Below are 62,915 nucleotides of genomic sequence, written 5' to 3' on the forward strand. Positions count from 1 at the left end.
GAGTAATAAACATTAGTGGATAGTGTTCTTTGTATTCCTGAGGGCTTCAGTACAGGCCGCTAATGATACCATACCGAGTTTCACGGGGTGTACTCGCAGACCAACCACTGCTGCTGATTAAAGGTCGTCTGTGATCTGAAAATGACTTCGGTGTATGATGTGTCAGTGTATGCGGGGGGGGGGGGTGCATGAAAGTGTGTGTGTGTGTGTGTGTGTGTGTGTGTGCGTGCTCGTCCGCATCTATTGATATATCAATGTGTGTAAATGTATTTACCTATAAAGAGTAGCATAAAATCATTCCCCAGACTTACCCGAAACCATTTCACTGTGGGTTGACACATCTCTAGTAAATCCGCCTTCTTTTTCATTTGAATTTCAAGTTAGCATGATGATAACACGAGCATTAATAGAAAATAGTAAAAGCATGCCCATTTATATACATTCATTTTCTCAAGTTAATTCACACGGGTTGATCGAATGCGTAGCTTCAATTATGAAGATCCATACTTCTTAAATGGCAAAACAACAGATTGCGAAATGTCGCCTGGGTTGGGCCGCCTGCTCTATCGGACATCAAAGGCAACATTTACGATTGTCGTGAGCGAAGAAGAGCGTAAGGAAGGGAGAAATACCAGACGCAAATGCCAATATGGAATAATTGTAACAGCTGAAAGGTAATGTCAAGTCTCCGTAGGAGGCGGTCTTCTTATCTTTATATGCCACTAATGTTGATACTCACCTACCGGGCTTCTGTCGCCTGTCGTCGTTAAAGTCATGTTGTGCGCTCGGTATGACGTAACGATGCACGTGACTTCATCTCTTCGTTTCCTATTGAGCTACCAACTTAGCACACGGCTTTACACAGAGAACGTCCTACTTTGTTTCAAGTTACGAAGGCACTGGAAAAAAAAAAAGAAGTAGAAATAGTTACCCCGTACACACCATTCCACATTGAGAAACATTGTTTCAAAAGACGCGATGAAAAAAAGGAAAAAAAAGAACAAGGAGAAGAAAAAAGGTAAGCTGAAAAAGAAGGAGTGACTAAACTCGTTGCAGCTTAACTGTACGTCATCACTAAACATGACTCAGGGACTGTTACAGCCACTTGGGTGGTGTCTGATTTTCTATTAAGGACTATTTGAAAGAGACTGTGTAGTGAAATATTCCACAGACCTCAAAGATAATAATTATTATATCGTCACTATCACTGTGCTGACACGATATATCAATACTTGGGATGTTTTGGTGTTTACGGTGAAACTTTTGAAACCTATTGCGTGTGAACTTGAATTTGACCAGAAAAACGGCGCAGACTCTATAACGGCCTGAGACGACCGTAGTGGCAAAACAGAAAGAAAGAAAGAAAGACAGAAAGACACAAACAAGCAAACTAAAGTATCAAAGGGTGTAGAATTGTTGTTGTTGTTAATTACGTTATGCTGGGAAAAAAAATCCAGAAGAATACTTACAATGGCCAACGTAAGAGCATTCAAGAAAATAACCGACCGTGAAAAAAGCAACAGGAAAATGGCAATATCACTATCTTTAAGCCTCTGCTTGTAGCTGTTATCAATCTTGCCCTATGGAAAGTAAACAAACCATTATCACCTTCCCTGTGACGTCGAAAGCAATCTTGTCTTGGTCTAGGTGCCGCATTAAAACAATCCATTTGCCTTTGTCTTTGACTCCGATATACGCCGCTATGATTGGTGATCAGTAATTACCTCTCGAACCCAGCAATTACTTTGGTGGCGTGCTTAATCGTTCCTGCCAAATACGTGACCGCTCTCGACTTCCCTGCAATGAAGGCCCTTCTCAGAGGCGTCCCAGATCTTGGCTGTCTGGAGGTGTTTGGATGAGGTCCACTCTCCTATGATTAATTCAACTACGGATCATTAACTTAGCAAGTCCAAGGAACAACATGTCTGTGGTGTAATGATTTATCATATGTTTTGCTTTGTTTTGTTTTTTCGTTAAAATGGTATCATCATTCGTTGCTAATATAATGGCAAGGTATAGTTTTTTTTTTCATTAATATTCTAGAGCCCCTTTCTACACCTACCAAAAAAAAAAAGAGAAAGAAATTAAACACTTTTTCAAGTTTATCTTTCTCATAGACTATCTAGCTAAAAATAGTGTTTTATATACCATGTTTAAGGTAATTTAATTAGCTATCAACCTAGTAGGTCAATGAGAATGTTAACTTTACGCATGAGCATGGACCTACGAGGTAGGTCCATGGCATGAGTGAACACATTCGATTTTCTCTTCCAAGGCACAAAAGTAAAAATTGACAAAATGGATAATTTGTTACTCAAGCGTATTTGCTCTTCCATATAATAATGAGAACTAAAGACAAATTCAACACAATAGAAATGCAAATGAATTTGCAAAAATCAACCTATGATCTCAATAATGTCTCTGTAACCCTCCAAAGATAAAGAAAGACAAAAATAATGGAGGAAAGTGAAGAATCTTCTGTCAAATCCTCAGTCAAAAGACATAAGAGAAAAATTATGGTATCAAAGAAGGTTAAATTTGAAACGTTATGAAACGTTTTGAAACGAAATAATATTTTGTTCTTGAATTTGTCTCGTGCATTTTTAAATTCATTAATTAAAAGGTAAAATGAAGAGATTCTGTCGATTTTATCACCTTTACTTACTCTCTATGTCATTTAAAATTTGAATTGATGGAAAATGCAGTTTCCCCACTATGTTTTTGTTTTGAATATCAAGGGAAACAAGGGAACGGAAACTTATTTCCGCCGTTTCATTCATGTCTCTCATTGCGTTATTATTTTTTTTTTTGTTATCATTTGCTATCTCGGAGGGCATTTGCAAATGCATTTCAATATGTCCAATTCTGCAAATTTTGCTTTTCTGTCTTGGAGGACAAAAACGAATGTGTTTACTCATGCGTAAATTTTCCTTTGTAAAAAGGGCCTACCAGTTTGATAACTAATTAAATAATCTTTGATATGGTATATGACACATTGATTTTTATCAAAATATTCTATGAAAAACATTAACTGGAAAAGTGTTTACTTTCTTTCTTTTTTTGCTGAGTGTGTATTATTGCTCATTTCAGTTGCAGATATACTGTAAAAAAAAATCATCCAAATTGATAGATTTTCAATCGATCTTTAAACTGGCAATAACTTTTAAAAGCTTAAAATGTGAAACGTGTCTGAATTAACCCTGACAACTTTTTATCCCGCTTTTTGTGTTGTTCAGATGTAATGAATTTAAGCAGTTCCATGGAATCTCCCGTGTGATAAAAGAGAAGCATTAAATTCAGAGTTACAGATTTCATGCGGACAAGATGGTGATTTCCTGCAGCTAGATTACTCCTCGGGACTACACGGGTCAAATGAAACGGACATTGACCGAGGGAGACAAAGTCATATATAAATTCGTGAAATTCGTCGTGCATTATCGCATAGTCCCTTCTTTTTCCAAACCATCCCCGAGGGTAAATGTGCCATTTGACTGTTTCATATTGGAAGTGCACAACACGCGACAACGAAAACAATGACGACTCGGTCACCCCGGCCATGATTGAACGCACGACACCAGAACACATTAGCATTCTACCCCTCCTCCTCCCGACTTCATTTTCTTCTGACTGTCTCCGACCGCATTTCTCCATCACACTCCCTGCTCTTCCAGGTCCCCCCCCCCCCGCTCCCCATCGCCATCGGTTCCTGTACCATCACATTCTCATGGGAAGGATGCGGGGAAGTATAGTACATTCAGAAAAGAAAGAGACATAAAAAGCAAGAGAAGTCGACGATCACAACAATAGCTATTGCATTAAATAAGAGAAAAGGAAATGACTGAAGACAAAAAAAAAACAAGCATTATTAGGAGAGGGAAAAAAGAGAGGAAAAGAGCACGAAGAAAATACAATAAGAGAACAAATCAAAATGATAAGTATGGAATGAAGAACAGCAGGCTGAGAAGAAACATGGATGCCTAGACCTTTTTTTATGGAATACCAGTATCGACTGGAGATGGATGGTGGAAATCATGAGCCAGAGTATGAGGTCCCATCGACAGCAGTGAGACGGTGCGTCGAGAGGGATAAGTTTATCCCGGATGAAAGAGGCGTCCGACCGGAGATAAGATTAGGTAGGCCGGGTTCGCCGTCATATACTCTCACGCTCTATCGCTGTTCTTAAGATATCCCTATCACCGAAGTACCTCAGCGAGTTAAACAACCTGCAGACTCAAAGAAGAAAATGCAGATTATTGGCAAGTACATCCATCTGGAATCATAAACCCCCTAGTACTTGAGAGAAAGGCCAGTATGTTGTTGTTGCCAATTTGCCACTCACGGATCGGTATCGGGCCTACACGGCTAACATAAACTGCATTATAAGATCAACAAGTTCTCAATATATTCATTGATCACCCATCACTGATGACTTGCAGTTTCAGGGCAGCATTTGCGGTCCTTTGATCAGTTGATATGAACAGGTATGTTGTATAATGATTACAAGCTGAGCATACAGATTGTGCAGAGATAGGCCAAGGATCCTTCAAAATGAAGATGCAGTTGTTTTGTTTCGTTCTGTTTTATTTTGCCCGTTTTGTTTTGGGCTTCGTTTTTAAGTATTGTTAATCGTTGCGAAATCTATTATATCAAATTCTCGTGGAAGACAGGTGAGGGGATTTTATGGTCCTTCATTCCGTCACGGGTTCTTGAAACCAACCGACAATGACCGATGGCGCGGTTTTCAGCGGGAAAAATAAAGAGAGCTCCTTCCCGATTTTGCTGCATCATCGTTAAGATCCATTCGATGGGACCTCTCGTCCTCCCCTCCATCTACCATTGGAAGGAAACCACTCCAAATAATTGATGCCGTGATGACCCGCGTGACTTGCAAGAATTCCTGTCAGACAGGCAAAATACAGCGACGACTCATCATTATAGTAATGAAGACATACCAAAAGTCTTAATAGGGGAAGCATGATGATGCAGATCCTTATGTGTATTATATGGCACGGTAGCGTGTTGGGCGTGGTTCTAAAATCTTGCTCGCCAAGTATACATTCCTTCGCAAGATGTCTTGCCTGCCCTTGCTTAATGTGACCCTGTAGTGTCGATCCTGGTGAATATAATTATGATGAAAGGCCATGCTTGTGATGCTTCATTGAAGCTTGTTTCTACAAAATGTTCAAGGTGGCTCTACGGAATACATGTTTAGAGTAAAATCAAAATCCTAACGACAGAGGTTTCAGAAATATTGGACATTGGCAAAGAAAATTCTGGAACATTGAAGTCTCACGTTCTTTTAGTATACATTGTACTTATATTAGCCACCATCCTATGTTGGCCTATATTAGGTTACGGTAATTATGTTGCATCAGCTATAACTCTCCTATCGCTGCTCATTGGTTGGTACACAAAGATATCCCGACTTTTTCCCACACACGTCACCGTTGTCAGGTATTCTTTCCAACACGGTGCACAAGAAATCAAAGTGAAGGATACAAGGCAAATATTTTCTTCTTTTTCTTTCATGCCCAAAAAAGGGAAATTTCAGTGGAATTTGTAATCAGGTGTGCAGAAAACTTGGCAGATAAAGACATCATTTACGTTATCAAATTTACGTAATTTGGTTGTTACTATGGTGATATTGTGACATTATTAATAATTTGCGAAAACACAACATGGATAGTGTAGGTTTACATGTAATTACTGTCCTATTTTGATTTGCATGAATCTCCCACTGTTGTTGTTGTTTTGTGTGTGTGTGTGTGCTTTTTTAGGGGGGAGGTATGGTCTATCTAACCCATTGTGACTTAAAAACAACATGTCTGTGCTTGTATGTCGTATTTTTATTACAATTTTTCCAGCAATTTGTAGGCCTCTGCTATCATAGTTAGAATATGATACGCCTTCGTGTGAGCTTTTTGCTTTAACTGAGGTATTGTTTGTGTAGGGGGAGAATTTTTACAATCCTTTCTGCTCAATTTTTGATTGATCCTTGAAGTATAATCACATTCTGGTTGATGCTAAACCCAATTTTTCTGTTGAATAGTCTACTTTTTGTACGTAGTTGCTTATCTTCTGCAGATCAAAATCAATCTAACCTGTTCAATCTAATCTCCTTCCAACATAAAGATATATGGGGGCGCTGTGGTATAGTGGATAAGACTCCCAACTCCCGATCGGAGGACCCGAGTTCGAATCCCGCCCAGTGCTTACGTCCTTGGACAAGATGTTTTTACCCACTATGTCCCTCTCGACCCAGGTGTATAAATGGGTACCTGGCAATGCTAGGGTAATAATAATAGCAGGGCCCTCTGGTAGAACAGTGGCAACACTGAAGAGGCTACCCTGGGTAAATAAGACCTTATTATTATTATTATTATTATTATTATTATTATTATTATTATTATTATTATTATTATTATTATTATATATGCAGTGAAATTCAGAGGTGTTATTTTTGATGACGAGCAGATGACAATTTCTGCAAGAAAAGTTCACCAGGACACCCCCCCCCCCCATGACCATTGTCGTTATGATATGACGGTGAAGTGGTTGTAGGAATATTGTGACCGTGCATCAAAAAACCACGGAATGACGCATGTTCTGAATTTGCGTATTAATAATCCCTTCATTGAGCAGTTGTGCAGTTATGCACTTGTGCATTGTGCTGTTTTACATCCTGTATTTTGTTTCTTTCATTGCTCAGAACGCGGCTTGTTAGATTAAGCGCTTGCAGACCCTATACCTAAGAGCCTCTTTAGTCAGTATACATATCTTTCCAGATTGTGTGCTTTCTTTCCAGTATTTAGATAGGTTAGGACAGTCCATTTGAATTTGATTATACATCATTTTAAAGCTTAAAGTTTCCCTTTTCAGAATCTGCCCTCAAATAAAAATCCATGTCTGGAGACTTTCTGTTGGTTTTGTGGTGAAGGGTCACATTTAGGGTGACGATTGGTGTTGTCGTTTGCAAACGACAGTCGTAGTTTTGTGGCGCTGGCAACTGTTGCAAATGGCGCCAAGATTGCAACCTGCACTGCGTGAATGCAAGAGGATGCGAATTAAGGTCATAGGGCGATAACGAACGTCGAAATGTGTGGTGCAGGTGTTAGCTTCAGTGAAGGTTGTGACTGCTGTGTCTGAGAAATCAATTTTACTTCAAGATACTACAGTCACACTTATTCTTTCTTGTGCAAATCTTTTGTTTCATCATTTGATGATGATGACTAAAAATCAAAAACACAATGAAATGTCAATCATAATAGAAGAAAATCAGTCTTACTCTCAAAATATAGGGATGATAACAATTTCATCATATTTCTCAGTCGTAATATTGTCATCAGTGCAACAGCAAACGTAATATTTGACCTCACACTCGACATCACGAAAATACGTAGATTGCCTACATTTAAAATAGATGAGGTCAACGGCATCTGTGTAGTTACTGTCTCTTCTCAGCGGGTGATATTTTCAGTTGTTTTGGATCCTACCCACTCAGGCTGCTCATCCGACTAGCCAAACCAGAACGTGATTTTTGAATATTGATTACACTTGCTTTTTGCATCTTATCAAGCTGCAATTGAACAGTACCTCCATGCTTATAGACCAGTACCGGTAATCAAAACCAAAGTCACTTTAAAGTGTATCGTGGTATATGATTATTCTATCAGTCTCTGACTCCGCATCTATATCTTTCTTGAAAAAAAAAAAGAAATAGAACGTATCACCAGCTAGCCTCACGCCTTGATTACGCGGAGAGAACTGGGCCGATCGCAGTCGTCTATCTATATCGTCCTATCCCCTCTACTTCTGACTCCATAACGCCTTCACTGTCGGGAGCGTTTACCTTGCCTCATGCGTCTTTCAACAAGTTAGCTGATTTGCCACTGTTGATGTTGGGACACCAAGGTGGAACGAATTTCCATGTGACTTCCCAGCGATTTAAATGGTATTCACCATTAAAATAGGTTCAGACGTATAATGTAACTCGTGATAAGCAGTACTCAGTGTGCCGAATTATATCTCATCAAAGGTCAAATCGTCAAACGTTCTATGAAAAATCTATACTCACGTATCCATCGTTGAAACAAAACATAGAATAAAATTCATCTCTCAAGTCACACTGAAGCAAACGCACATAGATAGTCTTTGAATTTGAAGCACTTATGGCAGAGGCAAATATGAATCCATTCGAATGAATTACTTACTTCCTCGTGATACTGTACAAATAATTCATGAATGATAACGTGCGCTTTGGTCTTCTTCAAATTTTGATTTATCAGAGAATCTTTGTTCATTTTTTTATTTTCGAAAAAATACAAAATATGTACACGTGTAGCTATATATACATTTTGTACACATAACAATATATTTATGATACATATTCAAATACTAAGTTTATACTAGTATTCTAGATAGAAGAATAAAGAGATAGATAGATAGATAGATAGATAGATAGATAGATAGATAGATAGGTAGGTAGATAGATAGATAGATAGATAGATAGATTGATACATGCATACATACATACATACATACATACATACATACATACATACATACATACATACATACATAGATGGAATAGATAGATATTTGGTAACACCGGGTCAGTGCAAGGCCCGGTCATCAAAATTTCAAGTCACAATCTCGTCTCTTGTCCTTCCTTCAAACCAATAGCTCCACGGTCCCCGGGCACTGTCCCCAGTGGCCCACCTTCACCGCCTCATCCCGTTTGATTTGTCGTTCTGACCCACATTCAAAAAGGTGGCACCTCATCTGCGGAACCCCTCGGGAGAGGGGAGGGGGTTGAGGGTCAAAAACAGATGTCATAAAGAGAGGGAAGCCCGATCTTTTATTCCCAAAATTGTTCCTTTTCCGTATCCTGCCCATCTCCGCATGCAATCAATTGCCATCTGATCATATAGTGGCAAATAAACTTCCAATCCGTGCAATGATTTGCCAGTGTAATTATGTTATCTCTGTCTTTAATTCCCATAATAAGTATAGCTCATTATTAGACGTAAAAACAAAATGATGAAAAAAATATTTAGTCTATATGTTTAGTCAATTTAAAGCTTATTTCGGCCTCTCCGTGCATCTATAAGCATAGGAATGATTATTTCAATGTTAAGATACGTTCCTGAAAAGAAAAAAAGAGAGAAAAACTCACAAGGTAACGCTAAGCACCCATGTACAATTGTTTGGTTTGGTTTTTTTTTTTCCCCTCTCTCCCTGAATATCTTTTCGACTTCAGGAAATATGGCAGTTCAATACAAACGCTTTACAAAATCCCGAGCAAGAAAGTACGCTACGCAATCACAAACTTGGTTCTAGAAAATGTGCAGTTGTTGTTTTTGCGTTTATAGCATAAGCGAAGGTCAGTGTTTGTGATTGTGTGTGTGTGTGTGTGTGTGTGTGTGTGTGTGTGTGTGATGTGTGTGTGCGCGTTTGCGTGTGCTTCAGTACGTGATTGATCACGTGGATTCATATGCAAATATCCCAAGATACACAAAGGCTCATCGGCCTAATACCTTTCCCGCGTTGCACAGGTCTTCTCTCTGCTGCCGCCGCTCCGTAGAACAATTACAAATGGATGCATCCGCTATGCTCATTACCTACGCTTTACTGTTAGCGACCCTACAGATTCATCAGTAATAGATCCTTCACTTTGTGGGAATGAACTTAAGAATGGCAAAGCGCATATGACGTCATCGCTGTAGATACTAATAAAACAATAACAAGTTTATATTTCTCTTTTTTTATGATTTATGAAAATCGGTATTATTCGACAAAAGAGATGAATAAATCAAAGAAATTCAAATCAAATCAAACAGATAGAAGATGAAGAAAGTCCTGAGCTTTCGGAATAGCGGGGTACCCTTGCTGCCATGTTTTAGTCTTTATGTTTTAGTAGAGGAAGAAGAAGAAGAAGGAGGAGGAAAAAAAGAAGGTCCACGTGTTGATGCGTTTAATGCGTGCCCAAACGTATCTGTATGTGACCGTGCATCACAAAAAAAAAACAAAAAAAAAAAAACAAAGAAGAAGTCGCACTCCTTGATTTCATGTGAGGACTCAAAAAAGGTGAAAAGGGTCAAGCGAGTCAATTTTGAGTTTCCATATTTTCTGTAAGAGCTATTCTTCTTCTACAATATCGGTAAGTTTGGGATAATAAACTGAATGAAAAAGTGGGTTTTTAGCAGTTTTTCTACAACCCTGTTTTTTGGTAGAGAAGAGTGATCAAGTATGTCTTGGAGGTCTCTTTTTATTCCTTGAAGATCCTAATTCGCACACTTTTCCCTTTCAGCTCAAATTACTTATGAAGGGTGGGATAATGGTAATGCTTTGAAAGTTGGTATTAATCATGGACAGAATGTGTTCATAGAGCATGCTAAATTTCAGATTAATCTAATAATCCCTTGATTGTTGTTGCTGCGGTGGTTTACATCCTGTTTTTGTTCCATAAATCGCACAGCTAGCACTTGAATAGACCATGTACTTCATAGCCTGTTTTCTCAGTTCCCACTTTTCCAGAGTGTGTGCTTTCTTTCCAAGATTTAGATAGGTTAGGAGAGACCATTTGAATTGAGTTATACATCATTTTAGAGCTTGATCTCCTCTTTCAGAATCTAGTCATAACTAAAAATCCATGTCTGGTGACTTTTTTGTTGGTTTTGTGATGCAGGGTCACGTATAGCTAACACACGAGATAAGAAGCGAACAGAGCCTTTCACCTTGAACCCGAGTAGTTCGTGTAGATAAAGGATTATTCATCTCCAGTATATCTGGTTCTTTCCAGGGACTTTAACTTCGGAATAGCTATGTCTTGTTTGAGTTATTTCATCATTCCAGGAAATGTTGATCAATCGCCTATTCATTTGGGATTATGCCTGCTTACCTCTTTGAAATGATGAAACCGTAAACTCTCGGATTAGATCTTACCGATCTGTCATCGTATTCATAATGTTTTAATGCGTCTGTCGTTGTTTATTGTCGTCTGTTCTGTCACTCAGTCCCCAGGAGGATGTTTAACTCTCCAAAATTCGTAACGATGAATGACTCCAGCAAGCGCACTCCAATGTTTGTAAAGACTTCAGTGCGCGAATGTGTCTCGGTGTGAATGTACAATCATTACCCCACGTAAAACCTTGTGAAGATACTGATGTAAAAACAATGTGATCAAGAAGCTACGAGTGGAGGTTATTAATTTTTTATGGAGTTTTGTGTGTGTGTGTGTGTGTGTGTGTGTGTGTGTGTGTGTGTGTGTGTATGTGTGTGTGTGTGTTCGTTGTTGCAATGTTCTATTTTTCTTGTGCGCCTATTCACTCTTCATTGATAATAAAACTTAAGTATCCGACAAAAAAAAGAAGGTCTATTTTGCTTTGTACACGTCATGTTGTACATTAAGTTACACGGCCGAAGCTGTAATGTCACATGTATACTCCCGTATACTCTGCGCATACAATGCCAATAGCAGATATCGTATACGTGAAAACCGAACCCGATTTCAAATCCTACAGCATAGGGTTTCATTTCTGTACTACAATAAGTGACGTCAGATGTGTGAATGAAGAAACAAAAATATGTGAATCCCATGTCACTGTTTGTGTTTGCTTGTTTGTTTGTTTGCTTGCTTGCTTTATTTGTGCATTTTGATATATAGGCATAAACATGTATAAGAGAATATTGTCAACAACAAACCATGGAAACTGAGTATGAACTCCACTGTAAACGAAGACAAACGGCTCAGCGTGACCAATAAACCAGGTAATTGTCTTCGAATGTTAGTATTCAATTCTTTACTGTCATGATCAATAGAAGCTAGTCTATTGTACAGTTATATTCACTTATATATATATATATATATATATATATATATATATATATATATATATATATATACATTTGTTATATTTACAATGTTGACATTAAGATAATAGGAATGTATTTGTTAAAAGCCCATAAGGAGATTGAATTAAATCTGTTTTTGACGATTGCTTTATGGTGTAGCTACAAACATGCTGTTCAGAAAAATACAGGAAAAGAATGTCGTGAGGCTAATTTGCAATATTTGTTCGGAAGATTTAGGTAGCAAGAAACAAAATCAAAATTTACCAATGATGTATATTTTGTAAATAGTTTATGATTCTTTTTTTTATTGTATGTCATGAACTGTTTTCAAAGGAGTTCGTTTCTTCACACTTTTTGTTATTTAATAAAAAAAAATCAATCATGGAGACAAAAACAAATACCATGTTTGGAGTCAAATAAATGATAAAGAGAAGCTACAGACAAAGTTTGCAGGTTTGAAGGGATAATATATATATATATCACGGCTTTAAAAATCAATTTACATTTCGCCAGTTTGCTATGCTGGCAGATCCTCGCTTCCTGCAAGGACAAAGCTAAGTGCAAGCAGGTGGCAGGTGATTTTGTGAGCGATGTTATACAATTTCACCAAAATAACCCAATTTGGCGTTTTCTAGTTTGCATTTCAAGGCATTCATGAAGTATCCTATGTTCCACTGCTTGTTAGGGATATATTGTCGTATGTCAACCTACTGTCATGGCTGCTGTATTTGCATCAGCATCGGTTGTACATTAATCAGAGCTTATGGCGTACCAGAGTCAAAAGCGACGTATATGTAATATCATGTGTTTGGAAATTTATATGCACCCATCCTATTTGTAGTCAACACAGGACACATATTGTACCCGAAAGGAATGACATATATCTTGTGCATGGTACGAAGTAAACGTCTTTTTCTTTTTTCTTTGTAATTCCACCCACGCAAAGGATCGCATGGTACAGGTGATTTAGAACGCTGGTCTCTCATACCGGAGATACAGGACACAAATCCTCCTTGCTGCATTGCTGAATGAACAAGATGTTTCATCCACATACATCCCCCTTTATCCAAGTCGAACATTGGTACACGTGTACCACAAAATGCTGGGGTAATGCCAGGGGCAAGGCCTCGTGGAGGAGCATAACCAATGCTAAAGTGGTTACCGTTGGCGAAAAAACACACAACAGCTATCATTATTCTACATTTTGGTATCATCATCATTTTTTATAAGTGTTCTAGTAGTCATTGCTGATAGCATATCATGCTGAAATGTGATCATTAGGAGTACTGAAAAGGTTACCACTAGCCATCACAGCGTCCATCTTATACGAACTTCACACAAGTAACGGGGGAACAATGTCATTTCGGTTAAACAGAGAACCTCCGGGAAACTATGGGGTAGTAGCTGTACGTGGTTAATTAGGATATCAGAACCTCACAAGAAGCGGATTAATCTTGTTCGGCGTATAATGCCTTTGCGGTCGATTACTGACGAAATGCTGCTGGTAACATGACAATATTATGTTCTCTTAAGGTAAGAGCAACTTAATGGACGCAGATGAAAAAAAGAAAAGAATGGTGGATCCATTGCTCTTACCACCTAAACTTAACGAAAACATGTCGAGGGAAATGGTTCGCACTTTATATCTCTTCCAGAAGAAAAACAAAATGTAAACTCCGGACATCAGGGAGATCTCCTTTTAGATTCGGACTGCTTGTCCCGTCCGCTTTTGTAGGGTAAAGACAGACAAGACATTAAGATGCTGTCCAGTAATGGACAAAGGTGGTGATCAAGCATTAAACTGGTAGCGATGTGTTTTCACTCTTGCTTGCCCCCTTCTCTGATTTTGACGGCTGCACCATTTTAAGAAGACATCATCTGCCAGAAGTTGATAAAGCTATCCTCAAGGAAACCGCTGACAATGTCATGTCCCCCAGCCAAGGGAATTCAAACCTAATGGATGACGTCGGGAGTTTTTCGGCCGTTGTCATCGCACAAAATACCCCTCCAGAATAAGTAATATATTTTTGATGCCAGCCGGATTACATACAATCTGCCTCCCTGAAATGTTCATTACCGTGATTTATTGATCGCACTGTCCCAGCATGCTGTCAAATTAGTCCAGTCAAAATATGAAATGACCCACAACTAATTGCAACAGAAACGATTCCACTTGCATTTGACCCGGAAGAGCTATCAAAATAACATATTAAAAGTTCCCTAAAATTCGAGTGGTGGATCAGTGTCTAATTTGCATAAATTCAAAATGGCCGCCATACAACCTATTTATGCCTATATCTGGGGATATATAACCCACAGAAAGTAAATTCCGGTGTCTAATCCTATGTTTTTTAGGTCAAGGAATACAATTATGTTATGTATAGCAACTTTCAAACATCATTTTATATAGTTTTTGCATATATTTGCATATAATTACATGCAAAATGGCCGCCATATTGCCTGCGCAAGCCCGTATCTTCGTATATCATTAATGTAGTACACTCAGGAATAAGTCGCTATATATCTGGACATAAAACCCACAGAAAATAGATTCTGGTGTCTAAACCTATAGCTGTTTTTTTAGGTCAGGGAATACAATTATGATATAAGCAGTAACTTTCAAACTTCCCTTTATACAGTTTTTGCATATTATTTGCATTCAATTAAATGCAAAATTACCGCCGTAGTGCCACTACAGGCTTATATTTCTATTTGTAAAAGGTACCTAGTGATGGTGTCTGTGGTCTTAATTTTACTGCTGAGAATCACTGATGTAGAATACGTTCCACTCAGGAATAGTTACCTATATTTCACTAAAAAATTGCATATATTTATACATAAATCTATTCAAATTACTTCCGTGAATATGATTTCAGATATACGAATACAAGCTGCAGAACGTTAATTGTACTGTAATGTCTCATCCAAGATATCAAGGGAAAATTGTTATAATACCATTTAAAACCTTGATGATTATCCTACTCCTAGTGTGTATATTCTTGCATTTATCAAAAGTATTGTATTATATTGTACTCACATTTTCTTGAGATACAGCCTCAAAACAGAAAACAACTGTAAGTAGCATCGAATAGAACATACCTTTATTTAACTGTAAATTCAACTTATCTTCCAAAGTGTGCTCAATAGGTACACAAATATTAAAGTCTAAAATTATGTAGTAGGAATCGTTAAAATATTTCATGATTGCATGATATTTAATGTATTATGTTTTGTAATTTGCCCTCATGTTTACTGCTTATTACTTGTGTCTATGTTGCAATTCTTTATTTCTTCTCTCTTTTTTTTTTTTGCCAAAGGGGGGGGGGGGGGGGCATATCATCAAGTTCATGATTATCCATAAGCTACTCTACAAAAGTTTCATGAGTTTGGACATATCTCATATAGCTTTCAAAGTGTGCTTACGGTACACAAAAATTGGTCTTAAATCATTCAGCAGGGTTTTTTTCAAACATTTTTTTTCTTACCTGGGATGATTTACATCCATGTTTAGTTGATACTTGTGTCCTTTGTTGCAAAACTTTTGGTAAAGGCATGTTTATCAATGAGCAACATATGACCGTGATAATTTGTATGGAAGTGGATTTTGTCATATTCTTGCACGGTTTCACCCAGTGACTCACTGAAAATGTAAAACATTGTGATTTACAGCCAGATACAAAGAAAAAGAAAAAAAAAAGGAAATGCCTTAAAGGAGACCTCCGGATGACTTTCAGATTTTTGCACTTGAATAACTATTAGTTATACAGAGGACAGAGTTTCAGAATTTATGATAACTGGGTTGAAGAATAAGAATATTTTCAAAATTTAGAACAAATTGAAATGAACAAGGATGATGACATGGCAGAGTCACCATAAGAATGCTTTAATTGGGGCTCAAGGAAGCAGAACAAAAGAAGAAGGCATGCATAGATTATACACAGGTGAACTCGCAAGCAAGTGGTATTGTAATGGAATTACACTGCTACATTTCTGAAATATGTGAACCTCCAATGTCATCATCCTTGTTCAGTGTAATTTATTTAAGGTCTTTCAAAGTATTGTTTCTCTGATCAAGAACCACAATAAATTCCACAAATCTATACATGGAGTTGTCGATTTATGTACTACATGATGTGAAATTATGAAAATCGTCTGGAATGTCCCTTTAACAGTTCTATTACTAGTACTCTGGATTCATCAGTCGATCAATACAAACAGCATCCTTCTCATTGGCTTCAAGCTCATACGACACATATAAATTCTTATAAGTCTTACTTTTACCATTTTTCGTGTCGTATCTGCAGCTTTATTAAAAGAAATGTTTCCTATTGCATTGAGGCTTCGCACTAATAACATTTTCACCAACACACAGTTGTTGTTTCTTAGAAATGCGAGCAGCATGAAGGCTGAATTCAATTTTGCTGGCGAAAAAGCAGTCTTAAGTCAGATAAAAAAGAAAATACATAACATCATTTTCTGTTCCTAACCCTTCCAAAAGGTCCCTTCCCTCCACCTCGGTAGCAGCTTTTCTTCAAGTTAAAGAGTGGAAGGGAAATGACATACAATCATTGGAATTGGGACGATTTGAGGAAGATGTTTAATCAAAAAATCAAATATGTTCTGATCTCTACAGACAAAGCTGCAGCTATTAAGGAACTCCTGAAGAAAGTCAGATGCAACTGCAAGACAGGATGTTAGCAACTGGCAGTGTATAGTTGCAGGGCAGGCAGATTTGACTGCACACAACCCATACCAGTGTCAGATGCGGGCCATATATCAGACACTTGTAATGTTGTATTTCTAAAATATGTGAGGAGTGAGATTATGCTGTTCTAATTGGTGACTAGGAATAAGAAGCATTCTCGAAAGACATCGACACAGTGTGCAACAAACGTGAGACTTACCACGCTTCAGTATGAAATGTAGCCGAGATCCTGTTTGCTTTAAATTAATCAACTGCAATTTCACACCATCCTAGTCCAGAATTTGTGGTAAACACATAAAACACTGTGAGTGTAAGGTATACTCGTTTTTCACTTTTATCATTGATCTCTATTTTGAGAGATCACATTACATACCTTAGTATCTGTATTATCACAAGCTAGAAAATGAAAATAATGTACAGGAAACGAAAGAAAGTTTTCTTGAAATCAAGTGACTTTGATCCATTAGATTTTAAACTCATCTTAGCCAAAGGTTCAAGACAGCAAAAAAAGTTCAAGCTAATATTGCAAATAGCCATCATTTATATTCTACTGTCCGGTCGTCGGTCATGCATACATTTTCAAAGACCATTTCCAGGTTCTCTTTAAAAAACCCATGTCATGACAGATTTTCAACAAACTAGGCAAGTAGCATCCCAAGGATGATAGACATTCAAGGTGTTCAAATAGACACCATGTCCAAAAGGTCCCAGAACCCCGAAATTAAGGAATCTATTATAAAAAAAAAAAAAAAAACTCCCCTCACACACATACACCCTCACACACACACACGCACACACACACACAAAAGTAGAACCAAGTGTAACAGAGCTAGGTATAATGTACAAAGTTGAATATCTTGGAGATTGCATATAGATTTAAGTTTACTTTCGCAGTTTAACTTGTTTTCGAAATATTACACATTGTATAATATATGTATATATATATATATATATATATATATATATATATATATATATATAATATGATACTTGTAATCCATGTGTTGGTACCAGTACAGAAAAGATGACGAATTAGGGTGGTAATGCATTTCAGTCCAACAGTGCTATTTATTCAGACCAAATTTTCGACGAAAACATTCGTCTTTCTTCACAATTGTCATTGTCGATCCTGAGGAAGACGAATGTATCCGTCGAAAATTTGGTCTGAATAAATAGCACTGTTGAACTGAAATGCATTACCACCATACTTCGTCATCTATTATATATATATACTCCAACCCTCCCCCCCCCTCCACCCCAGGCCACAGGATGCCCAAAGGCACCTTAAATATTACTTATAAGTGCGGACGCCTTGGGGCTGGGACCAAACTATTGGGGGCCACTTTTGATTTTTGATCCTCTTTTTGAAAACATGTATGGTCAAATTTTCAACAAACTTAGTACTGTAGGTGCATTTATTGCTAGTGTCATGAATATATGAATATCATGCCTCCCTGGACCATGGAGGTCCCTAAAAGCTTGTAGATATGGCCCTAGAGGTTCCCAAAGTCTTCCAATTTCCTCTCTCCCAAGTAAAAGTCTGTAAGAATGGATGGAAGGTGAACTTGAGATATTCAGTGAGGGCTGGACCCCTGGGTCTTTTATTCAGAAAGTGAGTGAGTGACATGGTACCAGGATATGACAAGGACATTCTCTAAACAAATGTCCAAACTCATGAAACTTTTGTAGAGTAGCTTATGGATATAAGCTACTCTTAATTTGAATAGATTTATGTATAAATATATGCAAATTTTTAGTGAAATATAGGTAATTATTCCTGATTGGAACGTTTTCTACAACAGTGACTTTCAGCAGTAAAATTAAGACCATAGACACCACCACTGGGTACCTTTTACAGATAGAGATATATAAGCCTGTAGAGGAATTATGGCGGCAATTTTGCATTTGTTAAATGCAAATATATGCAAAAAATCTATAAAGGGAAGCTTAAAAGTTACTGCTAATATCATAATTGTATTCCCTGACCTAAAAAAAAAACATAGGTTTAGACACCAGAATATATTTTTTTGTGGGTTTTATGTCCAGATATATAGCGACTTATAGATACGGGCTTGCACAGGCAATATGGCGGCCATTTTGCATATAATTATATGCAAATATATGCAAAAACTATATAAAGGGATGCTTGAAAGTTGCTACAGATAACATAATTGTATTCCTTGACCTAAAAAACATAGGTTTAGAAACCGGAATTTACTTTCTATTGGTTACGTATCCCGAGATATAGGCATAAACAGGTTGTATGGCGGCCATTTTGAATTTATGCAAATTAGACACTGATCCACCACTCGAATTTTAGGGAACTTTTAATACGTTATTTTAATAGCTCTTCCGGGTCAAATGCAAGTGGAATCGTTTCTGTTGCAATTAGTTGTGGGTTAACCCACTTTTTGTCGTATTTTGACTGGACTAAATTCTCCGTATGGGTTTCCAGGCGAACGCACGTACGTACTGCGCTTGCAGCAAAAACAAAAAGAGGCGCCGCTCCCCGCCCCCCCCCCCCCCCCCCTTCCATCGCACAATACATTACTTCTGTATTCATATTGCATGTCCGGCCAGTTTTTTCTGAATATTTCACGCGAATATTGGAACAATATTGCATGAAAGAAGTGTGGTCCTCCTCAATCTGGGTCGTCTCAGGTGTGTACTTAGTAAATTTGTGCGGTGAAAGGTATGGGCCGATACGTAATTCTCCTGGGAACTTCAATCGCGCTGGACACGTACGAGGGCGGCGAAGTTTCTGCCAAGGATATCATGCAGGGTCTGACCAGGGACTTGTGTCACGGCTATACCGCTCGCCCGCGGCCACAGTACACGTAGCTATATCCTAATTAATGGGCAGGGAGCTACCGCAGCGCCAAGCTTGATTACGAATGATGAATGGTAAGCGGATTTCAAGAACAAAGGCCGAGTAAAGAAAAAAAAAAGCATCAAAACAAGCCAATAAAGTCCCTCCAGTGTTTTGCGCCCCTTCCATCTCCCTGATGCAACACTTTCGCAAGCTTTCTCCTTTCCACACGATGCCTTTATCTTGTCATTCATTTTTTGCTTCATTTTTCCCTTTGGCTGAACTGTCATGATCTGTAGCACCCGTCGCATCACTCAGACTCTCTAATGTTCTCTCTCTCTCTCTTTCTCTCACTCTCCCGTTTTTTCCTCAGGACATGTCTTCTACACATTCCATATGTTGTTGTTTTGGGGTTTGTTTGGGGTTTTTTTGTGTGTGTTCAGGAACTCTGAAAGTACATCCACATTTGTCAATAAGCACAAGAGGGTATTGATAAAGAGTAAGAAATTTAGTTCTGAAATGCTCCTTGCATCGCGTATGTATATGTTAATAGCAACATTACGTCTAGTTATGGAACAACTTATTAATCTTGTGATTATGAATGAAAATGTGATCGCCATGACAACCAGTCCAGAAGTGTAAGTTCTTTACCGCGATAAGCTGGGAAAGGGGGATTGCCGCAACGATGTTCTAGTCCTGAATTCGTGCAGCACAAATTCAATTCACAACTGACGTCACTGTTCCCGTTTCTTGCCCGCTTTCTTATTTTTCCCCATAAAATGGTCAGAAGACTGTCGGAAACTTCTGAGAATGAAATTCAGCTTTGTCGGTGCACACTAAAAAAGTAAGAAACATTGCAGATCAAGCCGACACAGATGTAGGTCAATGAAATATTTCAATAATTTTTCTAGGATGAAAAGATTTCTGCTTCTTCTCCCTGAGCATTACCGAAATTCTGGCATCTAATTGAAGTTAAACGTTGCATATGATTAACCGACATACCCGAATTTCAAATCTCTCTGCCGTCTTACTATCTGTATCTCAAATGTCGTTATGTGATTCTGCCGACCTAAATTTCTCAGTCGCTCAACCTTCACCTCGTAACTCGTTGTAATTCATCAGATCGTTGATTACTATGTCATACGCTGTTCCCGTATTCAAAGCAAGGGGAGTGGAATAACTTCCATGAAAACGGAGGTTATTAATTAGTAACCTAACTCCGATTAGTTAGGAAAATTAGTATGGCATTTTGTGCATGATTATTTACTCCAACTAACCCATCGTCATCATGTCTCTCTTCCGTATCAGAGCAACCTTTCGGAGTCAAAGAAATAATATTCCAAAATTATGTGTTTTATGAATCCTCTTTCTCAATATTAAACATTATTCAATACTGAGAAGGTGGATTTATGAAAACACCATTTTGATTGCAGAGATAGAAGTCTCTCCGACTGAGAACGTCATTCTAGAATATTTAATCATAACAAGTCTTATTCCATGTGCACACAAACACATATGCAAAACTACATAAATACACGTGTCTGTGTGTGTGCGAACACACACACACATACACATACACACACACACACGCACACAATGTTAATTATTCACAATATAAATATGCATCTTGTATGTGCATAATAATGTCGATATGTACTACACGTATGCCTCCTGGTAAGTATGGAGGGATGCACATCGGTGTGTGTTCATGTTTTGATGTGAGCGTGTATTAGCGTTTGTGGTCATTTTCTGATATATATATATATATATATATATATATATATATATATATATATATATTTCTGGCCAGAAGTATTTTTGGGTTGCACGAAATAATGCGCGCACTTTCGTCATAAATGGAATGCCTGTGTTCCAATCTTCTCTAATTCGAGAAGCCACGCCACCGATTCTAACATCGGATCTCCTTCTCTCCCGAAAAGTGCACCGCATTCTCTGCTTTTACCGCGCTTTTTAAAGGTGGGATCCCCAGATTGATGGTTAAGATTTATGTCTGGTGCTCTAAAGAAGGAAAAAAAGTTCGGCTATGAAGAAAGGTGAAAGCTACAGTCTGAGGCATTTGTGGTGTGAATTTACTTTAAAAGCTAAGATCATGGCACATTTGGCAAAAACTCGATCTGCTTTGATTTAAAAAAAAAAATGACTGAGATGTCGAACTAAATCCAAGTCGTTTTTTTTTTTTTCAGTTTTCCATGGCTCTAACTACAATAATACAGAGGAGTTTATGATATATTTCATGCCACCTCCAGCGTACGTTGAGATTTCGAGATTGAACATGATGCCACATTGTAACGAAGATGATCTTGAAACGATTCTTGGAAAAAAAAAGCATTCCAGCTTTAAGAAAGGGTGCGAATCAGAAGTCGACGAACTGTCTGCGCATGAAAATTTTTCGTAATGCGTCGCACTTTCCACGAAGCCCGTAGATACGGCACAGTCACGTGTGCTACGGTACACAATTCAAGTGATCATTCTATCGATTACAAGTCTCTATCCCTCCCTACTTAACTGACTTCCTCCATGCCTTCTTCCCCTAGTCTTTGAACGCAGACCCTGATACATGTATATTTGATATCACACGTGTAAATGGCCTTGTTCTGTTTGCGTTCTTGTCTTACCAGTGGCATTCCCATTACCATTCATTAATTCACGGTTAAGGATTGAGAATGAGTCCATTTTCGTAGACAGATAGATACACATAAATATTGGTAGGTAAACTGATTCCTTACAATATTTGAATAACTACTATTAGATAGTGTAGTCTGACAATTGAGACTTGTATCACAGACTGCAAGTAGCTGTTGCCCCTTGCACGTACTTTCCAAATGTGGACAACATTTTAGATTCTTCTTTTCTTTTTTACTTCTCTTTTTTGTTTTTCGTCAAATGCATTTCGATGTCTTAGAGCCTTGCCTGTTCCTACTGACGTTGATCTGAGTAACAAATAAGATTAAAAATGAATCAGAATCAACCACAAGCAACAAAATGACAACAGAATGATGTAGCTTGTACCATTGTACCCTTGGGTATGATCGAGTTCCCTTTAACTTCATTTGCTCATATTGCTATAAAAACGGTCCTATTTATCAAGGATGACCACTGCTCTATCAGAAGGGCCCAACTATCATCACTGGCATCGCCAAATTCGCATTAATAAACCAGAGTGGAGGGAGATACCGGAGGTAAAGAAAAAAAAAACTTCTCAAAGAAAGCTCTTGGTGGGATTCGAACTAGGACCTCCGTTGGAAAGTGAAAAGGCTTATCTGTTAAACCACAATACCGACATGCCTTCACCACATCAAGGATACACAGTGCACATACTTTGCTGTGTCGCTACTCACAATAATCATATTCATGTCTTGAGATATTGTTGTCTTCCACAGTTTTGAATTCTTCTCTGGTCACTGCAGCGTGGTAAAGACAATGATTCCAGAGAAAATTGTAACAAGCTAAGGGAGAGAAAAATGAGAAGAAAAAAAGAAACAAAAAAATGCCAAATGTCACATCTGAAACTATAAGGTCTGCCAGAGTTGCTTCGTAATATGAATTATCTGGCTGATTATATAAAGACGGAGAAAAAAAAAATCACATCTGATTCATAACACAGAAATGAGATAAGCAAATATGCATGTTTATGTATGCATGTATACCGCAGCTACAAAAGAAAACAGCAACAACGAGAAACGGTTTATCTGTTTTGTAACAGACATTTCTGTTTTCGTTGATACCCCCTACCGGCAAAAATTATATCCAGTATGTGTTACAATTTGTCGACGAAACTCACATGTGGACAAGTCGTTTAACAACAGTTTGTCGTGCGGTCCGGCTGTTCATCCAAAGAAGGCCGTCCTAACTGGTTTTCTTTCACGGGGAATTAGGTTGCTGACGATTTGATAAATGCGTAAATTGAGGGCGGTAAGGCTTGACGTCCAGACCAATAAGATTCTTTCACTTTAGAGAAAGGTGTCGAACAATCAGGAATGGTTATTATGATGATGAGACTCACAGGAATGCTGCGACCTTTATTATCTTCTTTATTCTTTTATATGATGACAGTCAAAGGTCAAGATTGACGGGAAAATTAAATTGCACAAAGAGTGCCATCGGATCCACAAGCATTCCTTAGCCTGCTTTGCCGCATTTTGTTCCATAGAGAAATTTTTGTCAACAATCGTCAGTATCATAATTATTTTACATCACAACATTGTCGATCAAAACTGATCACTAGAATGTCATTGCTAGCACTTTGATACGTAATAAGGGTACAGAGCTTTCTTTCTTGCAAATCCCTCTACATTACAAAAACGATGAAAAGAATAATGAATGATTTGGCTGGACAGCAGGCATCATCTGAACAGTTGCAAATGCTTAAGTGTAACAACTCGTGAGGAAGAAATAAGACTCTTTATAAAGGGATGGTATAGTTTTGGTTGAGATGGGGCGTCAGGTTTCCAACTTTTTTGATGAGATAATGAGAAACCTCTTATGAAACATACAATTGCATACAATTCTGAGAGAAATTCAAAGTTTATTTGATGAAAATTGGTTTTGAAATGGCTAAGTTAATATATGTTATACAAAAAGAAAAAAATCCTAATAATAGATGGGACCCACCTTTTATTACCACCACTTTGTTTTATTTTGTTTTTTGGATATCTCAGCCATTTCAACACCGATTTTCATCGAATAAACTTTGAATATCTTGTAGAATTGTATGCTCTTTAGTATTTCATATGTCAGGTATGTTGTATCTAATTAACTCACAAAAAGTTAAAATCTGAATCCTCCATCTCAACCAAGATTATACCAATCCTTTAAAGCTTGGTGGTGCAAAGAGCAAGCAGCATCTATGGCTTATCCGTCCCGGTATCATCGAGGGCCATTTGCACCCTGGTCACGTGTTCCCGAGTAAACGGATACACCACGTCATACCAGAACGAGTTTATACACGCCTATACACTTCCCCTCCATTCCCCTTCTATTCAGAAGTCATCCCTCCCCCCCCCCCCCCCCCTCATCCAGCCGGCGAAAGAAATGCGATACTCTGAAAGTGGACTCCTCTCGACCCGCCGAGCCTGCGACTCTTGTGGGAGGAGGCTGTCGAAGATTGGAACGCAGACGTTAAGGTGTTTTTTAGCCCCTCATCCTGGATTAATTGCCATCGCCCCGAACCGTCTGAAGGTGGATAACACCTCATCCCCGAGAAACACTCGGTCCCCCTTTACTACCCTTCTCGAGATAAATAAAAAACGGTGCGGGGGTTTCATAGATTCCTTGGGATTTTGTTTATTGTTATTATTATTTTTAACGCAATGTCCCGTATACACTTGAGGAGAAACAACTTTTATCTGCTAGACAAGTTAAGAACTTCCAGAGGTAAAGTGCAAGATAAGTGAGTGGTTGCTCATCAGTCTCTTATGGTTAGATCAAGGAGAGTAAAATAGATGTTTTTGCATTCTGGTTTTTTTTTTCACGCAGTGGATAGCATTTCAGCCTTAGTTAATTTGGATGCAAATGTCCATTTTCCATGTCGTTGTTTCCTAGGCAACATCACTAAATCCACGTCAGCTAACCGAACTCCCCTCCCGAGGAGAGATCCTTTGGGTAGATGCGTGGGTGTGACGAAAGCGCAGAAATAACACCGAGTACATGCGCCTTTACATTTCCAGCGAAATGGATCTAGGATGATATGATTTCTCCTCAACCTGATTCTATTTTTCTGATATGGCATAACAAAGCATGCAAAGAAATTGTATCCATCAGTAAGGAATTTGCTGATTTCTTGTCGTTCTTTTCTTCCTCTTTTTCTCTCTTCCTGTGTTTGACTGGTGTTCATAAATACTATGCTTTAATCAATGTAAACAATTTCCTCAAATTCAAATTAATGATTCTTGCGACGGGTTGTTTTTATTGCAACTGACTGGCAAATTACCCTACATCGACGTAAGTAAATACGGATTATTCAGTGTGTAAATAATAGCCATGATTAAAAAAATTCAAAAAAAAAGGAGAAAAATCTTGGACATACATGCTTGGGTTCGGCTCAAACAAACGACCTCCTGATTGCTAGACGGGCGTCATATCCACTAGACTACCGAGTTTCCGGCCGGATGCCAGAGTCATTGATTTGAATAAATACGCAGTACCCGCTGCTATAAAGCATCAGAACCATTATTGGCACATTGGGTGGAAGCTCAGAATAGTCTAGTGGATAAGACGCCTGTCTAACAATCACGAAGTCGTTTGTTCGAGGCCAACCCGACTATGTATTTCCAACATCTTTTTTTTTTCTAATCATGACTACTATTAACACACTGAATAATCCATTTTCACTTACGTTGAAGTAGGGTGATTTGTCACTCAGTTGCAATAAAATGACTCGACGTAAGAAGCATCAATTTGAATTTGAGAAATTGTTACACTGAATAAAGCATAATACCATTACATACACTTATAGTATTTCGAGTCTAACCCGACTATAAAGTATGCCCGTGATATCTTTTTTTTTTTAATTCTTATAATGGCTCCCACTAACACACTGAACAATTGGTGCTTGCTAACGTCGCTGTAGGGCAGTTTGTCAATCAAATTTAAAATTTAATCAATAGATTCGTAAAATAGAAATTCATGGTTGAATGACAACCATATTCCACGAGTGTGGTCAGTCGTATCTCACGCTACATTCAGCAGCATCGTTTTGTGAAATACTTGCACACACGTGACGACGTGTCTACTGCATCTCGATTCTGGGGGACGGGGGGGGGGGGGTCATCCCGCGAGATCGACACCCACAAATCATACAGCCCAAGAGTCCAACATTGAATACAGGTCCATGAGTCATACAGCTCATGAGTTCGAAACAGGTAAAAACAGCCCGTGCGCGATTTCGACAGATACATCACGGGGTTTAGTCTTAAGTGTCGAACTCATGGGCTGTATGAATCGTGAGCTGTGTAAGTCATGGGCTGTATGACTGATGGGCTGTATGACTCGTGGGTGTCAGTCTCGTGACGTGCACCCAATTGTGATTGCTTCGGACCATTTTCAACTGATATGGTTAAGCCTAAACGTCTTTATTGTGCCAAATAAAGTGAAGGAGAAAAGAAATCAATCAACTCATGACAACAGACACTGTTTAGCTCATGTTAGTATAATGGTTGGATTACTGTGTGTGTATACGACGGAACTCCATCGTGTAAGTGACCCAAACGGTACATCAGTTTTTCAGCACCGGAAATGGGAAGAGTTCTACCAATCACGCACCTAACTTTACCCAGTAGTGTCCGTGGAACAAGTATCTCTGGTGGAAAGAAATAACTTCCTAGTTGGAATGTCTTTATGTGCCTAGGGGGTCCTCTAGTACTCCAAGCGGACACGGATAATAAATAATACAATGTTATTCACCTAAGTGGATGGGAATGGGGGCAAAGTCATATCTTAAATGGTGAGGCCCGTGCTTGTACTGACGAGAGATAGATTAGTTCGTCGGCCATGTACACATGTCCGTTGGCAATTTCGCTATGCATTATTCACTTGATCAGCCTTCCAGTGGTCCAGTAATATCTTCTTAAGATATGAAACTGTTGATGTCTTTGGTCATTTTCTTTTCACCTTTTTGACCCCAAAAGGTTGAACCTGAAGATTTTGCTATTATATCACTTGCAGATTCCTGTTCTTTTTTCCCCTTGTAGACTTGTTTAAGCCATTAACTACCACTTCATCACGTACGATGTGTTAATATTTACCCGTGCCAGAGCGGCCGCGCGCAACGGTCATCAGCAAATATTGATGTGTGCCCTCCTTGGTAATGGGCGGTGTGCAGGTAACAGCGCATGACCGCGCGGTGCCCTTTGTTACCGGTCAACGTGCCGTGATTTAATGTCGTGCCGCTTGAACACTCCGGTATGCAACGTAATGGACAATAAGTCATTACTTTCGATCTCCCTTTAAACGGGGAACTCGTATAACGAGGGGTGCGAAAATGACACCGAGACGCATATAAAACGCTACTAAACTGCAAGGCCTAACCCCATTCCTCCCCCCCCCCCCCGAAAAAAGAAAGGTAATAAAGAAACCATTATGTCGGTTACAAATTTGTCAGTTGAAAATTTGTAAAATAACAAGAAGCAAAGAATCTCTAATAATATCCACCAAAGAAAAGTTGTGAGTTGATAGGTGAAAGAAAATAAAAGGGTAATTGGATGTTGCATCTGTAGCCTGACTGATATATATAGTTTTCATTAAAACATTCATTTCAAGTTATTCAAATTCATGAATTCAGGTTTATTAATGAGACATATTAAAGCAAACCTAATGCGGAATTGAATGATATTCAATACCAGCCTACGTTGTTGTGTCTTTGTGCTTTTGTTTTTTTAATGTCTTCTTTTTTGTTCTAATGGGACAGTTTCTGATTTTGACATAATTATTCGGCTTTGCAAAGATACTATCCCCCATAAGAAGGTGGTCCAGGCTGATTCGGATGACCCCTGAGATACTGTATCTTCATTCATCATGTGTTTTGTTTTGTTTGTTGTTGTTGTTGTTGTTGTTGTTGTTGTTGTTGTTGTTGTTGTTCACTGCTTCCTGTAGGCACAGTGACAATTGTCACTGACCTTTTCACAAACTTGAGTACGCAGAGTCGCACGTGTACATGTAATGGGAGTGCATTTCTTGTGTCATTGGCATAAAAAGGAGAAGATAGCCAGAAATAACTCCAACTTCGGCAAAGATAGTGTAGTGGGCATATTGCACGTGTTTTTGGAAAAATGATATCAGTGAAGACGGACATACTAAATATGATCATACCGTTTATGATTTACGAGGGTTTTTTTTTTTTTTTTTTTTTTTTTTGTTTCGGCGGGTAGCTTCTTGAGGAACCTTTTCTTTTCCATCTCTGCCTGAAATTACATGGCGTATGTAGAGAAGCGGTATCATTTTTCAAATGAATTTTGACGAAAATTGTGTGTGCAATAACAGTAGCTTCATTGGCTTAATACCAAAGACCTGATGAGTGTCGAAATTGATATATATTTACATGAATACGACGGTAAGTACGTTATGTTCCCACAAGTTGTTGTATCAAATGTTACTGCATGATCGATGCAGTGAGATTATTAATAATTATCAACGTATATAGATAGATACATTTGAAACCACTAATCAAAGTAAGTAGATGCATTCAATGACCTCACTATATTATCGACTCTGATTGAAAGAATTGTGCGCTTAGTAAATCAAAATTATCATTTTTTTTTCTTTTGGTACTTTCAGGCAGCTTTGTGTTGTTTTTTTTTGTTTTGTTATGTTCTATTTTGTTTTGTTTTGTTATGTTTGTTTTGTTGTATTCCTAGTTGTGTTATTTATTTATTTATTTATTTTTTTATTTTTTTTTTTTGTGGACACGCAATCAGTCATTCATTTATTGTAGGAAATGCGTCTTCCCAGAAATACACTTGTATATACTACAATTCCTGTTTCCACAAGAAAAACAAAAGATAAAAAGTTTTTTTGGGGGGGTGACTTGATATGACTTCGTTCGAACACTTATCACATGAAACTGTCACGTGACATTCTTTTCTGCGAACAGTTTTCACATTAGTAGACGCCACATGCTTCATGACCAATCAACATCAGTTTCCAGTTAAATGTACTGATACAATGACTAGTGTATGTTTGTGTTCGCGTATGATCCTCTGTGTGTGTATATGTGTGTGTGCACGTGCGTTGTTTGTTTGTGTGTGTGTGTGTGTGTGTGTGTGTGTGTGCGTGTGTGTGTGTGTGTGTTAGTGTGTGTGTGTATGTTCGTGTATAATGTGTGAGTGCGTCGATATCAACGGATGAATCCACCCTGCCTTGGTACCACAGTAATGTTGCGGCACGCGACTTCCGCCGGGCGGATTCGTTAACTCGCACTCAGGACGTCAGCGTGTCTTCTTCTCTCAGTGGGGAGAGCCTCGGGGACGAATGATGCTAATGAAGAGGTAGTGCGAGCACATCTACGCGGATTTTTATTACCAGGAGAGCCGCAGGCTATGAAGTCAGTCGCCGGACTTGTCAAACTTATAAACTTCGTCCTTGACGATCACCTCTGCTCCTCCCTTCTGCTCCCTCTCACACGGGAGACAAACTGGAAGTGAACGAGTCTTACTCCGATTGCAATAACCTTTCGCCGAGATTGTAAATGGAATTTGATGGCTGTTAGATTGCCAGCCCCGGCCAGTGGCCGGGCATCTTGTTTTGCGATCTCTTGAAGGGCCGGGGGTAAGTTGGCGTCCGATCCACAAAACAGGAAGAAGTGGAGAGGACACACCTATCGGACGTCGGCCGCGTTCACTTTCTACTGGAAGACGATCCGTTTGTCCAGAAGGGCCGGCAGCTAATGACGAAACTTTGAAACGTAAACCCGAGGTATGCGGACTAGTTCATATTATGATGCGTTGTTTTGCTGATTGCTTTCACGCCTTGGAGAAATACTATGCGTTTTGTGGGTAATCAGGAGAAATGTCCTTGTATTCCACGCAAGTATACTTCGTACAAAAAACAGCTGATAAAACCATTGATTTTGTTTTTCATACCCGACTGTTGAGATATTCACCTGCTACCTAACTGCGAATACCTGGAAATTAAATGTATGTATGTATTATATAATATGCATATAAAAACAAAGACAGACAGACAGACAGACAGAAGACAGAATATATTCTGTCTTCTGTCTGTCTTTGTTTTTTTTTTTCTTTCTCTCTCTATGTATTATGTATAAAAAGACAAACACGCAGACAGACAGAGGGAGATCTCTATGTGTGTGTTTTTTTTTTTTCCAGGGGCTACCATTACTAAGTTTTGTTAACTATTGCAAGGAGTTGCAAGATAATTGTTAAAATTACCACCACACTGTGAACAACTGCTTTTGTCCTGACAATCGTATTTTTTGCAACTGATTGACGTAAATAAGCACTGGATTGATCAGTGTTTTAGTAGTAGCCATGATAAAAAAAATCATGGGCGTACATACTCGAGCAGGATTCAAATATACGACCTCCTGATCTCCGGACAGGCGTCATCTCCACTAGACCATCGAGCTTCCGCCCGACAGCAAGTGTTGGTTCTAATCTTTATAGCATGCAGCGGGTACTGCGTAATTATTCAAATTCATGAAATTCGTCCGTCGAGATGTTTTCATTGCAACTGATTGACAAATTGCCCTACATCGACGTAAATAAGCATGAATTGATCAGTGCTTATTCGTATTCGTGTTTATGGGTCTCTGGTGTGGAAGTAGGTCACTCGTAAGTCTCGACCTGTTTAGGTCATCTGAAATGGGGAAAATTGCTTTCATAAAATGTATCATGATGAATGATTTGCATTCCTTTGGTAGCATTATCATGGCAAATAATTTTCCCTGGTCGTCTCTTACATGACTGGAGTGTTATTATCACTTAGAGATAAAGAAAGCAAATTTCTGAATCAAATCCAACGTGATATACATGAAATCTAACATTTTCCTTGTCGATTCACAGTGACGCTAGCCATCTACGGTATGAGTATACTGGTCATTTTAAGACAGACGACGTTGCTTGCTTTTAACACGGTTGCGTTTTTCTTTGTGAACCTGATTACAATGCACTCCCGTTTTAACGAGCACGCTTTTAACGAAATTCTCATTACAACGAAGTCAAAATTTAGGTTCCCAATAATCATCTATCTCTTTACATACTCTACTGTTTGACTATGACGAAATTTCGTTATAGCGACAGAAATGTGGCGGCACCGAAGACTTCGTTATATGCGGAGCACTCACGTTATAACAAACACGGTTATAAAGCAATTCCGGTTAAAACGAAGTAAAGATTCATGCCGCAACATCATCCACTCTATGTTTTTTTTTTTATTTGTTTGTTCGGTTATTACGAAATTTCGATATAACTAAAGAAAACTGCCTGTCCCGAGAACTTCGTTATAACGGAATCCACTGTATAGTGTCACCTGCAGTCCTGTTCTTTAGGTAGCTGTTGTTATATGTATCCATTGAATCGTGAATGATGTTGTTACGTGTGGAAGCAGTGACCGAATCAAATCAATCAAGACCGAGATCGTGTGTCAAAGAAATTCTCGAAAGCTGCCGGTATGTTGTGTAGTGTCGATTGTGCCATATGCAGTATTGTGTTGTTCCACGGCCTACCAGTAACCAATTATATCAGCATGGATCATCGCGAAAGTCAAAATGTGGAACATGCATAACCTCTAGTTCTCTCATGAGAGGGTACGGAAGAAGAAGAGGAAGAAGAAGAAGAAGAAGAAGAAGAAGAAGAAGAAGAACAAGAAGAACAAGAACAAGAACAAGAACAAGAAGAGGAAGAAGAAGAAGAAGAAGAAGAAGAAGAAGAAGAAAAAGAAGAATGTTCCATGCATTTTTCGTGTTCATATATCATTATCAATAAATCTTTCTCAATCTATTTCAATACGCCTATTTTTCTTTTGTGCGCAATTACTGTGTGTGATGCCCATTGCCTATTACTGTTGCGTTGCATGTTTATTGATTACCGTCAGTCTGTAACTGACGTCATAATGGTGCCGCTTCCGACATCATACATTGTTGAACGATTGGGTTATTTGCTGATGGCGATGCTTATAGACTTTATTCATATCACGTGATCATTGATTTTTAACTACGGTATCATTGTGCAAATAGATAAGGCGTAACAGATTGAGTAGCCCTTCACTGGACGGTCATTGCAGTAGTGTCCAAGACAGAGGTTTGCGTTATGATATCATTCTCTGGACGGATAAAAAAAAATCGTATCAAATTTATGTTCCCAATCTACTCTGCCATCCTTAACGGAAGGAAGCAAGTGATTTATCACTCACTAAGATAAACTTATGCTCTAAAGGACATGGAACGTTTTACGCTGATGCAAAGTTTTGAGCACAAGCCACGATCCTACTCAAATTTATTTGATATTATTGTATATGACGTCACAGCATCGCATTCCTGATTAATTTCTTTCTTAATTTCTTTAGAAATGAGAAATAAATATCTCATTTTGTGGGGGGAGGGGGAAAATTAAAATAGCATTGCTGACTGCGCTGTCTCTTTCCAGTACATGATGCAGTATGTATAGAAGTGGAATTAATTCACTGTGTGCATTAGTGCCTTGCCTCATTCGATGAGTAGGATGACATAATTACGTTGTCGCGATGGAAAATTTTTGGTCGTACAATCTTCGTGAAGGCAAATGTCAACCTATTGATTACGGATGTCGTGTATATCAAAATATCAGGGTTATGGAGATGACCAAATCAATAGGTCAAAATGGTCAAATGGATGATCATATTTCAATGCAATCTTGGCTCCATCTATGTGCAAAGTGTATTGATGGACACATTCTGTTCACGTGCTTCCAGACTTTTTCTCTCTTTCTTCTTCTTCGTCGTCTTCATCTTCTTCTTCTTCTTTTTTGAAGGGCGCGCTTCGTTAAAGAGCATGGGGTGATTTGCCTGTGATTCGTTTACACAGAAAGAAGAATAAAAAGCCATAACGCACCTCTGAAGGAACTCAGAAGGTATCCGCTTTCTTCTGAAAGAAGATCTATACACTGGAAGCTATGGCTGGTATTTCGAGTCCTGCAACACACCTGAGGGCAACCGCGCAACTAATGGACGCCCAATGATTCTAATCTGCTAACTTTCAATGCCCGACTATCCGATGGTGCGTGATTACAAAGACTTAAAATCATATCGATTTCAGCATTACCTCAAGCTCTCTATTTTTTGTTCTCCTTTGGAATGTTTGTGGAACTTCTGAGTGAATCGTAACAAAATTATGCTTTATATTTTCTTCTCTCTTCAAGAAGAGATAGAGCCCTTTTCCCGATTTAATTCTTCAAGTATACTTATTGAAAAAAGATAGGAAGGGAACTCGCCACGTTTCGAATTTCAACTCCGATAAACTTCTCTGACCTGCGTTTCTTTGTTCACACTGTGTGTCTCAAATGACTAGTGCGCGTACCTCTCCAGTGAATATACAATGATGATAATTGCAGGCCTATATCAAATAGAAATAATGGAAATCACGTTAAGACGATAATAACAAGCTGCAGATTATCATGCTGACGAGAATGCAAGCGGACAAATTTGCAAGCTAATCGTGAAAGCGATAACCTTTAACCTTCTTGTTTTAAGATTTTGATATTCTCATATTTACTTATGATACCAGCCACCTTACCGGCAGTTCGTCGGATTTTAAGATTTCTGACTGCTGCTAGATGAATTTACAAGACACTGTGCACCATGCCTAGCAAAACTACTACTTGAGATACGCCATACATCATTGTGAAAGGAGCGTCGCCATTGCTGCTTCTATATGAGCCATTCCCAATTTCATGCGGCAGGGTAATAACCCTTTAGGTACAACTAACTCCGGAAGAAAATAAGCTACTCTTATCGGATGTGAGGCTCAATGTATGACATCTCTTGTTACGAGCAGTTAACCCACAGTCCCTTGTCCGTCCTCCATTTGTTTGCGTGAGATCTTCCCCGTTACTGACGTTTATGTCCTTGCAACTACCTATACATGCTGTTTAATCGCTGTTAACGATATCACCTGTTTACGTTTTGTCGGACATTTTACGAAGTTAATGTACTCTTTAGTCGATTTGGCACATCGTTTGTAAACTCACAAAATATCTTTACTTCCTGTTGCAACCAGTCACGTGATAAAATGCTTTGGTGTTCAGCCAGTCAGTGTTCCGTTGGTGGATTGTGCATCTAAAATTCGATTCAAGTACAGTGACCAATAGGATGAGGTGATTCACTCTTGGATTGCACTATGCAGGACATCGTTAGACACCAATAAAACAGACACACTGAAATCTGTAGTCTGTGCGCGTTACTGTTCTGGATAGGGTTTCACTAATGTTCTTGAAGTTGTTTGTTTGATGGTTAGTTTCTTTAAGGTGCTCAACAGGGGCAAAGCCCATCAGAAGAAGGATACAGAGAAACTACGTATGAGTCACGTAAAATTTAAGCATCCATTGTATTGTTTCTCGTCTGGAACATTCTACCGATTATCATTATCATGTATGGATAAGACGTTGCGTCGCAGACTCAATACCATTAACCTTTGTGGAAAACTCCCTTCTTCCGATCGTAACTTCAAAACAAACAGAGTCATCTTCAGTGCTCTCAACCGATCCGTGAGCGAGGTATGGTGTACTTTTGTTTTCGAAATGTATTCGTCTTGACATCAGGAAGAGATTATGTTTATGGATATCAACAGAGACAAAAATAGAAGCATATCGGGTGTTCTTGTTCCACACACGGGAAAGTCGTTAGATATTCATAAGGGTATAAACCATCGCCCAATCGAGTAGGATCTAGGTTACATCGCATAAAAGTGGAACGTGACTGGTCATGGACCCAGAAACTGCGCAATATTTTTCGTCTATTTCTAAATCATCTGTTCCTCTTGTAAATTCATGAATGTTACATTTCGGTGTACGCAACCTCCAAATTGCATGTTGATCTGCACACAGAAACACACACAAACAAACACAAACAAACAAACACACATACCCATAATATATCAGTTCATTTTTAAAGTTCAGTGCAATGACATTTTCCAGGAATACAGAAGTACAGATGATGCGATCACTTGTAAAGGTACTGTTCACTTTTGGTAGCAGTGATTTAAGAAATGTTCAAGATATCACTTTTGGTGCCTATGTGTAGGTCCATGGTGTAGGTCAGTTGTATCACGCAACATCTTAACATATAAAGTTTCGCAATAAAGCCTCAAATATAAGAAAATATGACTCTTTTTCTCAATAAACCATAACTGTAGACCGTTTAGTCTGAAAACACTTTTTATTATAACTAATGTTCACATTTTTTTATATATATCAATACTTAACATTGATCATACTGATTCAAATTTCTACGTTGGTTATTTCTATCCCTAACTCACTTTTTGGAACTATTTTGAAGTACTAATGCTGGGCTTTCGTTTATCTGCAAATGGGTAAATAATGTCTTTAACATGCTGGGGGCACATCTCTAAAAGTATACAACACTTGTGGCGAGTGTCCCTCAGACATAAATGCACAAGCACAATGACGAGGACAGAGACAAGACAAAGACAGATATATATGACATTGACATTGACATTGACATTGACATTGACGTGAACATTAACTTACATAACAATAACAAAAAGCGATAATGGGATAAAAAATGTATCATTATGCTGTTCGTTATTCCGAAGGTACGTTATTCCAAAGGTTCGTTAATCCGAAACGCACAAATTTCCTATACCTAGAGGTTCGTTAATCCGAAAATGAAAAAGGGTTCGTTAATCCGAACGTTTGTGGCGTTATTCCGAAGGTTCGTTATTCCGAAGGTTCGTTAATCGGAAAATGAAATAGGGTTCACTATTCCGAAGGTTCGTTAATCCGAAAATGAAAAAGGGTTCGTTATTCCGAAGGTTCGTTAATCCGAAAATGAAATAGGGTTCGCTATTCCGAAGGTTTGTTGATCCGAAATGATATAGGGTCCGTAACGAACCTTCGGAAAACGACCTTTGTTTCATTTTCGGATTAACGAACCTTCGGAATAACGAACCTTATTTCATTTTCGCATTAATGAACCTTCGGAATAACAAACCTTATCACATTTTCTGATTAACGAACCTTCGGATTAACGAACCTTCGGAATAACGAACCTTCTGAATAACGAGCTGTAACCCATATTATTTACATGAACAGAGAGGCAAGGGAAGAAAGAGAGTGTTCAATCAAAAGCTTGCTTCTTGACCTTGTATTGGAAAGCAATGATATAATAGTAATCGTCTTTGGTCTTAGTGGATGAAAGTGATACACAGCCAGCTTTCACGCCAATGCTTTCTCAACGGGAATGCGACAAGAGATCTAAAAGTATGTCAGCGACACGGATTTCTGCACTACTAACTGACACGAACCCTCCAGGCTATCGTTGCATTTGTGTCGCGCATACATTTCGACACCGTGTATGTATTAGTTATAATTGCTAGCGGGTGATGTAGGGAAAAGTACAACCGCTTTTGTAATCGAAATGTCTTTGCAGTGTACTCTCGGCTGAATTCTACCCCCCCCCCCCTCACTACTGACAGTCATTTGTAATGAGAATGCCGAACGACACACCGTCGTCGGCTTTTAATGAATGTTTTCAAATCAGTTGAAGACTATTCAATAAGAAGAGGGGGAAGTTGTGGGGATAGGAACCAACGCAGCAAGCTTTTCCCGAAGGTATGTGATGGGGATCATGACGTTGTGCTAGAAAGAAAATGACGTATAGTGGTCGCTAATGAATGCGTCGAAAGGAGCAACGTAATGGTCACTTGCCTTCTTTCGGCTCTTCTGTCATTTCGCCGTTTGGCGCCGACAAAGATTACCGCAAAGCGCTGGATTTCCATATTACCTCCCATGACCTCAGAGGCTCAGCGAGCTAGCAGGTGGAAGTGGCGACGGACCTGTCGTGCGGAGCGCGCGCTCCGTGAGGTTCCACCTGCAATTGGTATAGCACTAATGACTTGCTAATCACCAATAACTGCACTTGACTGCGCGTCCTTCATCTCTTATGAAGATGTGACCTTTCGGCATCCGACATCGATTGTGCATCTGATTCCGGTTCTGCGCCCGAAACAACTCTTACCGCTGGCTATCAATCTAAACACGACGGAATGTTTGACGTGTGTTCTCTTCCAAATCCTGTTTGACGGCAGCGCACTCGCTGTAGAGAAAGTGTCTTTCGGAAAATGAAGAAGGTTTACATCAGCCATCATGCTTAATTTGAGGTTGTTACACAAGCATTAAAAGCATGGGCAAATCAGATGCCGTATCTCGTAAACACATTTGTCATGCCAGGCATAAACTCTAGGCAGTAATTCTGCCCTATATATGTCTTAAATCCACCTAACTGAAATATTGATTGGAAACTTTCACCCGTATCCCCATTAATGTGTACTCCCCAAGTATGTAGAAGGTCAAACAATCGGTAATGATATACCAGCAGACACGTACTCTCGCGTTGGGTATAAAGCCAAAAACAAAAACAAAAACGGGAGTGATATATGTTACTTGATGCGATAGGAGAAAAGGTCTGGGTGGCCTGAATTGTTCTGATGTAATTTGGTCAATATGCCCAGAGACATTCGAGAACTTCGCCAGACTTGAGTTACATGTCAGAAAGTTAGGACGACTGATTCGTGGGATGATTTCATCCAACGGAGATGAAGTGAAATGAGCTCGAATCCCTCACCCGTTAATCCCTATTGTACGGCGCGGTCGCCAATGTGTGGCCACACTACCCATGGGGACATAACACAAAAGTTATAATAAGGTTATAAAGTTATAATAATAATAATATTATAAGGAAAGCTGTGGAACAAAACTTTGTAAAATGTGCAGGTATTGCACTTTAGAGAAAACTAAACATTACGTTCGTAAGTGATATGCTCTCTAGATCGGGTATGATGAGTCATTTTTCTCTTCATGACATGTAAAGATAATATACCACTTAATATTTCCTGGGCACTTTTGCAGTATTATATACTGTAACTTCAGCCGATATTTGATATTTTGATATTTGACATTTGATATTTATTTATTTCTGCAATTTCATGACAAACATAATACACAAATACATTTTTTGTACAAACCATAGAATTATTTAAAGAATAATTAATAGACTTGGTGAATACAAAATATTGACAATTATTTCACACAATTTACACATGGTACATTGATAATGAATAAGAAAAAATAAAGGCGCAATCTAAGGGGGGCAATTGCAAAAAATCATGGAAATCATACAAAATAAATGCAAATGTAAGTGTGTTTCTGAGAAAAAAACGCTCCTCAGCACTCACCTGTGAAAATGGTGTTTGTTTGGGGGATAAATAAAAGTTGTTTTTCTTTCCTCTTCATGTTCTGTAACCTGGGTGGCCACCATTGATTTCATGACTTATATGCCATTTTTATTTCATCATTTTTATTCATCTATTTTATTTATTTATTTTATCATATCGCAGCTTTTGACATTGAATGAGTGAATGAGGTTTAAGTGTTTATTTTTTTTCTGAGGTGACATTATTTTAATTGATTATCAGTTTAACAATCATTTATCCACCAATTCAATATCCACTTAATTTGTTCATTTATGTGCTTCATTGGGCCTATCAAACAGTGTTGAAAATGTATTATATTTGCTTTAGAGTTTGTTGTTTACGGTTTTGTTATGATTGACATGGTAGTCTTTAGTAGTGTTACATTAGGGTATAAAAACCAAAGTAATTGTTACATTAGGGCTTGATGTTGTCGTGGTATCAAGCAAGATATGTGTTCAAAGAAGCGACACTAAATGCAATACAATGACGTTTTCCAAGCGTCATTTGAGTCAGGTAATGCTGGTGAGCAGCTAATCGCAAATTGGTATATGTAAGAATCAAGAGTAATTGACTTCTATCTACTCTGTTTTGTTTCTCCTTTTGTTCAGTAAGAATCATGACAACAGCATTCCCGCCAACGATAGACGCCAATGTGTCGATCCCGTACGACGACGACATGATACAGACGACGGCGTACGAGGAGGTCGGCGGTCAACCCATTACCCTGGTCAACTGGCTCGTCCCGCTCATCTTCGGCTTCATCACCGTCATCGGCGTACTGGGCAACGCCCTCGTCTGCTACGTCATACTACGTCATCTGCAGATGCGCACGGCCACGAACTACTTCATCATGAACCTGGCGATCACGGACATAGCGTTCCTCGTTTGCTGCGCCCCTTTCACCGCGTCGGTCTTCGCGCTGAATCACTGGATATTTGGCCAGTTCCTATGCAAATTCGTCTTCTACATGATGCACGTACGTTTCGCTGATTTCATTTCATTTCATTCATTTGTTTCCATATCCAAACAATACAAAATAACTGCAAAGTAGCACAAACGATTTATATAGGACAGTAATTTTAATGTCATGAAGCAAATACAAATGCTAACATTATAATACAGTGTATTACAAATATATAATACAAGTCATGTACAGCTGCAGCTACAAACACATTATAAATACACGCGATTTACATAATCTACTCACCATGAAATCACTATCAGCTACGAGTTGAAATAGCCCTCCGCTAGTAAGGAATATGGAAGGAACATGCAACAACAACAAAAAAAAACAGAGCTTGTACAATTTGCAAGTTCCCTGCATGAGTAAAAGAAAAGAAAAGAAAAATAAGCCTTTGCATACGTGCGTACATGAACGAGTGGGCATAACGATTCAGAAGGAATGAGAGGAAGGGGTACAAGTAAAGCATGCAATGGGACAAGAAGACACAAAGGCACCCATTCAAACAAACATGTATCTAGTGTCGTATTTTGCATAATATGGATAACGGTTGTTTAGGTGCATTGCGACTCACATAATCATCAATGAGAAATTGAGTCGTATTATCATTCCTGATTATCAGAGGTGTTTGATACAATCATTGCCTGATTTAATCCAATGCATTCCAAAATTTAGTCTCTCAAATTAATTACTTCTTTTTTTTTATCAGTGGAAATACTTGTCGGATTAAGCAAACCATGTTTTTGATCATGTCTTATATCAGGGTCACTGACCTACCTCACATTCGGCGATACTCGTCGAACCTGAAATGAAATGCCAACTGCTTTTGTTTTATTGTAGATAAGAAAGTGTAAACTTTGTTCTAATATCCTGACCCAATAATTTCATGTTCAACTGTTCAAACCGGTAAAGTGATCCGTCTCACATCCAGCTGGACCCCATGGAAGACGAGATAGTGCAGCTGCAGATGGGCTATCCAGCGATCAGCTGAGATGGAAAATGAAACAAAATGTTATATCAGTGACACACTGTGATGATAAACTTGATACCTTACAAGAGATTCGAACCCAAAGAATGTGATGGTAGATTCACAAAGATCGATTTGCCTTCAAACACACCAACACATTTACTATACACTATTCAAAAGCTATTTCTGAATCCCGTCGTATCTAAGAACGTCATATTACACACACAAAAAAAATACCGTCAAACCAAAGAATTTAACTGTAGCATATCCCCTCTTCTTTATAATCAGGATAGAGGGAAAACCAGTAAAAGATAAAGGATAGAGGGAAAACCACTAAAAGATATGTTTAACAGATTTGCGTATTGCCTTCCTTGCAGTTATCGCAAGCTAGGTCAGTTAACATTCTCCAGTGAGAACATGGCATTAATAGATTTCGAATCAAGAGCAAGCAATGCTTGCCATAGTTTGTTTCATTATTCCACGAGCGACGACTAAAATGGTCGGGTGGTTTTCTTCTTTTCAGATGATTGCCAAGAGATTGTATGCGCAGCGACGCAAGTGGGTAACGTGTAATGCAAATTGGCGCAATCGTGGGTTAAATTGTTTCGATCGTGACTCGATTCTGCATATCAATTGCTCAATCGACCCCCATATACACCAACCAGCAAATAGCTTCTACGCGGCGGCCCGAGCCTTTTAACCGGACTACACGCTGGATTTATGGCGCCGTTTTGCTGGAGAGATTTTGGAGGGAAACTCACGATGAACCAGATCGAGGAGGGATGAAGTCTGATGAAATGCCGCAAAGGCGTGGTTATTGTTAAACGATGGTAGCAATATCGTTCTGAATTGATCGGCTTTCAGCCATCATATCTGCTACCTCCACGAGAATGGGTTTAATAAATGATATTTTGTTTGAGCAAAGGTCGGGAAATGAATGGAAACGTTGCAGATAAATTACACCTATTTGTCCTCCTCAAAGGCGGAGCCAAATGCCATTGATTTCTTCATAAACTTTTGTCATGAGAGGATAATATATCAACAGAAATCATGTACACTAGCTTACTGCGTTTGTTTGTTTCGTTTTGTTTGCGTTATTGCTTGGGGAGGGTTTGCTTATCTTACTGGATACTACATGTCCTTGTCTCCCTTCGATAAGATTATGATTACTTGTGTGTTTGTTTTGGGTTTTTTTTTTTTTTTTAGGGGGGTTGAAGTGTGGGTCGTCTGTTAGCAACATTTTCCAAAACATTATAACACACACACACATATATATATATATATATATATATATATATATATATATATATATGATATATATATATATATATATATATATATATATATATATATATATATGTATATATATGTATATATATATATATATATATATATATATATATATATATATATATATATAGTGTGAAAAGAAGAGCAAGGTGGACGTAGCTAGGGTCAACGTGCCTGTTTATTGCCGCCGAGCTTTCGGTCCCAAACGTCCACCTTGCTCTTCTTTTCACACTGAATGTAAATAATGAAGGAGCTACACTGGTACTGTAAATGGTCGAGACCCCTTCTCGCAGTCTATATATATATATATATATATATATATATATATATATATATATATATATATATATAAATAAATATATATATATATATATATATATATATATATATATATGTATATATATATATATATATATATATATATATATGTATATATATATATATAAAATAGCATACATACTTATGATACAGGCCGGCAGTGCATGACAAAAGTTATAGTGCACGTAAAATATAACGATTGCAGACGATAACCCACTATCGATTTGATATCGGTTTTTGCTCCCCCATTTTAATCATCGAGTACTGAATCCCGCACCTCATCGACGCGATTGCACCACAACCGCGATATCCTTTGCTCGATATTATCGTTATTCTCGATTCTCGCTGGCTATAACCAGCAAGTTATCTGTGTGGGACTAGACTATCAGCGGTAGATTTAAACATGGAAGCTGAAATGAACAGGTTCGCTACTTTTACAGAGACTGATCTATATAAACAGTATCTTAGACAATTCAAATACGCCCTACGAATTTTGGACTTCTACTGTTCTGAAAAGGAATCAATCCGACGGATATTGAGCAAGTCAACCCAAGAGTTGTGCCGCTTTCTCCGTACTGTACATTCTACGCGGAAGTGCGCCGTGGAAATGGGTAGCGTGTGTACGGTATACGCTAAGCGCTCTTTGATCACGCTACGCTATGAACTTTTACTACGACATTTACAACACACTCTCGGAATCCACTTGTGCAGCAATGGTGACTTCAATGATGCCTGGCACGAGCCTTGTGTTTAAATCCAGTAGATCCCTAATCCTACAAAACATCATCTAGTCCTGGTCCTGGACCCACAGTGCAGTAAGTAAACTTAGGGCGTCTAACGTGTTACTGTTAGATCCATGGTAGACCTATTGTAGGTCAAGTGTTAACTAACGTTAGCTCTGTCGCTCGTAAGTGACGTAGATCTAGTAGTATAACGTTAGGCCAGGGCCCCTAGACCTAATCTATCGTAGGGCCTAGAAATCGTTAAATATAACCACGTAGACCCCAACACGTCAGGATTTTGTCTACACAGGTTCAAAGAAACTGGTATTATTGCTTTTCTAGACACGTGTAGAGTCTTAAATGATCTAGGCTTTCGTATTTTTTCAATTTATCTTGCCTGGGTATGTATGCTATTTTATATAACACATAGTGCATGACATCTTATTGCACTATAACAAGTACCAAGCACCTCCAAATTCTGAATTTGCCCTCAGGCAATTATATTCAATTCGGCCTGCGGCCTCATTGAATATAACTGGCCTTCGGGGCAAATTCAGAATTTGTCGGTGCTTATATTGTTATAGTGCATTCAGCCTCATGCACTATATATATAATATATACACCTACGAGAGAAATCATTGATATAAAAGATTCTATGTGTGTATCCAAAATGATGTACATGAAATAGTGCAAGCTCTTTGGCATAAAATAACGTTGATCCTTAGTTTTCTTACAAAGATTAAATTGCGCCATGCTGGATGCGACACTTCATATTTGCCTTCATTCGAACGTCAAATATAAAACACAACCAAAGTGGTTGATTCCACGCATCAGTCAATCAAAATAGAGACAGTCGTTGTTTGTTGGCAAGTGTCGTTTTCCACATACTGTACTTAACGCTCCGGAGGAGTTTTTGTCCTTGTCGTGGAGTCGTCCCTATCGACGGATAAGCAAATTCGCGAAGCCATAATGCGAACATGGTCATGATGGTTGACAAAGAAATCTAATTTGCGGTACGCCTCTAGAATCTCATTTCCGTTGTCGATTCTCAAGTTATGTCATGAGAGAATACTTCCTGCCCATGACTTTGTAAACACTATATGCATACATAGATTTCATGGATTAGCGTACTCCCGCATTGTGTTTTGCCTTATCATCTGGTTAGCATAATACCATTATTGAATTTGTCAATATTACCGTACTTTAACCTGATAGTCAAATTATAAGATACATAGGTTTACTTAGTAAAGTAGTGGATGGAAGAAATATCATTGGTTTCCGCCGGTTGTTTTTTGCTTCTTCTTCTTCTTCTTCTTCTTCTTTCTTCTTCTCCTTCTTTTTTCGACAATGCTTGATGACGGTTGTTCCATTTTTTCTGCTCTTACCACACGGACCACCACACAAAATAAATTTCAAATGCTGTTTGTTAAGTCGAGATACTGATGTTTCCATCTAGAAAGTGTAAAACATCCTTTCGCCCGAGGTTGCCGTTCCTAACCCTCCCCTCAGGCTGCTGGCCAACTTTTTCTTACTTGATAAACTAGAGGTAAGTAACGAACAGCACGAGTTCTTCGGACCATGACGTGCACATATTCTGAAAACCCATCATTAAATACATGTAGTTCAGTTCAGTTCATTCCGTTTTATTTCTGCAACTTTTCACGATGCTAAAATCAAAAGGATATTCGAGAAAGTGATGAATCATGCAATTCTACGAATGTCTCAGCGTTTCAAAACTAGCGGATGAATTATCTTTGCCTTTGATATAGTTTCATAAACCCGATATACAAACGTTATCTTCAGAAGGATGTTATTGCCAGGTTACTAAAAAATTTTGTAAATATTTAGAGTCGATAGAACTGCTTTCAAATTAGAATGAATCTTGCTCTGATGTAAAATGAAGTGACTCATATATATCATATTATTATTAAAGAAATGTAAATATGCATGCCTACTACGCCATTAGAATCGGTTACCTATATCAAAATTTTCTGATTCTGATATTGGTGCTTACACTCGCCTTTGAAAACTTTGATAAAATATCACATCAGTTAAAACAAATGCTATCATTACGAATGCTTGCAAGCAGACAGGACGTAAATGCCAGCGATCCTTTGAACCATGTATCAACTCAGCTTAAAAACAAAAATGCATTTTAGCTTACCAAAGAAGAAAAACACGGCGAAATTTACCTTAGCCATTTGCGATAACAAGCCCATACGAGCAAGGTAGTATATAAAATGTCTCCGTCGCGATGACTACTCATACATACAGTCACATCAGCCTAGCGTCACTGCTTTTTGGCAGAATTAGAGCACACGTACCGAGGGTCGGCGGGCCAGCGTCACAGGCGCATGACACACACGCTCTTGACAAATGCATGGAGATTGAATAAACTACATCTCTGTGTTCGCCAATTTTCTTTGTATCAGTCAAATGTAAAGCTTGATTTGATCCATACAATCAATAAGTTTTCCATATACAAGTTATAGATCAAAGGACCTTTTTTTCTACCCTGCGATACAAAATGAAAGCTAAGCTACGTGAAAGGAGTTCTTTTTTGCGCAGTTGAAACATTCGTGTAAGCACTTGCATTTCCGATTCCTGTTACACGTGCAATATTTACTTGTTAAATTAAAGTAACGCGCTCGTGAGAGGACGCCTCGCAAATTACATCAGGCAAACGTGACTCTACAGGCAAAAAGAATGCAGGTGCAAATGCGCTAATTGGCGCTTATGTGCATTCACTGCATCACGCGCGAACTTTGGGAGCTCGCCTGGTATTCTGGCGTCAACAAAATCTTATTGTTCACAAAGTGCTACAAACCTTTTCGTATTACATGTACTCTCAAATTAATACACAGTGGAATAACATCGACAGAACAGGACAGCACGTCAAGGGGGAAATGTGTTGTTATAACTTACCCTTCGAAACAAATGATATTAAGGTTTCCGTGAACTGCAACCTTTTTTTTTTTCTGCTCACCACAATCTGAAAACACACACACACACACAAAAGCACACCAATAGCAAACACGCAGAAACCATCCTAGATGTACATAACACTCAAATCGAAACACATTTGAAACTTTGCAGGATTGTGCGCTCGAAATATTGCGTCAGAGTTGCTCTTTTTTTCTTCTTCTTTTCCTTTTTTTGGCGTCACATATTACAATAGTTTTCTCACGAAAAGAAACAGTCGTGCAGATATCAAAAAGAATTGAAATCTTTTTCACTATTCTTTTTATCGTAGTAGTAGCCAGAAAAAAATCCCGAAACAGTGCTCACCAAATACAATGTATCATTTGGACTTATACTTTGACTAATGTTTATGATCCAATTCATGTAGGGTGAATTATTATCACAGAAATATAAATTCACTCACTTTGTTTCGATGTTCTCAAACGTCTGCCCAGCTTTTGTCCACAATACATTATGAATTTTCATGTTAGTGTCCCAATTGCAAAAATACTTGCAGTGCTTGTTTTTCGCTATCAAAAATTTTGTCAAAAGCGTTTTTGATTAGTTTCATTTTGTCTTTTCCCCTTGCATGTCAATACCCTTATACTTCAATAAGTGGGGGAAATGTAGGCACGATGATTGATGTGAAGTTATTCAATATGAACCTGCTCCAGATAAGCTTATAAAGTTTCCCATACCTGCCGGGGATTGACTTACTGTTCGAAAGAGGGAACCATCCCTCCTCTGAGAATCAATTCTCACAACAATGCATTCTGTAGATGGCACTTTGCACCAAACTCTCAGAGACTGTGCTCTTGTTTCACTCTGTGGAGTGAGGCCAAGTTATTAAGAACAGAGGTGCAGGTGAAATAGAGGCAAAGAAATCAGAGAAGATTTGCCTGTTTAAAACGTCTCATCAATCGCAGTATAGTCCCGTTGTTAGCCCATAAAGATATCATTGCTATATAGCCACTTATCAAGTCTCATGCCCCGCCACCCTCTAACTACACTGTAAAAGTGCATGAAATAAGACATGAGAAAATTTAAATGCCTTGTTATAAATTCTATTTCATCATTTTCAACTTATGTTTATGTTTATTATCATGTTTATAAACTATTGTCATTGTTTATTAACACCGATATTGGCAACACCGTCATTATTTTCATTCGTGTATCAAACACACGTTCCATGTCAAAAAGCGAAGATAATTAGATGGATGACCAAAACCGACCTTCAAAAGTCCCTCTGACGTCACTGATGTACAGATAACCAAAGTTTTGTTAAAGCTAGATTGTTTGATTTGCCTCAAACAATAAATGTGTCCCTTTTTATCTAAGCAAACTCCCATCATAAAATCTCTTTTTAAAGTGCAATTCCATTGAAGTCTGTTATAGTAAACAGAAACAGAAAGTCGAAAGTTCCATGAAGGATAGATCAAATTATGAAACTTATATGACTATGAAGTTTTTTCCTAACCATTATAGAGTATGAGCTGTTCTGTTTTGTGTTGTTTTATATACACAACTGTATATATATATATATATATATATACATGAGAGTGGACGCATCAGCATAAGATCAAAACTTTTTTTTTCCGTATCATTGGTGTCATGTGATAGTACATTATAAGTACCCTGTTCTGGAGTTCTTTACGCTTTATCACACCTGTCATACCTGTGGAAACAATGTAGACATCAAATCAAGGCAAATCGAACAAAAGCAAATCAAATCTAAACCATATATTTCGAATTTGTGCAAGAAGGGCGAATTGCCTGTATAGCACTAAAAGCATGGAAAAACAGGAACATGTGATACGCGATAAGCACTATAGATAACGAACTCGACACAAAGTACATAACAGCGTTTCTATAATAACGATAATGCCATGAATAGACTAATTTGTTTTACTTGTTTTATGTATTGTGGATTAGTTTTTTTTATGTATTGTGGACATTTGTTTCTTCTTGTTCATCATGCCTATCTGTGTTTTGTTTCTGTTTGTATGTATTATGCAAATTTTTGCAGGTTACAGCCCAGGCCACGTGTATGATGCTGACTGCTATGAGTATCGATCGGTACCAAGCGATCATGCACCCACTCCGATCACTGGGGACGCGGACTCAGTCGGGCGTTCTCATCGTCAGTGGCTGTATCTGGGCATGTAAGAGAGCAATCACCTCCGATACCCAAACAACAGATTTGATCGATTAGACCTTGTGGATTTTTTTGTACGATCACAAAGAAAACGAAGGTGTCGTCTGCTCTGCCGACACCCCCTTCCATTCGGCCCCGTGTACCCAACGAGAGAAGTGTAAAAAGCAATAACCCTGACATCTGCCTTATCAAATATTCATACGGGGTTGTGTTGATTTTATGGAATATATCGCCCCATGTATCATTACTTAACATGAAAATACCATCGGCAGAGACGTGAGCCATACATTATTCACACCTTCCTGCGCTTATTGTTGTTGTTTTTTCTCTCTCTCCCTCCCTCCCTCCCTGCCTACCTCTCTTTCCCTCTCTCTCTCCATTGGCGCTTGTCAGTGTATAATTCAGCATGGCATGCGCACAAGCAGGGGTTTATTTGACGTGTATGTTTTCTTCTTTCTAACATTGCTGCGGTAGGGTTAAACCAACACCTCGAACGTCTGCGAGGGCACATTGCGTGCACGTTTAAGTACAGGGCCGGCGCAGCCGTGGGGGCCGTGGGGGCTCGGGCCCCCACACTTTTTGTGCACCATACAAAGGAATACACAAGGTGTCATCACTTTGTTAGCTCATGAAACCCGGAAGTGGGCCCCCACACTTTTGAAAACACTGCGCCGTTCCTGTAAGGTTCCCCGATTCATTTGTTTCCTTTCATCTGCAGTGTAATAATTCATGCCAAAGATAAGTGCATGACATGCAAAAGCAACATAGAATTGTACTTCATGCCACACACTGAGCATTGCATCGAAGCAGTGTACTAAACATCTTCATAATTTTTAGTCTGTCGGTATGATTTTTCAAAACCCTGCCCTGGGCCCATGCAGTTCCAGTTTAATTACCTACTTATCTTTATTGCTGCAAAATATCGTTAATAAAAACACACATACAAAAATTAATCACGTTAACCGCGTTCCTTTGACGTGATTATCCACTTGTAATGATCTATCAACACAAAAGTGTAAATTCATAGGTCAAAGTGTCTTTTTGAGGGGCTTTTAAGGTCACCCAGACTTATTTTCCGCTCGATACGATGATGACGCGTTTAATACAAGTGCATGCATCACCCTTTCACATGTTGGTCAAGTCTACACTGCAGGCAATACGGATCCAGCATGCTTTCGACGAACAACCCCATAAACTTTTATTGGACTGAACAATTGATGGATCGGAATCACTTCTGTGTGTAGCCCATTCGGACAGCCTTTTATAGAGTGCAAATATTACGAACGGAAATGGGATTAGTATCTTATCAATCCTGCATACATGCATACACCTCCGGGCAAACAAGTTCATTTTCAGTAATTGAGGAATATTAGACTGGTATACAATTCAAATGCAATATCCGACTTTTGAAATGCGTAACAATGATGGAACACTTACAGTATGTTCCGATGAAGAATATTTCAAAATGAGTTGCACTTCGATTTGTTTTCCCCCTTTTTTTTTTTTTTTTCAGTTTCGGCGCTGAGTGCCATCCCCTTGGCGGTGTTCATGAAGGTGAAGCAGCTAGGTGGTGGCCCAATTTGTGTGGACGACTGGCCTTACCGGGAAATGTTTGCCGGCTACGCGCTGCTCACCGCCTTCATTCTTTACATTATCCCGCTCGCCATTATCGTCGTCTGCTACACGGCCATCCTGAGAAATTTGTGGAAGACGTCCCTGCCAGGTAGGGTCAACCGTAGAGGGCAGTGTCCGGAGGGATAGAAGTGGGCAAGAATAATACTCCCAGCCCAGACGGCGATGCAGTTGTATGTTGTTGTTTTTTTTATGTGGTTTTGAGCCACCATAGTACAGTCATGACGGTGGTTCCAAACTTGTGGCGTGGAGTGACGATGTTTATTTGAGAGCAGCTCTTGCGTATGTGTTTATGTTTGTGTGCGTGTTTGTGTGTTCGTGTGTGTGTGGGTGTGTGTGTGTGACGCGCGCGCGTGTGTATATGTGTTATTTATTATTCCGTTTCTTTTTATACGTAGTCGAATGACCTGGGGCCCGTTTCATAAAATTGTCATCAGTGACAGGTTGTCATAGATGTGACAAGCTACTGAAATCCTTGCATCTGATTGGCTGAGAGCAAATTTGTCATAGAAATGTGGCAGTTGTCACTAATAACACGTTTTATTAAACGGGCCCCAGGTGTTTGCCTATCATGTGGGTTCCATGTTGGGGCATTGTAACTAGTGTGGAAGACCGACGTATGCCGAGAGTCACTGTGGTGAATATACATTTCCCTGGACACTTTCTAAGTAAAGAAGTATCCTTGAATGTATTCCTCCCCGGTGAATGCATCACTAAACAAGATGGGTTGCCCAACAGGTGGAAGAGAAAACGGGTACCTGAGAACCCTGGGGTAATGATAATGGCAAGGCCTTGGGGAAATCATTGTTGAGACTGAAGGGACGACCTAAAAACAAGACCCTTTTTTTATGAATGTTGTTATCATTATTATCACTGTAATTGATGTTTTTATTAATATTATTTTTTCTGTCAGTACTCTCATCCAAAACATTATCATCATCGTCATCATCATCATCATTAGGGTGCTGATAAGCTTCGTCAGTACTATTGGTGGGCTTACTAGTACATGAAGGCCTACTTTTGATATTGTTTTAGGAATCATTTTATCACTTTATAATCACTACCAACATTATTGTTTCATTGCCAGTTTGACAGGAATCAATTTAATGACAGTGACGCTGCGTCACACTATGTGTGGAAAATTTCTCTATGAAATGAAATTAATATCAAAACTAGGGACAGATATTTCACAGTGAGAATGTATGCAGGAGATTCATTGCAATAAGATCTTATCCTGAAGAGTGACATTTTTAATGAATTGGTTGGATTCCTAAATTGCAGGCTTTCGAAGGTTGAACGAAATCAGGGGCGATGATAAATGGAAACCTCACAACGACGCGAACGTCAAAAAACGGATTAACCATTGCTTCCTCAAAGGTTCTTAAAAAAATGTCTCGTTTGCATTATTATAAAGAAGTGTTACTCCGATTTGTTTTCTTAAATTTGCCTCAAGAAGTTGTTTTCGTTTCATTTCCCCTTGTTTTAATATCAGGAGAGGAGGAGTCGAGTCAAAGTCAGAATCAACGTCGGATCTATCGTCAACGACGTCGCGTCACATGGATGGTCCTCAGCGTCGTCGTCGTGTTCGCAATCTGCTGGATGCCTCTCTACTTCGTCAACCTGTGGCTGCGTCTCGACCCCAACTTCCCGAAGACCACCTTCATGTACGGCTTCAAGATCTTCTCGCACATCCTGTCGTACGCCAACTCGTGCGTGAACCCCTTCGTCTATGCGTTCATGGGGCGGAACTTCCAGCGCTATTTTCGCACTGAGTGCAAGTGCTGCTACACCTGCTACGTGATGCGCAAGTTCGCCAACAACGGCCGGCGAAAGGTAATGACGGAAGACCGAGCGATGGCGCACTTCAAATCCGGGCACTCCGCGGGGAACACTCACTCCACGATCGCGTTGCCTCTCTTTTCTCGCAGCTCGAGGAGCTCCCAGTCATGAATTCTGGACGTTATCTTCTAGGAGAGCGCCCTCTTACGTTGACGTCTTCGGGTGTGTTGTCTATTATTTTCTTTGTTGTGTTCCTCACTGGGAGCTGCCACTCATGTTGCGTTGTCATCTGAAATGCTCCTACAAAGACACTAAAACTCCTTCAGATATTATTACCTAGATCTTATAGTCCACGTAGAGATAGCGTACTTCGAGTTTGTGCACGACTTGTTGTCTTTGTCGTTTTGTCTGTTATTCACGTCAGCGAGAGACGTAAAGTGATTACGATCGAGAGAGGGCGGTATTTAGTTTGATCATCGAGTGGATAGTGTGTCAATGGGTTTTCAGTAGAATTTTAAGTGTGCGAGGTATATAAGATAAGGACATATTTTGTGAAAACGTCACGTACAATATTTCACATTATTGGTGCGTGTGTAACAAAGCGTGTCGGTATTCAAAAGTTCATGAACAGCTGTCCTTTTTTTTTTCAAAGAAGTCAACAAATTTACAAAATGTCGTGAACTCGTGACGAACGGCGTAATGTCACAATAATACTAGCTTCATAAACTATTTATATTTTTTTTTTTGATCGAGCTTTCTGCTCGATTAACAAAGTCTGTAAAGTTATTAGAAATGTATTTTATTTCAACAAAAAGGAAAACGGTTGTTGCTAAAATTACAACATATTTGAAAAAAAAAAAGGTTTGGATCGAATTTGAGATGGCCTTTGAATGAGGTGGAAATGTGTGTGATTGATTATCCTAACAACACAATGTCACACATCTTAATGGTGTTGGTGAATGGTTTGCCTACGGGCAGTAACGTTGCAGGTGCAAAATGTTGTAAATAATGCGAATGGGTACGGGTATTTTAAAAGGTAACAAGCTAGTTGCTTGTAATAGAACACCATGCATGTATATCACTGTCTCGGAATAACGAAGATTGGAAACGATAAAAACACAAGATATCACATCCTGGTAGCGTTTTAAGCTGCATAATGATTATGATCCGTTCTGATTGGTCACCTTTTTTTTCACTTAATGGCAAATGAGAGAGAAAACGTAAAAGATCATCTGAATTCATTTCTGACTCTTGTTTCGCAGATTCAAGTCTAATGATATTGCATGTATTGTGTATCTGTTGTCCTTGAGTGTGTGAGCAAGGAGGTATCACACATGTGTATGTTACCTTCTTGTTGTGAGCGTACCCGTGTACGTTTATCATATTTTAAGATGGGCAATCCGCATATAAGAAAATTTGCCGCAAAGGACGGAAACTAATAGACCGTTTCAGTAATTTATTACAATTTATGGATGTTTATTTTCCTACAGCCTAGTAAGGAAGTATTTCAGTCACCTGCTCCCTCCCATTAGGTTTCATGGGCAGGAATTGACTCGGTTGTTGCTAGGTAGGGAAGTCTCCCGCAAGCTTTGTGGTTGTTAAGGAAAAGTTTTGTGAACAAAGCATGCATAGAATCTAAAACATTCAATGACATTACAGAACCGGTCTATTGGCACCGCGGCGTTGTCATGTCGGGCGTATATAAAGGGCCAAATGTTCAATATCCTGTGCTTTATCGTCATTACGCTGCCTGTTCTAACTAACCCTCTATTTATGCATTTCTACGTATTCATGATGATGTAGCTGACAGTCACGTTATCCCAGTATCGCAACACTCTGGTAATTTGACTGTCGCCACATACGATATCGGCAATATATCGCCCATATCATTGTAATACTGTGGTTGTAAATACACTCAAAATGATTGAAATACCTTATCACTGATCGTAAGAAGTTTAGTACAATACTACATTGTTTTTTATTGTCATGTTCTGTCACCATAGAAACAGCAAGTTGTAGTCCGTATACTGTTCTCTCTGTGACCCCATCTATTGTACGTCTGATAATGGCTGTGCTGGATATTATTTGGCGTAATAGTGAGAATCCAACAGTTTGAGATTTGTGTAAATTTGGATCTTAGTGACTTTTTAATCAACTCCTTAATAGTTATTGACAAACTCTTTTGTGCCTTTCATAACGACAAGCACTAACCGCAAGATATCTTTGATGGAGACCCAATATGATTTTGTGACTGTACAGTAAGTATTCTTGACTACTCGAATAGATTTGTTTGTTTGTTTTTAATGTTCGAACATAGACTTATCACTACATTATGCTAAGTTATACCGTTGACTCTGTGAGGCTGTGCGTACGCCCTACGAATTTGAATTAGATGCCACTTTGAAATGATGTGACAATAATATGATTTTCAAAGTCCTGTGCTCTTTGAACATTACCTATAGGATCACGATTCTTGTAACGTCTACTTCAGTCGCTCTTCATGCTTCTACTGTAGCTACTACTGTATTTCTTCTGATACTACTGACAATTATTTAGACTATTCCTCTATTAACGCGATTGCTGCTGCTGGTGAAAGTATTAGGTCCAACCTTTATTTATTCTACTACTACTACTACTACTACTACTACTACTACTACTACTACTACTACTGCTGCTACTACTACTACTACTGCTACTACTACTACTACCACTGCTACTACTACTACTACTACTACTACTACTACTGCTACTACTACTACTACTACTACTACTACTACTACTACTACTACTACTGTCAATACCATTATCGTCCGTTGATGTTGCTTGTCGTGCCCCTACTACTACCTCTACTGCTACAACGTATAGATTTACTATACCACGCTACTACTACTAGCGCTACTGTCGCGCTCACATTTGGTTGCACTTTACCACAACAATATGCGACAAGGTCTTCTATTATTGCTGCTGCATGGGAACTGCTAACGTTACTTCTAGTCTTCTACACTATAACTACTACTACAACTACATTATACGACTACTACGACTACTATTACTCTTCCTACAACCATTGTTGCCACTACTACCACATTTTCTTTTCTTTTCTTTCTTTCCATTTTTTGACTAACCCGTCCACCACGCAGGAAAATTGAAACAACCAAAATCAACTTCAGATTTGTCAACTTTTTAAATGACCTACCACTAGCTTCGGCATCACTTTGGTTACTTTTACTACGAGTAAGCCAACCAATAATGTGACTTATACGTTTGTATCAACGACTTAGATACAACTTTGTTCCTCCTTCTCTACTAAAATTATTGTTGCACTTGCTACTACGACAACTACGACCACTATTGTCATACTTCTCACCATTATTATTGTTGTTGTTATTTTCATTGTCAAAATTGCCTTTTTATCAATATTATTAGTTTATTTTTCGCAGGTTAGAACAACTGTACTGAAAATACTACCATGACTACTGGAACTTCTACTAGACGTTTACTATATACATTGTATTGCCATTAACTATCATCTCACTGCCACGGTGTACTGCAATTAAGATTGTTGCTGGTACAGTTGCAACTGCTTCTACTACTGCTACTGTCACTTCAGGTATATTCGCTTATTTTACTATGCTATACCACAATTTCTACGCTCCTGCTACATCTACTATCGCTACAACACTACCATCTGCGCTTAGACTAATATTTTTGCAATTAGGGATACTTCAACAACAACTACCTCTACTACCACTGACACTGCCACAACGACCATCACCACTACTACAACCACCACTACCACAATTATATTCCATCTACGACAACTATATTCCATAATTTTATACTCTCATTCTATCTCTAGATTTTTTTCATGCAACTATAATAAATTTATTGTGGAAAGAAAACATTTTGAAGTCCATAATAGACCCTGACACAACGACTATCTTTCCATTCTTACTGTGTGTGAGTATACATGTATTTGTGCGATTCTGTTTTGAAGTCATTTTCAGCGATAGCAGCGAAGACAAGTTTTATCAAATTTATAATGTTTTCATGAAAACCTGCATCGCCAATGTATTCTGAGTGTTAACAGACAGGCTATTATATAGGTGCGTGCGGCTACAATACCGACACTGGAAATCGCGTGATATCGTAGATAGTAGCATGCATAACGGCACAAATAGTGTCACGAATCATAATATGATTTATAATCATATTGTGATTTGTTCTTTAAGATGAAGAAGATGGAGAAGGAAAAGTGTTAACCGACAGGATGAACTTTACTATTGTTATGAGCCGGCCCGTCGCTTTTTCACACGTTGTCTGAGTGACTTGACTTCTTCGAAGATCTGCTGGTTTATTTATTTATTCATAGTGAGAAGATTATAAGGAAAAAAAAAGAATGTGGTTTATTAAAGAGCACATTGACGATGCATGACATATTTCTGTACTCTAGGTACAAAATTACTCTGATTTGTAAATTGAATATTTATCAACAACTATATTGTGTTTTGTAATAAAAACATCTAAAAGAAAAAATGTGAAATTGTGTACTTTTGTCGTTATTGTTTTCGACTTCCAACATTAGATTCCGTTTCTACAGCTTTTAGAACATATATAAGGCGTGTGTTAGGGAAGAGCGGCGAAAGCAAATCAACCGTTGAGTTCTTTTCTATATAGATTCGGGGGTAATAATCTCGATGTTACAACTTCTCAAAGTTGAGGGAAGGTCCAGTTTCATCCGAAATGTCTTTCTCATGGTTTATCTACACGACTACTAGTCGTATCAGATTAGATTTCTGTGGAAAAAAAAAAAAACCCTCCTTTTTTTTTTCTTTTACAGAACGCGGTAAAATGCGGCAGGTACTCTGCGAAGAAAAGTGGTGTAAACTTCATTTTATGTCATTTCATTTCATTTTATTTCATTTCCAACACATATGATTACAACATTAATACACAAAATAACACAACAATAAAATGATAAACAAATTATGAACATTGATACAATTTTGAAAATTTCAAGGCAAATACCGATTTTCCAAAAAGAAAATTGCTGGAAATGGTGGGGACTGGTAAAAAATCAGAGCTTGTATAGTCTGCATTTCCCTCATAAGAATACACTGTAGATGCAAATCTGATAAGACAAGGCAAAAAAGTAAAGCAAAAGTAAAGTAAGACAAAGACAATTTCCACACAAACAGACACATAAACAAACAGGATACAGCTTTTCTTGTTATTGAAGAAAGGGGAAAGGTAGGTAAGCGCGGTATTAATGATAGGAAGAGACTATCTACATAACAGACAGGGAAAACCAGGGCATGTGAGGCATGAGATATAAGCTCACCAAATCATAAAGAGATTCTTGTCATTGGGTATGAATCAATTGAGGTTATTAGATTATCATTAATGTATAATTATACTGCTTTTTTTCAAATATAACATGCTATTGTGAACAATAGTCCACAAGGCGTGAGACTAAGTATCAAAATTATGCATACAATTCTGTGCACTATACATGACAACCTCATGGCCTAATCAAGTTTTCACAGCAGCTTAAGAGAAGTATAATGACAAAAAAAGTGGGGCCTAATAAATAATATGCTATACAATCTGCAGAAGGTGGTTATGGACGCGACTCTTGAATGACTGGGACCCTCTGTCACTCATCATGCCTACACTGTCTTCTGGTAAGCTGTTCCAAACTCTGACTGCAAGTTGAGTGTGTTCTGGATTTGGGTTCCATAAGAGCCTGTCTCGATCGGAGTTGACACACTAGAGCGAGTTGTTCTTCTCGTTGTATAAGGTGGGGGAACAAGCCTTTTCAGGTCATGGATTATTAGTCAATTACCAAGCCAGTGATTTAATGAACATTATAATATTGTGATAGGGGACCAGTTTTTCCCATGCGCAGATCACAGCCAGCTGGGGTCTTGTTGGCGATGCTACAAAAATTGCAACCGAAGAAAAATCCAAGTTGATGGCGTGCGTGACTCCCAAAGTACGTTGACTGATCCCATAAGTGATGTAGCAGCTTATGAGGTTTGTAGTCGGGAATGTACTGAATGTTCTAAACTCAGCACTTACAATAAATTCTATTTCAGGGTGTCAGTACGTGCATTGGATTATAACCTTTCTTAGTAGCATTTCCGAACACTTTGGATGCATAGCTTTCCTAGGTACCCTCCCACGCACGCCTGTCATTTATTTAATGATGACCTCAACACCGCTAAAACAATGTTAACACCATTTCGTCTGCATCAGCATCAAGTCTATCTACTATTTGTTTACCTCTCTCACTCTATCTTTCTCTGTCCATCTAACTATGTATACTATTGTATGATAATGTATATATATATATATATATATATATATATATATATATATATATATATATATATATATATATATATATATATATCATATACATTAATACATGTGTAAATATTTATATACATACAGATTTATTTTTTCTGTCTATCTGTACAATATACATATAAAATACGCTCAGCTAAAAAAAGGAAGTCAAACACTCTTTCCAGTTCACGTTTCTCAATGAAGCATAAAATAAAAATTACTTCATCATATACCATAATAAAGGTAATTTAATTGGCTATCCACTTAATAGACTGATACTTAGGGAAATTTTACGCATGAGTGGACAAGTTCGTTTTTGTCCTCCAAGGCACAAAAGTAAAAATTACAGAAATTGACATTTTTGTCATTCATTTGCTAATAACCTCCAAGATAGCAATGATTACAAAAGACCAATTCAGCACAATGACAGACATGAATGAAATACCAAAAATAAGTTTTTGTTCCCCTGTATCTCTTTTTTCCCTAAAACATAAACAGAGTGGGAAACTAAAGGAAGAAAATCAGAATTTTCTGTCCATTCAAATTTCAAATGACAGTATAATGGAGTAAGCCGCAAAAGTGATTAAATGGACAGAATTTCCTTATTTCATTCTGTTGATTTAGGACTTTCAGAAGTCATAAGAAAATTCAAGAACCAAATATTGTTTTCAATTTTCCTAATTTGAAATAGCATTTCAAATTTCTGTCTGTTTTGTTAATATTGCTTCTTCTCTGACGTCGTTTGAATTTGGATTTGATGGAATATTCTTAATTTGTCTCCATTATTTTTTACCCTTTCTTTATCTTTGGGACCTACAAAGACATTACAGAGATCATATGTTTATTTTTGCAAGTAAATTCGTGTTGCGTGTTGTATCAAGTTCATCTTTTGTTCATATTGTTATATGGAAATTCACATACACATGAATGACAGCTTGTTAATCTTTGCAATTCTTACTTTTGTGCCTTGGAAAAGAAAAAACAACGCATGTGTTCACTGATGCGTAAAATTTCCCTCTTTATTGACCTACCAGATTGATAGCCAAGTTAATTACCTTTAACATGGTATATAAAGCTAAATTTAGCTAAATAATCGATTAGAAATAATAATGAACTTGAAAAAGTGTTTACTTTCTTTTTGCTTAGCGTCACATATCTGAATGTGTAGTCCCACATGTTGCGATCTTTCGACTTCGCCACTCCGGTCTTGATTGAAGTTTGCGACAAGAATGTTGAGGCCCGACTTTAAAATGGTTTGATACATACCGCTACGATCAAGTGTACTATATACTTCGTGTGGCATTTTACACTTCAACTCTTGTTTTGTGGTTCTTGTCGGTATGAAATACATATAGTGTTTTGGTTGAGTGTTTCATATGCCACAGAGATATATGCTTTGACATTGTGTGCTTTTTTTCGACGCCATCTTGTCTTGAAACGGAACAATGTCTAAGACATCGAAGCCTACGGTCGAACAAATAGAGCAGATTGCTCGTGACATAGTCAAAGAATCTTTTCAGAGCAAGGCTTTCGTAGAGGCAATTGAGTCAGCTGTTTGTAAGGCCATTGAAAAGAAGCTTGGAGAGTTCGTTGATCGAATTGAAAAGACCGAGGGGCAGATAATAGATTTGGAGTCCAAGCTCGATCAGAGGACAAAGGAGGTGTCTTCTCTCTCAAAGAATCTTGAAACACAGGCTTCTGTCGTCAAGAAACTGCAGGACAATCTGAACACCTTGGAACAATACTCCAGACGCAATATTGCTTGATGGTATTTGGAGTACCGGAATCAAAGTCGGAGAACACAACAGAGGTAGTCCGCGGCATATTTTCCCGACACCTGGGCATCCAATTGAAGGCTGATGACATTGACAGGTCGCATCGTATCCAACCGCGACAAGGGCTGGAAAAAAGCGGAGGCAACAATCGTCGCAAAACACCTACGAGACCGATCATCGTGAAATTCACAACGTACCGGACACGTAGCGAGGTCATGTCACAGCGACGACGTTTGAAAGGGACAGGGATCGGAATCGACGAAAACCTCACGAAGCAAAACTCCGAACTTCTCCAATCTGCGAAAAGGGTACCACAAGTCAAAGCCGCATGGTCGTCAGACGGTCGCATCCTAGTGCTGGTCCCAACTACGAACGGTGGAACAATGATACGACAAGTTCATGACAAGGAAGACCTAAATAGACTCTAAGACCCCCCCCCCCTCTTTTTTTTTTCTGTAAAGCAGTTTTATAGCAGTAAAAGAAAGGAAGCCCCCTTTGTTATTTTTATGGGACCCAAGTATCCGTGTGTTGGTTGTCAAAAATCTGTTCGAAGTAATCAAAAGGGAATTCAGTGTACACGATGCTCTCAGTGGCTACACATAAAATGTGCTGGTATATGTGTTGAAGATTATGATAATCCAAATGTTGAGTTCTGGAACTGGAAATGTTCAAAGTGTCAATTTACCTACCTTCCGTTGAACACTTCAGTAGAAGAACAGAGTATCAATGATGAACTATCTGATAATGATGAACTATCTGATAATGATGAAAATGGAATAATTCATTCTTCAGTAAAAAATTCATTACATTTTGCAGAACTGAAGGGCAAAGGTGTCAAGATTTTACAGTTGAATATCCGTAGCTTACTACGAAATTTATGTGAGATAAGGTGTATATTACTCGAAAATGATGTGCAAGTCTTAGCTCTAAATGAAACATGGCTAGATGATTCTATCTCGGATAATGAGCTCAAAGTTGAAGGCTATAATCTGATTCGCAAAGACCGAAATAGAAATGGAGGTGGCGTTGCAGTGTATATACGAGACGATATGAAATATGAATTGTTAAATCATCCATACATAACAAACCTTGAAGTAATACCAATCCACATAAGGTTTGATTATGAAAAGGCAATTACATTTGTTACATGGTATAGACCGCCAAACATTGGAAATGATACATTTGATTTGTATGAACAATTCCTGACTTTTGTTGATTCTTTTAATACTGATATTGTTATCATGGGCGATTTAAACTGTGATCTATTAAAAACGCCACCGTCAATACAAACTAGAATGTTAAAACAAATTCATGATATTTTTGCATTACATGAAATCAATGTTACGGAACCTACTCGAATCACGCGTAACTCAGTGAGTTTGATAGATCATATCCTTACAAACAATCCAGAGATGGTTAGTACGTATGGTGTCATTCATAATGGTCTGAGCGACCACTCGATGTCTTATTTGTTATGGAGATGCAAAACTACTAAATGTAACCCGCGTACGATAATATACAGGAAAATGACAAATATAGATACTGAATTGTATTTTGATGATTTAAGAAACCAAAACTGGAGTATTGTAGAAGATACTTCAAACCTTGATGATGCTGTTGAAGTGTGGGAAGAGCTTTTCCTTGAGGTAGTGAATAAACACATGCCAGTGAGAAAGACACGTGTCAGGAATAAATACTCACCCTGGATGACTAAGGAGATTATTGTATTAATGAGAAAACGAGATAAGTTAAAAGGAAAAGCTAAAAAGGTACATATGCGTATTTTGGATGGAAATGATGAAAATCATAAACATATTTTAGAAGCTAATTATGATGAATTATGGGAAGAATACAAGATGATAAGAAACAAAGTTACTTCTCTGATTAGGAAATCGAAAAAGAATCACTATAAAAAGAGGCTGACAGAAAAATCTAGGCCAAATCAACCATGGGATGTGTTGAGGGAATTAACCTCATCAGGCAGTAGACCTAAGTCGCCTGATTCAGTCGATGATGATATTGCACGAGTTAATGATTTTAATGATTATTTTGCAAACATTGGTGTAAATCTGGCATCACAAATTCCTCATGTACAACGATGTATTGTAAATGAAGTTTCAACACAATCAAGTTTGACTCTGCATGTAGTAAATGAGGAAGAGGTACTTAAAGTCATCAAAGGACTCAAAGCGAAAAAGTCAACTAGTCTAGATGGTCTCTCAGTTAAAATTGTACAATTATCTGCATCTGGCATAGTGTATTCACTTACTTACCTTATTAATCGGTCACTGTTAGAGGGCATCGTTCCTCATCGGTGGAAATGTGCAAAAATAATACCAGTTTTTAAATCTGGAGACAAATCCCTGCCTAACAATAATAGGCCGATTTCAATTCTTTCACCTCTCTCAAAGGTTCTGGAAAAGATCGTCCAGTCACAGCTGTCTCTCTACTTAAAACATAATAGTATATTGAACCAAGAACAATCTGGATTTCGGTCAAGACACTCAACTGTCACATCATTGTTAAAGGTCACGGATGACTGGTATCGGGCCATAGATGACGGTTGCTATGTCGGTGCAGTCTTTATTGACCTACGTAAAGCGTTCGACACTGTGGACACAGATTTGCTTATACAGAAGCTTTGTAAAATAGGGGTGTCGAAGGAAAGTCTAAAATGGTTCGAAAGTTATTTGAAGAGACGACATATTTGCACTCAGATAAACTCGACAAAATCACGATTACAACAAGTTGATCACGGTGTGCCTCAGGGTCCAATTCTCGGGCCACTGCTGTTTATCATTTATGTCAATGATTTGGTTGACTATATTGAACGATGTAAAGTAAATCTGTATGCAGATGACACAGTGTTGTATTGTTCGGGGAAAAGTGTAAATGAAATAGAGTGTGTATTGAATTCTGACCTGCAGAACATATATGAATGGATGTGTTTAAATAAGATTAGTGTAAATTGTGAAAAAAACAGTATGTATGTTACTGGGTTCTCGTTATAATTTAAGTAAATGTAATAAATTAAAATTATTTATTTCTGGAAATAGAATAGAACAGAAGGATGTTGTGAAATACCTCGGTGTTATGATTGATCAACAGCTGAAATGGGATATGCATATAGATACAATGTGTAAGAATATCGTTAAAATGGTGAAATTTCTGGGCCGTTTACGCAGTTATGTAAATACTTCAACTTTGAAATCGATATATGCAATTTTCATTCTCCCATTATTTGATTATGCCGATATTATTTATGGATCATCGGCGGTAAAATACACAGATAGATTACAAAAATTACAAAATAGGGCACTGAGAATAATTCTTCGAGTGAACCCTTATAAATATGTCTCAAATCAAGAAATTCATACACTGATGAACCTTCAAACATTAGAATCCCGGCGCAAAGATCATTTGTATTCCATGACATTTAAGGCCGTAAATAATATTTCTCCATTGTACTTAAAAGAGATGTTTAGATTTTCCGATACGCCATATAATCTTCGTTCTGTTGGTACGCTTGTTCTTCCAAAACCCAAAACTCAATATTGCCGTAAGTCTTTTAGTTATAGAGGATCGTGTTTATATAATAGTATCAAATTTTTAAATTGAGTATATTTGTAGATGTATTTTTTTTTCTTTTTTCTTCTATTTCATTGAAGCGTAGATGTACATATTTGTTAAATTCCTTGAT

At 38.3% G+C, this 62,915-nt stretch overlaps 1 protein-coding gene across 1 annotated transcript; it reads left to right on the plus strand.

Annotated features, from left to right (window-relative positions):
* Positions 1-38,920: 38,920 nt before the first annotated feature.
* Positions 38,921-51,260, plus strand: LOC140243894 (G-protein coupled receptor 54-like). The gene is made up of 4 exons (XM_072323563.1): positions 38,921-39,280; positions 47,550-47,685; positions 49,192-49,401; positions 50,803-51,260. Exons 1-4 carry the CDS (start codon positions 38,921-38,923, stop codon positions 51,258-51,260), a joined length of 1,164 nt encoding a protein of 387 aa, XP_072179664.1.
* Positions 51,261-62,915: the final 11,655 nt, after the last annotated feature.

This window comes from Diadema setosum, chromosome 20, assembly GCF_964275005.1.
Source record: "Diadema setosum chromosome 20, eeDiaSeto1, whole genome shotgun sequence".
In the NCBI taxonomy this organism is placed as follows: domain Eukaryota; kingdom Metazoa; phylum Echinodermata; class Echinoidea; order Diadematoida; family Diadematidae; genus Diadema; species Diadema setosum.

Excerpts from the sequence above, each read along its gene's own strand:
- LOC140243894 (XM_072323563.1), top strand. The coding sequence starts at position 38,921 with ATGACAACAGCATTCCCGCCAACGATAGACGCCAATGTGTCGATCCCG. Across the intron at positions 47,686-49,191 it reads CAGTGGCTGTATCTGGGCAT|TTTCGGCGCTGAGTGCCATC; the intron begins GTAAGAGAGCAA and ends TTTTTTTTTCAG. Across the intron at positions 49,402-50,802 it reads GTGGAAGACGTCCCTGCCAG|GAGAGGAGGAGTCGAGTCAA; the intron begins GTAGGGTCAACC and ends TTTTAATATCAG.